The sequence below is a fragment of the Cyrtonyx montezumae genome, unplaced genomic scaffold (assembly GCF_038088225.1).
Source record: "Cyrtonyx montezumae isolate F1298 unplaced genomic scaffold, pur_monq_1.0 scaffold_40, whole genome shotgun sequence".
Lineage (NCBI taxonomy): Eukaryota > Metazoa > Chordata > Aves > Galliformes > Odontophoridae > Cyrtonyx > Cyrtonyx montezumae.
In genome coordinates this window covers 187,394-249,208 of record NW_027072046.1, presented here as the reverse complement: position 1 = coordinate 249,208, position 61,815 = coordinate 187,394, and the positions used below count along the sequence as shown (strand labels likewise).

Here is a 61,815-nt window from a genome sequence, read left to right as displayed (position 1 = left end):
AGGCTGCTCCAGGGAGGAGGTGCAGTCAAATGTCTCTGGAGGTGCTCAATAACTGTGTAGATGTGGAACTGTCCCATCTGTAAGAGGAGGGAGGAGGAGACTAGGTTCCTGAATACCTCCAGTTAGATTAAGACACAGAGGCCCTGAAACACTGTCATCAGTTTTAATGCAAATCAATGCATTAGGTATTACAATTATCCCAAAATTGTGGCACACAATTAACTCCAAAGTAGTGACAGTCTGACACTTAAAATCTGTGGTAAACTGTGTGGCTAAACTATGTGCCCTTAAGAAACCAAAATCACCCTGACACAAAAGAGAAGGCCAAGGGGAACGGAAGGAATGAGAATCAGAGAGACAGACAGGAAAAGATTGATCAGTGGCCAGTTTATAAGGCCCCGTACGTCCCTGGTAACGTCCTCTGAGTGGCTGTTATGGTCACAGCCTTGCGCCACATTGGGACACAGCAAGCACACTGCAGGAAGTTAGTGTTGTTTGTTGATCCTTTCCAGGCACCGAGGGCCACGGTTGGTGGGCTTGGACGTGCTGGGTTGGACCAGGTGATCTTAGATGTGGTTTCCAACCTTAATGATAGTCCAATTCTTTGATTGTTTTTTGAAGAGCCTGCTGGGTCTCCCGAAGAAGGCTGCAAGCCTAGGATTCAGGAAGGGATGCCTCAGCTTTGCCCCCTTCCTGCTGCATGGGCTCAGAGGTGTATGGGCAAGAGAGATCCCTCTTGAAGCTCTGGCTTCCAGGAAGAGCAGGGAGCACTTCAGAAAAGCCAGTGGATGTACGTGTAGGGGGGAAAAGCTGCGTGTAAAGTCTTTGCCTCTGGATGCCGCAGCCCTGAGAACAGTTTCTAGAAAGGGATGGCAACAGGCAGTGAGCCCTAGTCAGGTTGCAACCATAAGTGTTATCCTGATGGTGTGTTGCCCCCGTAGTGCCCAACGGGTTGACGTGGTGGCGCGCTGCCCTCGCATGGCTTAACGGGCTGACCTGACGGCACACTGCCCCTATAGCGCCCTACGGGTTGACCTGATGGCGCTTTTACTGCGTAGCGCCAATGGGTTGCCCTGACGGCGCTTTGCCCCTTGAGTCACCCGCACTTCAAATCGGAAGTTTTCATTGTTTGTTTTTTTCCTTCTTTAAAACGTTACTAATACAGGGAGCCCAAGTCGGGTCGCAAGGGTAGCGCTCTACTAGCAAGGGGAGCAGTCACGCCTGCTGAGCCGCCTTCCCAGCAGTGTGAGCGCACGCGCAGCCCCGCCCAGCCCCGTGGAACCACGCAACAAAGGGCCCGTGAGGCCACACCCCCGCCGCTATGAGCACACAGTGCGCAGCCGCTCCCGGCTCAGTTGCTGTGCTGCAGTGGGCAGAGCAGGACGTTCGGCCACGCGGGGAGCGGGAGCTCGCGTAACGCGCGAGTGCCGGCCTTCCGCTGCTTCAATTTTGTCGTTGCTGCCGACGAGTGCTGGGCTCAGCGCCATGATCCGGTGCGCGAAGCCCGGGGCGGAGGGAGACACCTCCTCTGTGCGGGCTGCCACCTCTTCTCATTGAGAGGTGAGTGCCGCAGGCCTGGCCGGCACCACCATGGAGCTCCTGCGGTTGCGCTGGGGTCCACTCCCCACCCCATCCCTTTGCTCCTCCTGCAGGTGCCCATCCTGAGGGGCGGCCGCCCGCAGCCTTTGCTGGTGCCCGAGGTGGCTCAAGGGGGCCGACGGGCCTGCCGCCTTTGAGGGAAAGGGTCCTGGGTTGGGGGGGAGTGATGGAGCTGGGTGGGCAGGGAGCGGAAGCCAAGGGAGGCTGCGGTGGGGCAGGGCATCTTGTCGCCTTCTTGGAAACGTGGTTCTTGAGACTGGGACCGAAAGAGGGGGGAAACAGATTTGCTGCCATGCGTTGGGAACTGGGCAGCTGCATGATTGCCTGATACCTGAAGAGCGGTGCGCGAGTCACGGCAAGTGGACGGATGCGGTTCGGAGCGGCGGTGTAATGCTGAAAGGTCCCACTGTGCTGCTTGGAATCGGTTCTGTTGCAGAGGCAGGATATTGAGCAGCAGCGCGTTGTAGAGCGCAAGTGCACGCCGTGACACTGAAGCCGAGAAGCAGTGGGGGTGGAACCCTTCCAGGCCCCCTCTTCCTCTACCTGAGGAGATGTCTGGGTCCTCAGGCACTGCTATCGTGTAGCAACTGCTGTTGTGCTTCCCGATTCCCTTGCTGTGTTTCTTCCTCCATCGACTTTCCAGATCCCTCAGGTCTCTTCTGGGTCAGGGCATACCTCTTACATCTCTCTCATCTTTGCTTTCCTCGTCCTGTGTCTCTCCCAAATTGTTATCGCTTTCCAAACTTTCATCATTACAGAAGCCATTAACGTTATTTTTCAGTTTCACCTCCTCCCCTCATCCCATCCCTACCCCCGGGTCCTCCAGTGCTATCTGTGGGATGTCGGGTTTCCCAGATCTCTGCAGATGATGGCTATTCGCACTTCTAATGCCTCGTCCCCACTCGCAGCAATGTGCTGCTGTCCGACCCCGGCTCTGCCTCGGGGTGGGGAGAGGCGGTATGGGCTCTGCTCCAGTGCCGGTGCAGATCACAAGTTCTGAGATCTCAAACTCACTGTTTTCCTTAACCCTTTTGCAGCTTTTTCCCACAGTTCATACCCTCATTTATACTTCCATACACCATCAGAACAGTTTGTCCCACTCCTTTCAAAACTCACGACTCAAACAGTACGGTTCTTCAACTTTCACATCCCCCACTATTTAGTTGCATGGTGAGAATACTCACAGAAGGTGGTCGTGTTACTTCATTTCTGTTCCCAATTTCTTATGCAGTGTTTCCTGATGCGCCTGCTGTTCCACTGTGTTACATCCTACTTAAGAGTTTCTGTGAACTACTGCTCTTTTGAACGAGCGCCAGTACTCGCAGGCAAATATCTGTAGGTGTAAAAATGATATTGTTGCTTACTTGACGGTCTGGATGGAGTACCTAGAACTAAACTGTACATCCTGTGTGACAGATTAAATTCCCACATTAGATCTGCAGTGTGGGGGGATTTGTATTATTGAGGATATTGATCCTTCTGTCTTTTTATCTCTTTTGTGTGTGTATGTGTAGCTATCTATTGACTTACCTCAGTGTCTGTGAGAGAGATCCGAGAGCGCACAGGTTTCTGGGACAGATCTATGAGGCTCAGGATAACATAGAAAAAGCTGTTGGGTGTTACAAGGTAAGTGCTTCACTCATCTCCCTGACGTCCCGCTTTCTTGCTTTGTAAATTGACTTGAGCTTTGTGCTACCTGCTCTTCTCTTCTTCTTCCTGCTGCCCTTTGGACTGAGGATCTGTGAGCGCTGTAGAATCCTGCAGCAGGCATGATGATGTCAGCAGTAATGTAGCTGCTGCTGGAAGCTCAGACTGAGAGGGGTGTTTTTCAGTTGCATTGTTCTGTGTTGGTGGTGGGCTCGTTTGTTTGTTTGTTTCCTCAGAGGTAGGGGGAACCAGGCAAACACAGTTCTGATTAGGCAAGCCTAGAAATGTGAAGTTCACAGTCAGTGTTTTGTTATTCAGGCCTCGGGGAGGGAGAGGATGTGCATGAAAGTCTTGTTGCCAGCACAGTTGAGTTCTGTCATTCTCTGTGACTTAATTCTATTTTTCACAAGTCTCCGTGTGAAGTTAAAGTGGAGATGCTGGTAGTGCAGCTGCTGAGCAGAGCTGTGGGCAGTGGTAGGGGCAGAGGAGCTGGTTTTGGTGTTATTTCTCTTACCCTGTGTCATGGTTTTATGATTTTTGTTATCGGTGTTGCACATCGTAACGTCATGTGGTGCTTTGGGTGCATTGGGAATTAAAGAGTTGATGCTGCAGTCCAAGGATGGCCGATAGTTGCGGGTATCCGAAGAGCAGAACTACGCACCGTGGAGGACTTTGCGTTACTTTGCGTTTTTCCAATTTCTGTTCCGAGGGAATGATAAAACTGTTGGCAAGTCACGAGGTCGCTCTCTTTTCCCTTTCGGCTCATCCCAGCAGCGGGTGCACCCTCACCATCTTGCCTTCGGTGTCAGTGTAAGGCCTTTTCTGGACCCTCTCTCTCTCTCTCCTTTTATTTGATTGATTAGCCTCAGTTCTGATTGTATTGTATTGTGTTAACTTGCATTCCCATATCTTATTTAGCAAATTAGCTTTCCTCCTCAGGTCATTGCCGCTGTTTTATTTTTAGGCCCATCTCCCTTTTCCCCTTCCCCCTTTGCCCATGGGTCCCCTTACCCCTGTGGAATTCCAGCAGTTGTCTGGGTGCTATGAAGTAACAGCAGCCTTTCAGAAGGGAGGCTTTTCTTAAAGTAGTCAGGAAGTATGCACTGATAGTTCTAATTTGATATTGCTGGGTCTGTTTAATGGGGGGCACGTTTTCTTTCCTGTTGTGTATGGGTTGCAAGATCAAGTTACTAGTAACCTTTTTTTCCTCCTGTGTGTGCATGGGGAAAACTAGCGTTCCATGGAGCTGAATCCAATGCAGAAGGATCTTGTACTGAAGATTGCAGAGTTACTGTGCCGTAAGGACATCACTGATGGAAGAGCAAAGTTCTGGGTTGAGAAGGCTGCCAGGCTCTTCCCTGGGAATCCTGCTGCTTTCAGGTTGAAGGTAAATTCCAACTTGTAATCTCTGTTCTGTGCCTAAAAGAAACGTTACTTGGAGCGATGGGAAACGCATGTTAATAATAATATTAAATAACATTAATATTAAATAACATTAACACAAGAGGCTTGTGTTTTGGGTTTTTGTGCATGGTGTTTGGCATTTTCTGGGTTGGTTGGTTATTTTTTTCTTCTTTTAGACAAGCTGTTCTGTATCAAGGCGTAGTGTCTTTGAACCAGATGGTTTAGCAGTCTTAGCATCTCCAAGATGCAAACTCTGAAGTGCTGTTTTTTTTTTTTTTCTCATTTCTGCAATACTTGTCAAACTCGGTGCAACACCCAACAGCTTTTCAGAGTAGTTTCAGTCACGTAGTCTGTGTAGTGGACGTGAGAAAGATGTCAGGTAATGTAGTTAGTGAGAAGGCTGATGTGGGAAATGAAATACTATATACTGCATTCCAGAAGGGGGGTTCTATGTCACAAGCTTAGATTAAATTGCAATTTTGGTTGTTTTGTTCATTTGGTTTTTTATGTTGACGGGTTGTTTTGTGTTGTTTTTGGCACTGTACAACTCCGTGGTGTTCTTACTGTTAGGCTGCTAATGATGAGATTTGGCAGCATCCGAATGTGTCTGATGAGGGAGGAAGAACAAATCTTTCTTTTGAACTTTTCTTAGTTTTAAAACTATCTGATTGGAAGATTGTGAACTTCCGTAATACCAACTTTCTTGAAAAAATCATTTTCCTTGTATTGCAGGAGAACTAGTAATATTATTAACCTCCTGCTACCTGGTTCCTCACTAGATGTTTGCAGGCTCTGACTGTGTAGTGGACATGCGAACTGTTCAACCATAGGTTAGAACATATAGCCTCTTGCTCTGAGGAAGAATTGCAGTCATGACTTGCATTTTGAATAAATTTCTAGCCGCTGGTACCCGTCGAAACTGTGAAGGAAATGCTGAATAAGGTGATCCCGGAAGTGGGAAAAAATGATGAAGAGGAAGGTCTTGCCTCCAGAAATCTCTCACAAGCTGCAGATCTGCAAGTGGGACATCCAGTTCCGTTATCTGAAAAGTTATCTTTCTCACCTTTCTCTGCTGGCGTCGAGGTATGTTAGCCAGGTCGTACTCGATTTAGGGAAGTGTGGTGTTTGAATAGGAACTCAGAGGTCAATAAGCTCTTTTTTTCCAGTTTTGTCCTCAAACTCTCCATGAGCGGGCAGAAGAATGCAAGTCCTTAGTTCAAATGCGGTGTCAGCATGTGGAAGCTTTAAAGGTAAACAACTTTTGTCACTATATTCAGTGCTGAACAGTTGATCTTCCTGTTAGGGTAAGTGCTATGTGATCCTGGTGCTGAACTAGTTCACTTCTTAAGACTCTCACTTAACTCAGAGGAGATAATGGCTACAAAGATCTGCTTAAATGGAGTGCAAGAGTGAAGCTTTGTTGCCTAAAAGCTCTGCTTTGGTACTCAGATCTTGGAGCTTCTAAGGGTTGTGTGTTCAGAAAGTTGTGCTTTCATCAGCTTCTGGGTTTTTTATGCCTAGCTTCAGGGAACAGTCTCAGTTTTGTACAGCACGGGCAGATCCTGGATTATTCCATCAGTTAACTTACTGATTGTAAGTTAATCCGTTGACTTTCTCTGAATTGCAATGCTGTCTTTAATAGAATGAAATGCAAGAAATGAAACTGAAGAGTTGCAATGGAAGTGTGTCATCTCGTTGGTGGCCTGCTGAAAGCTGTCGAACAGATACCGTGTCCAATGGTTATCGGAGAGCGCAACATCTTCCTGCAGCTCCTTTAGCAGGTAAGTTAATGCTGAATTTTTCATGAAACACTCAGCTAAACTGAATAAGAGTTCTTAAAAGCTTTCTGTGGTGTTCTGAGATGGAGGAGTGAAACTGATCCCTGGGGGAAGTTCATTAAAATCAGTAACAGAAATTAAGTGTAAACTCTTTTCTTGCTGTAAGTCAAGAATTTTGGGTTAGGCAAAGATCTCAGTGATAGCAGCAATTTTGTTCATTATTGCAATAGTGGGTGCATGCCCCCCACTGACAAGGGAGAAATTGTGCAACTCGACAGTGAAATCCATTCCGTTATATACCCTGGGTCCGACGCGGGTAAACCTGTCCTGGCATTCATTGGCTGAGTATCTCAGGCTCTCAATCTTCCGACGCGATTGCTACGTGATATTTCCATGCAATGTCTATTACCAATCGCCCCCATATTCAGGTATGTCCTGTACTTTTTACAACAGTAGGAGGACGGTACCTTCCGTAATCATTCACCAGTCCCGTCCTGTGCCAGGCTTTCCCCTACCCTATCTAGTTACCTTTCCCTTGTGCCCATGCCAATTTTACCTAGGTCGGAATGCCCCAGTCTCAACTTTACTCTGTTTGGCAACTTACCCATGCAACGTATAGAAATACCGGAAATATCCACTGCAAAAACGCAATCTACTTCTCACACTGGTGTTCCTTTTCAGTTGCTACCACTGCCCCATCTGCTGACCGTAGCCAGTCACCTGCTTGTAACGTGCAGTGTCTTCGAAGAACACCTGCAACCGACATAACACCAGCAAAGGTGAGGACAAACGTATCCTCTTGGGACGCTTCTTCTGATTGATTGAGAACTACTGGTTTTGATTCTGTGTGAAGTTGGATATAACTGCAGTTCCCAAGATAGCATTTATTAAACTTGAGGTCTGCTGGAGATAGGCAGGAGGATCAGTTACAAGCTCATCTTTGGGATGTGGGGTTTGGGAGAAACAGCCAGCCCAGCATCTTCTTAAGGTGCTAATGTGCATTCTCTGCTCTGTGTGTGTGATGTTCTTTTCTCCAAAGTAGTATAGGAAACTTTGATTTAATTATTTATTTTGGTAAGGAAATGAAAACGAGTCCATTCATCTTCAACATCAGTCTCTGTTTTCAGATACCGTTTACGATTTGAACGTATGATTTTAGTTTAAACTGATTGGAGTTGAAATCTAATGTTGATGTACACCCTGTTATTAAGAAAAAACGTTATATGAGCTTTAGCACCCTAAAGACCTTTTTCTCCTTTTCCACAACAATGTCATTGTGTTTTGTCTTTAGGCATCTCTCTGTGGTAAGAATGGACTTGCACTTCAGCAACATATAAACGCTTTTGAAAAGATCAATCCGTTTAACTTCCAAGAACCAAGCAAGCCACCGTTCTTTTTGACTTCCAATTCTGATTTGGCCTATAGAAGTCATGAAACAGAGGCAGGAAGCACCCATGGTAAAAGTGAGGATGATGATGGACCTCATTTTGATCTTGTGGTGCCGCTCCCTGACAAGGTTGAAGAATCTCAAGAAACAGCAGAGGAAGACAAGGCTGAGTTTAGTTTTGGCCAAAATAGTGCCAGTACTTTTACTTTTGCGGACCTTGCCAAAAGTACTCCTGCAAAAGGCTTTTGGATTGGCAAAAAAGACCCTAACTCTGAAGGCTTCTCAGGCGCAGGTGAACAGCGGTTTTCCTGGAAAGTTTCTAAAGCTGATGGCAAAGCAAGGACCTCTGCTGATCTTGGTAAGAAGGATGATGATGCATCTGAGGCTGAGGACAGTAATGATATCCATTTGGAACGGATAGTTCTGGTGCCTGAGAAAGCAGAACCATTTACGGGAGAGGAAGCTGAGAAAGTGCCGTACTCCCAAAGAGTAAAGTTATTTAGGTTTGATCCAGACAGAAGCCAGTGGAAACAACGTGGTGCGGGCAGCCTGAAGATCCTTGAAAATGGAGTTAATGTCAAAGTAGTAGTGATGCAACGTGAGCAGGTACTAAAGGTCTGTGCAAATCACTGGAGAACAACAACAGTGAACTTGAAAGTGCTGTCGGGCTCAGGCAAAGCATGGATGTGGATGTCCTGTGAGTTCTCTGATGGCAATGCAAAGCTGGGGCAGCTGGCAGCAAAGTTCAGAACAGCAGAGCAGGCTGAGGAGTTCAAGCAGAAGTTTGAAGAGTGTCAGCAGCTACTGCTAGATGTACCAGTGAGGACACCCCCTAAACTTGTTGATACAGGCAGGACAGCTCAGCTTACAGAGAAAGCAGAAGAAACAAAGCGTGGTTTAAGAGACCTCAGAACATCTGTGACAGATGCCAGGACCAAACTAGCAAAAGAAGAAACTACAAACTCTGTTCGTGCCAGTGGTCCTTCTGATTCGGTGATAAAGCCGCATGCTGAAGGTACTGCCCCTGCTCTGGAACGGAGTAAGTGTGGGTTGCGCGGAGAAGCAAGTTCAAGTAGCTGTGTATTCACGGTAGCTCTTGCAAGTAGCGAAACTTGGCCAACGACCTTCCATCTCCTATTCCAAATCTGCTCTGTGGGACTCTTAACTAAAAAGGGCAAGGTGCTTGTTTTCTGAAAAGGTGAAAGCCGTGCCATGAATGTAGGCAGAGCAAGTGTCAGTAGTGTAATAAAGCACCTGTACGTAAATAAGAATTGGGAACTTACTTGCTGATGTGTAAAGTTCTTCAAACATATGTGGAAGTCTTGCGTGCGTGGCCAGGCTTGTGAGTCTGAAGGGCTTAACAAACTTGGACTTGTGTCTGCGTGTGGAGAACTGATGAGAACTCCCGCTTGTTTCCTGTATTTCAGATGAAGTCTGTGAACCAACAGCTCAGAAACTTAGAAATACCTTCAGTTTCAGTGACAGACATACTTCAGGAATCTCTTTTTCAGAAAGCGTGGGACAAAATGCTGAGGAAGCTGAGAAAGTGCCGTACTCCCAAAGAGTAAAGTTATTTAGGTTTGATCCAGACAGAAGCCAGTGGAAACAACGTGGTGCGGGCAGCCTGAAGATCCTTGAAAATGGAGTTAATGTCAAAGTAGTAGTGATGCAACGTGAGCAGGTACTAAAGGTCTGTGCAAATCACTGGAGAACAACAACAGTGAACTTGAAAGTGCTGTCGGGCTCAGGCAAAGCATGGATGTGGATGTCCTGTGAGTTCTCTGATGGCAATGCAAAGCTGGGGCAGCTGGCAGCAAAGTTCAGAACAGCAGAGCAGGCTGAGGAGTTCAAGCAGAAGTTTGAAGAGTGTCAGCAGCTACTGCTAGATGTACCAGTGAGGACACCCCCTAAACTTGTTGATACAGGCAGGACAGCTCAGCTTACAGAGAAAGCAGAAGAAACAAAGCATGGCTTAAGAGACCTCAGAACGTCTGTGACAGATGCCAGGACCAAACTAGCAAAAGAAGAAACTACAAACTCTGTTTGTGCCAGTGGTCCTTCTGATTCGGTGATAAAGCCGCATGCTGAAGGTACTGCCCCTGCTCTGGAACGGAGTAAGTGTGGGTTGCGCGGAGAAGCAAGTTCAAGTAGCTGTGTATTCACGGTAGCTCTTGCAAGTAGCCCCGTGAGGATAAGTCTGTCTCCAATTGGAGAGTCTGCAGCTGACAGCTTACAATCTGCCTCGAGTCCATCCAGCTCTCCTGCCAAGCAGAACCAGAGTGGAGCGTCTCTTAAAACTTTAGGACAAATTTGTGTATCGAGCACCTCTGACGGGCCAACAAAGACAGTGGATTCTCCTCCAAAGTTTGTATTCAGATCTGAATCTGTCAGGAGAATTTTCAATACTGGAAAGTCAGAGACGTTCACATTTGGAAATAGTTCAGGCACCGGTTCCCTCTTTGGATTCAGCTTTAAACCTCCAGGAAAAAGCAGAGACAGTATCGTGACATTTCAGAAAGCAGAGCAGAAAGAAATGGGGGTGGCTGAGCTCCCAAAAAGCTCTGTCTCACCTCGGAAACCTTCAGGCAGCATGGCATCCAACTCTGCCCCTTCAGCACAGGATGGGCCCTCCAACTTCTCATTCAAAATTCTGGAAAAAGGTGAGTGTTAATTGAACTCGTAACGTATTCAAGTGTGCGCCTTACTAGTCTGTCACTTACTAATAGCTAGCTGCAGGGTTTTTCTTCTTGGGTTTTTTTTTTTTTTTTTTGCCTTATCGTGTATTTTCTTTCAGTTCTAATGCGTGTAGGTGGTTATTCAAATTCCAGAGTTCCAACCTGAGTGAATATTAAGTGGTAGTTACTTACACGTAAAAATACAAGCCTGCGTGATGCAGGATCTAGTGTTACTCTCGAGTGAGATGGAGAATCGCAGGCAGGACTTGGGGATCTTTACAGAAGGGATGGTTAAAATGTCAGGGTTGAGTGCTTGAAGCACGTTTTTTAGCTTGAACTGGTATCATACATGCAGGGCCTTCACTCTGACTGGTGAATGATGAAAACGGCATTCGTGCTGAAGCTAAGGCTTGAATTATCCCTGGGACAGGGTGGATGGGTATTCTGAAACTACGCTCGGTACATTTACTTGAAGTCTTGAAGGGTGGGTGGTCTGTGCAATTTCAGATGCACAAGCAGTGACTTAGTTGGCTGGCTTTTACTGATAGAGGACTTCATGCGCTGCTTCCTCCCATTACAGGACTGTATCACCAGGTGAAAGGTGCGTATTCTGCTTGTGTCAAATTAGCGACTTTGTGTTAAAGAAGGGAGGAGAAAAAGCTGTGTCATAACATCAGTAGTGGTATTTCTCCTTGCTGGGAAAGCTAGTTACATTTCAGAAAGCTGAGAGCGGTATTTTTGTTGCTTTGGTAGTATGGAACTAAAAGATTTCTTCTAGAATGAATGTCAGTAACTGCTGTTATGTCGAAAAGTTGAGATTAGTCAGTAAAAAGCGTAAGCTTCCCAGGAGTAACTTGAAATAAGTTCTGTTCAGTTGCTGTTTGATACCTTCTGGAATGTGAAACGCTCAAAGCTCTTCAATAGCACACACTGCTGCAGGCAGCTTTAATTCTGTGACTCCCTTTCTCAGTCCTGGATTGTACTTTTCCACCGTGGGTGATACCTCTATGGCTCTTGTCTCTATCAGTGTTTTGTTTGGTGTAAGGACATGAGTAATCCTCGTACCACTATAGAAACACTGACCTGATCCTGGCCTGAGATGTGAATTTCAAGGGCGGTAGGGTAGGATGTAGTTGGGTATGCAGGTTAGAACTTGTTCCTTCTTAGCATGGTTGGTAACTCTGTCTGTTCTAGCATTCTGTAACTGTGACTGTTTTTCCGGTGGATGGCTCGAAAATACATAGGCTTCAAATGTGTTTCCAGCGACCACAGTAATAATTCAGCTTTGTGACGTGGGCAATGGGGAGCTGGTGTTGCTAGTATGACTAGAACCAACAGACACTGATATTACTGAGAGTGGTAAAACGGTCATCTTCCTTTTGGCCAACGACCTTCCATCTCCCTTTCCAAGTCTGCTCTGTGAGACTCTTAACTAAAAAGGGCAAGGTGCTTGTTTTCTGAAAAGGTGAAAGCCGTGCCATGAATGTAGGCAGAGCAAGTGTCAGTAGTGTAATAAAGCACCTGTACGTAAATAAGAATTGGGAACTTACTTGCTGATGTGTAAAGTTCTTCAAACATATGTGGAAGTCTTGCGTGCGTGGCCAGGCTTGTGAGTCTGAAGGGCTTAACAAACTTGGACTTGTGTCTGCGTGTGGAGAACTGATGAGAACTCCCGCTTGTTTCCTGTATTTCAGATGAAGTCTGTGAACCAACAGCTCAGAAACTTAGAAATACCTTCAGTTTCAGTGACAGACATACTTCAGGAATCTCTTTTTCAGAAAGCGTGGGACAAAATGCTGAGGAAGCTGAGAAAGTGCCGTACTCCCAAAGAGTAAAGTTATTTAGGTTTGATCCAGACAGAAGCCAGTGGAAACAACGTGGTGCGGGCAGCCTGAAGATCCTTGAAAATGGAGTTAATGTCAAAGTAGTAGTGATGCAACGTGAGCAGGTACTAAAGGTCTGTGCAAATCACTGGAGAACAACAACAGTGAACTTGAAAGTGCTGTCGGGCTCAGGCAAAGCATGGATGTGGATGGCCTGTGAGTTCTCTGATGGCAATGCAAAGCTGGGGCAGCTGGCAGCAAAGTTCAGAACAGCAGAGCAGGCTGAGGAGTTCAAGCAGAAGTTTGAAGAGTGTCAGCAGCTACTGCTAGATGTACCAGTGAGGACACCCCCTAAACTTGTTGATACAGGCAGGACAGCTCAGCTTTCAGAGAAAGCAGAAGAAACAAAGCGTGGTTTAAGAGACCTCAGAACATCTGTGACAGATGCCAGGACCAGACTAGCAAAAGAAGAAACTACAAACTCTGTTTGTGCCAGTGGTCCTTCTGATTCGGTGATAAAACCGCATGCTGAAGGTACTGCCCCTGCTCTGGAACGGAGTAAGTGTGGGTTGCGCGGAGAAGCAAGTTCAAGTAGCTGTGTATACGCGTTACCTCTTGCAAGTAGCCCCGTGAGGATAAGTCTGTCTCCAATTGGAGAGTCTGCAGCTGACAGCTTACAATCTGCCTCGAGTCCATCCAGCTCTCCTGCCAAGCAGAACCAGAGTGGAGCGTCTCTTAAAACTTTAGGGCCAATTTGTGTATCGAGCACCTCTGACAGGCCAACAAAGACAGTGGATTCTCCTCCAAAGTTTGTATTCAGATCTGAATCTGTCAGGAGAATTTTCAATACTGGAAAGTCAGAGACGTTCACGTTTGGAAATAGTTCAGGCACCGGTTCCCTCTTTGGATTCAGCTTTAAACCTCCAGGAAAAAGCGGAGACAGTATCGTGACATTTCAGAAAGCAGAGCAGAAAGAAATGGGGGTGGCTGAGCTCCCAAAAAGCTCTGTCTCACCTCGGAAACCTTCAGGCAGCATGGCATCCAACTCTGCCCCTTCAGCACAGGATGGGCCCTCCAACTTCTCATTCAAAATTCTGGAAAAAGGTGAGTGTTAATTGAACTCGTAACGTATTCAAGTGTGCGCCTTACTAGTCTGTCACTTACTAATAGCTAGCTGCAGGGTTTTTTTCTTGTTTTTTTTTTTTTTTTTGCCTTATCGTGTATTTTCTTTCAGTTCTAATGCGTGTAGGTGGTTATTCAAATTCCAGAGTTCCAACCTGAGTGAATATTAAGTGGTAGTTACTTACACGTAAAAATACAAGCCTGAGTGATGCAGGATCTAGTGTTACTCTCGAGTGAGATGGAGAATCGCAGGCAGGACTTGGGGATCTTTACAGAAGGGATGGTTAAAATGTCAGGGTTGAGTGCTTGAAGCACGTTTTTTAGCTTGAACTGGTATCATACATGCAGGGCCTTCACTCTGACTGGTGAATGATGAAAACGGCATTCGTGCTGAAGCTAAGGCTTGAATTATCCCTGGGACAGGGTGGATGGGTATTCTGAAACTACGCTCGGTACATTTACTTGAAGTCTTGAAGGGTGGGTGGTCTGTGCAATTTCAGATGCACAAGCAGTGACTTAGTTGGCTGGCTTTTACTGATAGAGGACTTCATGCGCTGCTTCCTCCCATTACAGGACTGTATCACCAGGTGAAAGGTGCGTATTCTGCTTGTGTCAAATTAGCGACTTTGTGTTAAAGAAGGGAGGAGAAAAAGCTGTGTCATAACATCAGTAGTGGTATTTCTCCTTGCTGGGAAAGCTAGTTACATTTCAGAAAGCTGAGAGCGGTATTTTTGTTGCTTTGGTAGTATGGAACTAAAAGATTTCTTCTAGAATGAATGTCAGTAACTGCTGTTATGTCGAAAAGTTGAGATTAGTCAGTAAAAAGCGTAAGCTTCCCAGGAGTAACTTGAAATAAGTTCTGTTCAGTTGCTGTTTGATACCTTCTGGAATGTGAAACGCTCAAAGCTCTTCAATAGCACACACTGCTGCAGGCAGCTTTAATTCTGTGACTCCCTTTCTCAGTCCTGGATTGTACTTTTCCACCGTGGGTGATACCTCTATGGCTCTTGTCTCTATCAGTGTTTTGTTTGGTGTAAGGACATGAGTAATCCTCGTACCACTATAGAAACACTGACCTGATCCTGGCCTGAGATGTGAATTTCAAGGGCGGTAGGGTAGGATGTAGTTGGGTATGCAGGTTAGAACTTGTTCCTTCTTAGCACGGTTGGTAACTCTGTCTGTTCTAGCATTCTGTAACTGTGACTGTTTTTCCGGTGGATGGCTCGAAAATACATAGGCTTCAAATGTGTTTCCAGCGACCACAGTAATAATTCAGCTTTGTGACGTGGGCAATGGGGAGCTGGTGTTGCTAGTATGACTAGAACCAACAGACACTGATATTACTGAGAGTGGTAAAACGGTCATCTTCCTTTTGGCCAACGACCTTCCATCTCCCTTTCCAAGTCTGCTCTGTGAGACTCTTAACTAAAAAGGGCAAGGTGCTTGTTTTCTGAAAAGGTGAAAGCCGTGCCATAAATGTAGGCAGAGCAAGTGTCAGTAGTGTAATAAAGCACCTGTACGTAAATAAGAATTGGGAAATTACTTGCTGATGTGTAAAGTTCTTCAAACATATGTGGAAGTCTTGCGTGCGTGGCCAGGCTTGTGAGTCTGAAGGGCTTAACAAACTTGGACTTGTGTCTGCGTGTGGAGAACTGATGAGAACTCCCGCTTGTTTCCTGTATTTCAGATGAAGTCTGTGAACCAACAGCTCAGAAACTTAGAAATACCTTCAGTTTCAGTGACAGACATACTTCAGGAATCTCTTTTTCAGAAAGCGTGGGACAAAATGCTGAGGAAGCTGAGAAAGTGCCGTACTCCCAAAGAGTAAAGTTATTTAGGTTTGATCCAGACAGAAGCCAGTGGAAACAACGTGGTGCGGGCAGCCTGAAGATCCTTGAAAATGGAGTTAATGTCAAAGTAGTAGTGATGCAACGTGAGCAGGTACTAAAGGTCTGTGCAAATCACTGGAGAACAACAACAGTGAACTTGAAAGTGCTGTCGGGCTCAGGCAAAGCATGGATGTGGATGGCCTGTGAGTTCTCTGATGGCAATGCAAAGCTGGGGCAGCTGGCAGCAAAGTTCAGAACAGCAGAGCAGGCTGAGGAGTTCAAGCAGAAGTTTGAAGAGTGTCAGCAGCTACTGCTAGATGTACCAGTGAGGACACCCCCTAAACTTGTTGATACAGGCAGGACAGCTCAGCTTACAGAGAAAGCAGAAGAAACAAAGCGTGGCTTAAGAGACCTCAGAACGTCTGTGACAGATGCCAGGACCAAACTAGCAAAAGAAGAAACTACAAACTCTGTTTGTGCCAGTGGTCCTTCTGATTCGGTGATAAAACCGCATGCTGAAGGTACTGCCCCTGCTCTGGAACGGAGTAAGTGTGGGTTGCGCGGAGAAGCAAGTTCAAGTAGCTGTGTATACGCGTTACCTCTTGCAAGTAGCCCCGTGAGGATAAGTCTGTCTCCAATTGGAGAGTCTGCAGCTGACAGCTTACAATCTGCCTCGAGTCCATCCAGCTCTCCTGCCAAGCAGAACCAGAGTGGAGCGTCTCTTAAAGCTTTAGGACCAATTTGTGTATCGAGCACCTCTGACAGGCCAACAAAGACAGTGGATTCTCCTCCAAAGTTTGTATTCAGATCTGAATCTGTCAGGAGAATTTTCAATACTGGAAAGTCAGAGACGTTCACGTTTGGAAATAGTTCAGGCACCGGTTCCCTCTTTGGATTCAGCTTTAAACCTCCAGGAAAAAGCGGAGACAGTATCGTGACATTTCAGAAAGCAGAGCAGAAAGAAATGGGGGTGGCTGAGCTCCCAAAAAGCTCTGTCTCACCTCGGAAACCTTCAGGCAGCATGGCATCCAACTCTGCCCCTTCAGCACAGGATGGGCCCTCCAACTTCTCATTCAAAATTCTGGAAAAAGGTGAGTGTTAATTGAACTCGTAACGTATTCAAGTGTGCGCCTTACTAGTCTGTCACTTACTAATAGCTAGCTGCAGGGTTTTTTTCTTGTTTTGGTTTTTTTTTTTTTTTTTTTTTTGCCTTATCGTGTATTTTCTTTCAGTTCTAATGCGTGTAGGTGGTTATTCAAATTCCAGAGTTCCAACCTGAGTGAATATTAAGTGGTAGTTACTTACACGTAAAAATACAAGCCTGCGTGATGCAGGATCTAGTGTTACTCTCGAGTGAGATGGAGAATCGCAGGCAGGACTTGGGGATCTTTACAGAAGGGATGGTTAAAATGTCAGGGTTGAGTGCTTGAAGCACGTTTTTTAGCTTGAACTGGTATCATACATGCAGGGCCTTCACTCTGACTGGTGAATGATGAAAACGGCACTCGTTCTGAAGCTAAGGCTTGAATTATCCCTGGGACAGGGTGGATGGGTATTCTGAAACTACGCTCGGTACATTTACTTGAAGTCTTGAAGGGTGGGTGGTCTGTGCAATTTCAGATGCACAAGCAGTGACTTAGTTGGCTGGCTTTTACTGATAGAGGACTTCATGCGCTGCTTCCTCCCATTACAGGACTGTATCACCAGGTGAAAGGTGCGTATTCTGCTTGTGTCAAATTAGCGACTTTGTGTTAAAGAAGGGAGGAGAAAAAGCTGTGTCATAACATCAGTAGTGGTATTTCTCCTTGCTGGGAAAGCTAGTTACATTTCAGAAAGCTGAGAGCGGTATTTTTGTTGCTTTGGTAGTATGGAACTAAAAGATTTCTTCTAGAATGAATGTCAGTAACTGCTGTTATGTCGAAAAGTTGAGATTAGTCAGTAAAAAGCGTAAGCTTCCCAGGAGTAACTTGAAATAAGTTCTGTTCAGTTGCTGTTTGATACCTTCTGGAATGTGAAACGCTCAAAGCTCTTCAATAGCACACACTGCTGCAGGCAGCTTTAATTCTGTGACTCCCTTTCTCAGTCCTGGATTGTACTTTTCATCCGCGGGTGATACCTCTATGGCTCTTGTCTCTATCAGTGTTTTGTTTGGTGTAAGGACATGAGTAATCCTCGTACCACTATAGAAACACTGACCTGATCCTGGCCTGAGATGTGAATTTCAAGGGCGGTAGGGTAGGATGTAGTTGGGTATGCAGGTTAGAACTTGTTCCTTCTTAGCATGGTTGGTAACTCTGTCTGTTCTAGCATTCTGTAACTGTGACTGTTTTTCCGGTGGATGGCTCGAAAATACATAGGCTTCAAATGTGTTTCCAGCGACCACAGTAATAATTCAGCTTTGTGACGTGGGCAATGGGGAGCTGGTGTTGCTAGTATGACTAGAACCAACAGACACTGATATTACTGAGAGTGGTAAAACGGTCATCTTCCTTTTGGCCAACGACCTTCCATCTCCCTTTCCAAGTCTGCTCTGTGAGACTCTTAACTAAAAAGGGCAAGGTGCTTGTTTTCTGAAATGGTGAAAGCCGTGCCATGAATGTAGGCAGAGCAAGTGTCAGTAGTGTAATAAAGCACCTGTACGTAAATAAGTGTCACGGTGTTGTCCGTGACAGTGACCCAAAGGAAACCGAGAAGGGAGAGGGGAGAGAAAAAAAAGAAACTGCGTCAGTGGCCGCGCGGCCGCCCGTGCAGAGCCGCGCTCCGGGAGGGGGAAGGGGAAACGGCGGGAAGAGATGGGTCTACAAGAAAACAACGGCACGATCTGAGAAGGAACGGTAACTTTACTAAATCTAATAAAATTGAACAATTGAGAGAGAGATAAAAATTTCCAACCCAAAAGCTGTGAGCTTACGTTAAGGAGGACCTGCAGGGGAAGCACACGTGCTGAACCTCTACGGCAGCCCAGAGCAACGCGCCCAGACCGAGCGCCGCCTCGCATCCGGTGCGGAGCTCCGCCCCTCTGCTGCTCCCACAGCATTAACTCCTTCACTGCTGCATGATGCTCTGATGTGGAATACCGGCATCAAAACCACAAAACCACAACATTCCACCCCTTATTCCACATCATCACATCATGCTTAACACACATCTATACATAACCAAACAGTAATAACATGAGTTACATAGAAACATATATATATATATATATATATATATATACATACACACGTAATTACAGACTGCATTCCCCCAGCATCAAATTCCCTTGTGGGACACACTGGACGTCCCCATTTTTATCCATTACCCACCAGGTGCACCCAGGTCCCTGCGCAAAAACGGTTCCACGGAGGGGTTTGCCCTTTCCAGAGGCTGGAAGGACCCACACCGCTTTTCCCAACATGCTCCTCACATGTACCACAGGGACCTTATCTCCCTCTATGGTCTGTAGGGAGCTGGACTGTGTAGGACCCTCTCGGTTGACTGATCCCCTAGTGTTGACCAGCCAGGTGGCTTCTGCCAGATGCTTCTCCCAGTGCTTGAATGTCCCACCACCCATTGCTCTCAACGTGGTTTTTAACAACCCGTTGTAGCGCTCGATCTTACCAGCAGCTGGTGCATGGTAGGGGATATGGTAGATCCATTCAATGCCGTGTTCTTTGGCCCAGATATCCACAAGAGAATTTTTGAAATGAGTCCCATTATCGGACTCAATTCTCTCTGGAGTGCCATGTCTCCATAGGACTTGTCTCTCGAGCCCTAAGATGGTGTTTCGGGCGGTAGCATGGGGTACTGCGTATGTCTCAAGCCACCCAGTGGTCGCCTCCACCATGGTGAGCACGTAACGCTTACCATCGCGAGTTCGTGGCAAGGTGATATAATCAACCTGCCACGCCTCCCCATATTTATACTTTTCCCATCGCCCTTCCTGCCAGAGGGGTTTCATCCTCTTGGCCTGTTTAATTATGGCACATGTGTCACAGTCATGGATAACCTGTGCAACGGCATCCATAGTTAAGTCCACCCCTCGGTCTCTAGCCCACTTATAGGTCGCATCCCTTCCTTGATGGCCTGAGGTCTCATGGGCCCACCAAGCTAAAAACAGCTCTCCTTTGTTCTGCCAGTCCAAATCGATCTGAGACACCTCAATTCTGGCAGCTCGATCTACCTGATGGTTATTTTTCTGCTCTTCAGTAGCTCGATTCTTGGGCACATGAGCATCTACATGGCGCACCTTTACACCCAACCTTTTTGTTCGGGCAGCAATGTCTTTCCACAGTTCAGCAGCCCAAATAGGTTTACCCTTCCGTTGCCAGTTGTCCTGTTCCCACTGCTGCAACCACCCCCATAAAGCATTTGCCACCATCCAAGAGTCAGTATAAAGATATAGCATGGGCCACCTCTCCCGTTCAGCCACATCTAAGGCCAGCTGGACAGCCTTTACCTCCGCAAATTGGCTTGACTCTCCTTCTCCTTCGGTGGCCTCTGCAACTCGTCGTGTGGGGCTCCACACAGCAGCCTTCCATCTGCGATGCTTCCCAACAATACGACACGATCCATCAGTGAAGAGGGCATACGTCTTTTCATTCTCTAGTAGTTCGTTATATGGTGGGGCCTCTTTAGCACGTGGTATCTCCTCTGATGGGGATGTTCCAAATTTCTTGCCTTCAGGCCAGTCCATGATCACCTCCAGGATTCCTGGACGGTTGAGGTTCCCCATCCGAGCTCGCTGTGTAATCAGTGCAATCCACTTACTCCAGGTGGCATCGGTAGCATGATGGGTGGGGGGAACCTTTCCTTTGAACATCCAATTCAGCACTGGCAGTCGAGGTGCCAGGAGGAGCTGTGTCTCAGTACCAATCACTTCAGAGGCAGCCCGAACCCCCTCGTATGCGGCCAAAATCTCCTTCTCAGTTGGAGTGTAGCACTCCTCTGAACCCCTGTACGCTCTGCTCCAAAATCCAAGGGGTCGGCCTCGGGTCTCCCCAGAGGCTCTTTGCCACAGACTCTAAGTGGGACCTTTCTCTCCAGCAGCAGTGTAGAGGATGTTTTTCACATCCTGTCCCAACCGAACTGGCCCCAGGGCCACAGCACGGGCTATCTCCTGCTCGATTTGCTCAAAGGCCTGCTGCTGTTCAGGACCCCATGCAAAATTATTCTTTTTCCGAGTCACTTGATAGAGGGGGCTTACTATGAGGCTGTAGTTTGGGATGTGCATCCTCCAAAAACCTACTACACCCAGAAAAGACTGTGTCTCTTTCTTGCTAGTGGGTGGTGACATACTGGTGATTTTGTCAATCACATCTCCTGGAATGTGACGACGTCCATCTTGCCATTTTACTCCTAGGAATTGAATTTCTTGGGCAGGTCCCTTCACTTTGTTCCGTTTAATAGCAAAACCAGCACCCAGAAGAATTTGGATTATTCGCTCTCCTTTTTTAAAAACTTCCTCTGCTGTATCACCCCACACAACAATGTCATCAATATACTGGAGGTGCTCAGGTGCCCCACCCTGTTCCAGTGTGGTTTGAATCAGCCCATGGCAGATGGTTGGGCTGTGTTTCCACCCCTGGGGCAAACGGTTCCAGGTGTACTGAACGCCCCTCCAGGTGAAAGCAAACTGTGGTCTGCACTCTGTGGCCAAAGGAATAGAAAAGAATGCATTGGCAATGTCTATAGTGGCATACCACTTGGCTGCTTTTGACTCCAGTTCATACTGCAGCTCCAACATATCTGGCACAGCAGCACTCAGTGGGGGTGTGACTTCATTCAGGCCACGGTAATCTACCGTCAGCCTCCATTCTCCACTGGCTTTACGCACCGGCCATATGGGGCTGTTAAAAGGTGAGTGAGTCTTGCTGATCACTCCCTGGCTCTCTAGCTGACGGATCAAGTTATGAATGGGGAGCAAGGAATCCCTGTTGGTGCGGTACTGCCGTCTGTGCACTGTTTTTGCAGCGATAGGTACCTGCTGCTCTTTCACTTTCAGTACCCCCACAACAGACGGATCTTCTGACAGGCCAGGTAAAACAGACAGCTGCTGAATGTTGTCTGCATCTACAGCAGCTATTCCAAAAGCCCATCGGTACCCCTTGGGATCCTTGAAATGTCCCCTTCTGAGATAGTCAATACCGAGTATGCATGGAGCCCCCTGTCCAGTCACTATGGGATGCTTCTGCCAGGTTTTACCGGTGAGGCTTATTTCTGCCTCCAACACAGACAGTTCCTGAGAACCCCCAGTCACTCCAGAAATATGAATCAACTCTGTCCCTTTATAACTCGAGGGCATCAGAGTGCACTGTGCACCAGTGTCCACCAGTGCCTTATATCTTTGTGGCTCTAATGTGCCAGGCCATCTAATCCACACAGTCCAATACACTCTGTTATCCCTTTCCCTCCCCTGGCTGAGGGCAGGGCCCCTCTATTGGTTACCTGCAGTGACGGGAGCAATTTCATTGGTGGCTGATCTCTGCTGTAGTTCTCTCACCCGTGCTCGCAGTGCAGGAGTGGGTTTTTTATGCCACTTCCTCATGTCCTCTCCGTTTTCTCGTAAGAAGCTCCACATGGCCACACGTGACATGATGTTACTGCCGTCATTTGCTCGTGCAGAGGGGCGGTTGCCTTTGGTGGCCGAGACTTTCAACAGTTTGATCAATTGCTTCATCAGATTCTTTGCGTCATGCTCGTCTTCATCAGGTGTTTCCAATACTGACACAGGTTCATCCCTATTCATCAGTAATGACAGTTCCTCCAGTATAGTTTTCTGTGTCTCCTTAATCTCACCTACTTCTTCTGCTACTATAGCTGCAATGGAAGCACGTGATGGTGGAAACTGCTGTTCAAAGTTTTGGAGTGTAATAGTCAATTCATAAACTGGGAGTCTCCTGTCTTGACCCTCGAATCTATGGAACATTGCTACCAGTGTACTTGCGTACCTCTCTGGTGCTGTTTTTGAGAGCTTGCGATATACATCAGGTGTGCACCTTACTCTATCAGGATCACGGTCCTGGTGTGGGTTGTTAGGGATGAAATTGGGATCATACAGCATCTCTACTACGGCTGTTTCTCTCAAAAATTGGATGCCTTTCTCCACGGTGTTCCATCTTTCCACCTTAGGCTCCAGATCATCTTTGTCAGGGTATCTATCCTTTACAGCCACTAGGACTCGTTCCCAGAGGGTAGCGACTCCATTCAGACATCTGCCAATTCCTCTGTCGATAGCTGGGTCTCGGGCAATGCTTGCCAGTTGGCGGGCTTCGCTGCCATCTAGGGACACGCTGCTGGCACCGCTGTCCCAACACCGCAGCAACCAGGTGACAATAGATTCACCCGAGCGCCGTACAAACTCCTTTCTTGAACCTTGTATTTCAGTCATCTTTAGGGGCCGACGAGTAGTGGTAACAGTGACTCCATCATCATCGCTGTCTTCTCCATGTCTCTCACTTTTCTTAGTGGCCTTTTTAGGTGGTGGTGGTGGTGGTGGTGGTGGTGGTGCTGAGGAGGGCCCCTCGCCTGGATCTTCCTTTTTTTTCTCTGCTTCTTCTTCTTTCCGTTCTAGGCGCGAGGACGGCCGTGTCCATTTCTGGCCTTCCACAGGGGCAACCGACACTGATACCGGTGCTTCCTGTGATTGGTCAGGTCTAACTTCGAGGTTTTCATTTTTGCTTTGGACCTTGGTTTGGAAACCATTTCTCTCCAGAATATCAATTATGGCTCGATAAGCACAAGCCAGACCCCAAACAATACATTCCTTCTCAGACCGTCCCGAGTCCCATGACTCCTTACCTAAACACTCACTGAATTTCTCAGGGTCCCACAGGTGCTCAAGATCAAAATTGCATAACACCGGGGGTCCCCACGCTTCTAATTTCTTTCCTAATTTTTTCCACCTTCCCTGCCATTCAACACTCTCTGGTTTTGAGGAAAGCTTCCTCCACATGATGTAAATTACTATTGCAGAGAGTGCATGCAGAAAAACAGATAACACAGTTGCCACAACTGCCGGGCTGACATCCTGAATATAGGTAAAGACCTGAAAAGAGTAATTGGAAACCGTTCCAAATGCCGCATAATCTGTCACGTTAGCCAGGGTGTTTAGGTAGGAGGCATGTAACCCCCTCAGCGCACTAAAGTAGCTGTATAGCCACATTACTCTGGTGCTGAACGCGAGGAGCTTAAAAAGACGCCAGCATGCTATAAGGTACATGAAAAACCTTAGTCCACTCTGCACCAGATTTACAATGGAGAGCCAATACTGCAATGCCCGCATTCTCCACCAATAATTGTCACGGTGTTGTCCGTGACAGTGACCCAAAGGAAACCGAGAAGGGAGAGGGGAGAGAAAAAAAAGAAACTGCGTCAGTGGCCGCGCGGCCGCCCGAGCAGAGCCGCGCTCCGGGAGGGGGAGGGGGAAACGGCGGGAAGAGATGGGTCTACAAGAAAACAACGGCACGATCTGAGAAGGAACAGTAACTTTACTAAATCTAATAAAATTGAACAATTGAAAGAGAGAGAAAAAGTTTCAAACCAAAAGCTATGAGCTTACGCTAAGGAGGACCCGCAGGGGAAGCACACGTGCTGAACCTCCAGGGCAGCCCAGAGCAACGTGCCAAGACCGAGCGCCGCCCGCATCCAGTGCGGAGCTCCGCCCCTCCCCTCTGCTGCTCCCCCAGCATTAACTCCTTAACTGCTGCATGATGCTCTGATGTGGAATACCGGCATCAAAACCACAAAACCACAACAATAAGAATTGGGAACTTACTTGCTGATGTGTAAAGTTCTTCAAACATATGTGGAAGTCTTGCGTGCGTGGCCAGGCTTGTGAGTCTGAAGGGCTTAACAAACTTGGACATGTGTCTGCGTGTGGAGAACTGATGAGAACTCCCGCTTGTTTCCTGTATTTCAGATGAAGTCTGTGAACCAACAGCTCAGAAACTTAGAAATACCTTCAGTTTCAGTGACAGACATACTTCAGGAATCTCTTTTTCAGAAAGCGTGGGACAAAATGCTGAGGAAGCTGAGAAAGTGCCGTACTCCCAAAGAGTAAAGTTATTTAGGTTTGATCCAGACAGAAGCCAGTGGAAACAACGTGGTGCGGGCAGCCTGAAGATCCTTGAAAATGGAGTTAATGTCAAAGTAGTAGTGATGCAACGTGAGCAGGTACTAAAGGTCTGTGCAAATCACTGGAGAACAACAACAGTGAACTTGAAAGTGCTGTCGGGCTCAGGCAAAGCATGGATGTGGATGTCCTGTGAGTTCTCTGATGGCAATGCAAAGCTGGGGCAGCTGGCAGCAAAGTTCAGAACAGCAGAGCAGGCTGAGGAGTTCAAGCAGAAGTTTGAAGAGTGTCAGCAGCTACTGCTAGATGTACCAGTGAGGACACCCCCTAAACTTGTTGATACAGGCAGGACAGCTCAGCTTACAGAGAAAGCAGAAGAAACAAAGCGTGGCTTAAGAGACCTCAGAACATCTGTGACAGATGCCAGGACCAAACTAGCAAAAGAAGAAACTACAAACTCTGTGCCAGTGGTCCTTCTGATTCGGTGATAAAACTGCATGCTGAAGGTACTGCCCCTGCTCTGGAACGGAGTAAGTGTGGGTTGCGCGGAGAAGCAAGTTCAAGTAGCTGTGTATTCACGGTAGCTCTTGCAAGTAGCGAAACTTGGCCAACGACCTTCCATCTCCTATTCCAAATCTGCTCTGTGGGACTCTTAACTAAAAAGGGCAAGGTGCTTGTTTTCTGAAAAGGTGAAAGCCATGCCATAAATGTAGGCAGAGAAAGTGTCAGTAGTGTAATAAAGCACCTGTACGTAAATAAGAATTGGGAACTTACTTGCTGATGTGTAAAGTTCTTCAAACATATGTGGAAGTCTTGCGTGCGTGGCCAGGCTTGTGAGTCTGAAGGGCTTAACAAACTTGGACTTGTGTCTGCGTGTGGAGAACTGATGAGAACTCCCGCTTGTTTCCTGTATTTCAGATAAAGACTGTGATCCAACAGCTAAGAATCTTCAGAGATGGTAACCCAGTGATGAGAAAGAAACAAGGAAATGGCAAGGTACGTCTGAATTTGAAGCACGGGTATCAATCTAGTAAAGACGTGAAGGGGAATGAAAATACTTCCATCCATCAAATTCTGGTTTGTTCACATGACACTGCTCCAGAGCACTGCTTATCTCTGTTGTGTGATTTATACTGTAACGAGGTTCCTGTGAAATACTGTGTTGAGTACTTACTCGAGTTCAGTGGATCTGAGTTCAGAGTCACAGCTATCATAGAGATGCGTGGCACACTGAAGCTCAGTCTTGAGCAGCTTTTTGGACTAGAATAAAAAAAGCGGTCACTGTGAGAAGTCACGTGCCATTTTTAAAGCTTCTCCAGTTTCTTCTTACGGCTGTATGACACGTTTCCCTTGAGGAAGGAGAGAAAGGTGTGATGTTTCCATCTTTGACAGAAGGTAAAAAGATGCTGTTTGGCTTTGGGAATGCTTCAGGCTTGTCATTTGCAGATGTGGCTTCCAAGAACTCTGGAGACTTTGCTCTTGGCTCTAAAGATGAGTTCAGCGTGAGCCTCTGGTAAAGATAAGCATCTGGATTTGTGCATCCCACAGTGAACATCTGTGTACCAGATTTCTGCTTATTGCTAAATGATGCAAGCTTGTGTCATCTTTCCTCTTGGTGAGTTTAAAATGTAAATCTCTTAATTGTAGGTAAAATCTTCAAATGGGCGAACGCAGGAGCAGCTGTTTTTGGAGTGCAGCCAGCCAGTAAGGCCGACGAAGTTGAAGGTGGCAGAGATGATGAGGTGGTCCACAGTGGTGCTCTCCACTTGGAGCCAGTTGTCTCTTTACCAGAGGAGAGGGAACTGTTGTGGTTTTGTGGTTTTGATGCCGGTATTCCACATCAGAGCATCACGCAGCAGTGAAGGAGTTAATGCTGGGGGAGCAGCAGAGGGGAGGGGCGGAGCTCCGCACCGGATGCAGGCGGCGCTCGGTCTGGGCGCGTTGCTCTGGGCTGCCGTGGAGGTTCAGCACGTGTGCTTCCCCTGCAGGTCCTCCTTAACGTAAGCTCACAGCTTTTGGGTTGGAAATTTTTCTCTCTCTCTCAATTGTTCAATTTTATTAGATTTAGTAAAGTTACCGTTCCTTCTCAGATCGTGCCGTTGTTTTCTTGTAGACCCATCTCTTCCCGCCGTTTCCCCCTCCCGGAGCGCGGCTCTGCTCGGGCGGCCGCGCGGCCACTGACGCAGTTTCTTTTTCTCTCCCCTCTCCCTTCTCGGTTTCCCTTGGGTCACTGTCACGGACAACACCGTGACAATTATTGGTGGAGAATGCGGGCAGTGCAGTATTGGCACTCCATTGTAAATCTGGTGCAGAGTGGACTAAGGTTTTTCATGTACCTTATAGCATGCTGGCGTCTTTTTAAGCTCCTCGCGTTCAGCACCGGAGTAATGTGGATATACAGCTACTTTAGTGTGCTGAGGGGGTTACATGCCTCCTACCTAAACACCCTGGCTAATGTGACAGATTATGCGGCATTTGGAATGGTTTCCAGTTACTCTTTTCAGGTCTTTACCTATATTCAGGATGTCAACCTGACAACTGTGTTATCTATTTTCCTGAATGCTCTCTTGGCAATTTATATCATATGGAGGAAGCCTTCCTCAAAACCAGAGAGTGTTGAATGGCAGGGAAGGTGGAAAAAATTAGGAAAGAAATTAGAAGCGTGGGGACCCCCGGTGTTATGCAATTTTGATCTTGAGCACCTGTGGGACCCTGAGAAATTCAGTGAGTGTTTGGGTAAGGAGTCATGGGACTCGGGACGATCTGAGAAGGAATGTATTGTTTGGGGTCTGGCTTGTGCTTATCGAGCCATAATTGATATTCTGGAGAGAAATGGTTTCCAAACCAAGGTCCAAAGCAAAAATGAAAACCTCGAAGTTAGACCTGACCAATCACAGGAAGCACCGGTATCAGTGTCGGTTGCCCCTGTGGAAGGCCAGAAATGGACACGGCCGTCCTCGCGCCTAGAACGGAAAGAAGAAGCGGAGAAAAAAACAGGAAGATCCAGGCGAGGGGCCCTCCTCAGCACCACCACCACCACCACCACCACCACCACCTAAAAAGGCCACTAAGAAAAGTGAGAGACATGGAGAAGACAGCGATGATGATGGAGTCACTGTTACCACTACTCGTCGGCCCCTAAAGATGACTGAAATACAAGGTTCAAGAAAGGAGTTTGTACGGCGCTCGGGTGAATCTATTGTCACCTGGTTGCTGCGGTGTTGGGACAGCGGTGCCAGCAGCGTGTCCCTAGATGGCAGCGAAGCCCGCCAACTGGCAAGCATTGCCCGAGACCCAGCTATCGACAGAGGAATTGGCAGATGTCTGAATGGAGTCACTACCCTCTGGGAACGAGTACTAGTGGCTGTAAAGGATAGATACCCTTACAAAGATGATCTGGAGCCTAAGGTGGAAAGATGGAACACCGTGGAGAAAGGCATCCAATTTTTGAGAGAAACAGCCGTAGTAGAGATGCTGTATGATCCCAATTTCGTCCCTAACAATCCACACCAGGACCGTGATCCTGATAGAGTAAGGTGCACACCTGATGTATATCGCAAGCTCTCAAAAACAGCACCAGAGAGGTACGCAAGTACACTGGTAGCAATGTTCCATAGATTCGAGGGTCAAGACAGAAGACTCCCAGTTTATGAATTGACTATTACACTCCAAAACTTTGAACAACAGTTTCCACCATCACGTGCTTCCATTGCAGCTATAGTAGCAGAAGAAGTAGGTGAGATAAAGAAAACTATACTGGAGGAACTGTCATTACTGATGAATAGGGATGAACCTGTGTCAGTATTGGAAACACCTGATGAAGACGAGCATGACGCAAAGAATCTGATGAAGCAATTGATCAAACTGTTGAAAGTCTCGGCCACCAAAGGCAACCGCCCCTCTGCACGAGCAAATGACGGCAGTAACATCATGTCACGTGTGGCCATGTGGAGCTTCTTACGAGAAAACGGAGAGGACATGAGGAAGTGGCATAAAAAACCCACTCCTGTACTGCGAGCACGGGTGAGAGAACTACAGCAGAGATCAGCCACCAACGAAATTGCTCCCGTCACTGCAGGTAACCAATAGAGGGGCCCTGCCCTCAGCCAGGGGAGGGAAAGGGATAATAGAGTGTATTGGACTGTGTGGATTAGATGGCCTGGCACATTAGAGCCACAAAGATATAAGGCACTGGTGGACACTGGTGCACAGTGCACTCTGATGCCCTCGAGTTATAAAGGGACAGAGTTGATTCATATTTCTGGAGTGACTGGGGGTTCTCAGGAACTGTCTGTGTTGGAGGCAGAAATAAGCCTCACCGGTAAAACCTGGCAGAAGCATCCCATAGTGACTGGACAGGGGGCTCCATGCATACTCGGTTTTGACTATCTCAGAAGGGGACATTTCAAGGATCCCAAGGGGTACCGATGGGCTTTTGGAATAGCTGCTGTAGATGCAGACAACATTCAGCAGCTGTCTGTTTTACCTGGCCTGTCAGAAGATCCGTCTGTTGTGGGGGTACTGAAAGTGAAAGAGCAGCAGGTACCTATCGCTACAAAAACAGTGCACAGACGGCAGTACCGCACCAACAGGGATTCCTTGCTCCCCATTCATAACTTGATCCGTCAGCTAGAGAGCCAGGGAGTGATCAGCAAGACTCACTCACCTTTTAACAGCCCCATATGGCCGGTGCGTAAAGCCAGTGGAGAATGGAGGCTGACGGTAGATTACCGTGGCCTGAATGAAGTCACACCCCCACTGAGTGCTGCTGTGCCAGATATGTTGGAGCTGCAGTATGAACTGGAGTCAAAAGCAGCCAAGTGGTATGCCACTATAGACATTGCCAATGCATTCTTCTCTATTCCTTTGGCCACAGAGTGCAGACCACAGTTTGCTTTCACCTGGAGGGGCGTTCAGTACACCTGGAACCGTTTGCCCCAGGGGTGGAAACACAGCCCAACCATCTGCCATGGGCTGATTCAAACCACACTGGAACAGGGTGGGGCACCTGAGCACCTCCAGTATATTGATGACATTGTTGTGTGGGGTGATACAGCAGAGGAAGTTTTTAAAAAAGGAGAGCGAATAATCCAAATTCTTCTGGGTGCTGGTTTTGCTATTAAACGGAACAAAGTGAAGGGACCTGCCCAAGAAATTCAATTCCTAGGAGTAAAATGGCAAGATGGACGTCGTCACATTCCAGGAGATGTGATTGACAAAATCACCAGTATGTCACCACCCACTAGCAAGAAAGAGACACAGTCTTTTCTGGGTGTAGTAGGTTTTTGGAGGATGCACATCCCAAACTACAGCCTCATAGTAAGCCCCCTCTATCAAGTGACTCGGAAAAAGAATAATTTTGCATGGGGTCCTGAACAGCAGCAGGCCTTTGAGCAAATCAAGCAGGAGATAGCCCGTGCTGTGGCCCTGGGGCCAGTTCGGTTGGGACAGGATGTGAAAAACATCCTCTACACTGCTGCTGGAGAGAAAGGTCCCACTTAGAGTCTGTGGCAAAGAGCCTCTGGGGAGACCCGAGGCCGACCCCTTGGATTTTGGAGCAGAGCGTACAGGGGTTCAGAGGAGTGCTACACTCCAACTGAGAAGGAGATTTTGGCCGCATACGAGGGGGTTCGGGCTGCCTCTGAAGTGATTGGTACTGAGACACAGCTCCTCCTGGCACCTCGACTGCCAGTGCTGAATTGGATGTTCAAAGGAAAGGTTCCCCCCACCCATCATGCTACCGATGCCACCTGGAGTAAGTGGATTGCACTGATTACACAGCGAGCTCGGATGGGGAACCTCAACCGTCCAGGAATCCTGGAGGTGATCATGGACTGGCCTGAAGGCAAGAAATTTGGAACATCCCCATCAGAGGAGATACCACGTGCTAAAGAGGCCCCACCATATAACGAACTACTAGAGAATGAAAAGACGTATGCCCTCTTCACTGATGGATCGTGTCGTATTGTTGGGAAGCATCGCAGATGGAAGGCTGCTGTGTGGAGCCCCACACGACGAGTTGCAGAGGCCACCGAAGGAGAAGGAGAGTCAAGCCAATTTGCGGAGGTAAAGGCTGTCCAGCTGGCCTTAGATGTGGCTGAACGGGAGAGGTGGCCCATGCTATATCTTTATACTGACTCTTGGATGGTGGCAAATGCTTTATGGGGTTGGTTGCAGCAGTGGGAACAGGACAACTGGCAACGGAAGGGTAAACCTATTTGGGCTGCTGAACTGTGGAAAGACATTGCTGCCCGAACAAAAAGGTTGGGTGTAAAGGTGCGCCATGTAGATGCTCATGTGCCCAAGAATCGAGCTACTGAAGAGCAGAGAAATAACCATCAGGTAGATCGAGCTGCCAGAATTGAGGTGTCTCAGATCGATTTGGACTGGCAGAACAAAGGAGAGCTGTTTTTAGCCCGGTGGGCCCATGAGACCTCTGGCCATCAAGGAAGGGATGCGACCTATAAGTGGGCTAGAGACCGAGGGGTGGACTTAACTATGGATGCCGTTGCACAGGTTATCCATGACTGTGACACATGTGCCATAATTAAACAGGCCAAGAGGATGAAACCCCTCTGGCAGGAAGGGCGATGGGAAAAGTATAAATATGGGGAGGCGTGGCAGGTTGATTATATCACCTTGCCACGAACTCGCGATGGTAAGCGTTACGTGCTCACCATGGTGGAGGCGACCACTGGGTGGCTTGAGACATACGCAGTACCCCATGCTACCGCCCGAAACACCATCTTAGGGCTCGAGAGACAAGTCCTATGGAGACATGGCACTCCAGAGAGAATTGAGTCCGATAATGGGACTCATTTCAAAAATTCTCTTGTGGATATCTGGGCCAAAGAACACGGCATTGAATGGATCTACCATATCCCCTACCATGCACCAGCTGCTGGTAAGATCGAGCGCTACAACGGGTTGTTAAAAACCACGTTGAGAGCAATGGGTGGTGGGACATTCAAGCACTGGGAGAAGCATCTGGCAGAAGCCACCTGGCTGGTCAACACTAGGGGATCAGTCAACCGAGAGGGTCCTACACAGTCCGGCTCCCTACAGACCATAGAGGGAGATAAGGTCCCTGTGGTACATGTGAGGAGCATGTTGGGAAAAGCGGTGTGGGTCCTTCCAGCCTCTGGAAAGGGCAAACCCCTCCGTGGAATCGTTTTTGCGCAGGGACCTGGGTGCACCTGGTGGGTAATGGATAAAAATGGGGACGTCCAGTGTGTCCCACAAGGGAATTTGATGCTGGGGGAATGCAGTCTGTAATTACGTGTGTATGTATGTATATATATATATGTTTCTATGTAACTCATGTTATTACTGTTTGGTTATGTATAGATGTGTGTTAAGCATGATGTGATGATGTGGAATAAGGGGTGGAATGTTGTGGTTTTGTGGTTTTGATGCCGGTATTCCACATCAGAGCATCATGCAGCAGTGAAGGAGTTAATGCTGGGGGAGCAGCAGAGGGGAGGGGCGGAGCTCCGCACCGGATGCAGGCGGCGCTCGGTCTGGGCGCGTTGCTCTGGGCTGCCGTGGAGGTTCAGCACGTGTGCTTCCCCTGCAGGTCCTCCTTAGCGTAAGCTCATAGCTTTTGGTTTGAAACTTTTTCTCTCTCTTTCAATTGTTCAATTTTATTAGATTTAGTAAAGTTACCGTTCCTTCTCAGATCGTGCCGTTGTTTTCTTGTAGACCCATCTCTTCCCGCCGTTTCCCCCTCCCCCTCCCGGAGCGCGGCTCTGCTCGGGCGGCCGCGCGGCCACTGACGCAGTTTCTTTTTCTCTCCCCTCTCCCTTCTCGGTTTCCCTTGGGTCACTGTCACGGACAACACCGTGACAGGAACTGTCAGAACTGAACAAGAACAATAATATAAATGTATCTACTAACAGCAGGTTTTTTATAAAAATAAAATATAAAAAATAAAAAAAATTATCTTTGCTTTCTGTCTTCTGTGCTTTGTTCCGTATTTTCTTACTCAGCCTGTGTGGAAACGGCTTGCTGTTCTGAATCTTAGTACGACTTTGTACTGGGGAAGCACATCAGTGAGCGATGCAAACTGTACTGTTTCATTTCTGGAGTCAGTGTTGGTTGTGCAGATTTGTACAGGTAAACTTGGAGAGGTTAAAACCAATTCATGATAGCGTCTTTGGAAGACGATGTGGAGGGGAACCTTGAGTAATGACCATACAACTGTGTGATCTTTTTCTGGGAATGAATTCTAGCTGGAGTTCTGTGAAAGCCTTCCCAGTTGGATTTCAGAGACTTCAGGAATCACAGAGCAGTCAAGATGGAGCACAATTAACTGAGGCTAAGAAAAGTTAACATCTGTAGTTGGCGAAGAAATAGCTCTTGAGGAAGTAAAAGAACTTGGAAGCTTAAGTAAAGCTTAGTGCACCTTGAAGTAGCCTGATGTAACTTTGTAAGGCTGAAACATCTGGGTTTTGTATTTCAGCTTAGTGTGCCTTATAAGATGAGAAGCTTGCAATGCTTATGGTCTTTTATTTTGGCTTCCTGTAGGGAATGTAACTTAATTACAGATTAGTGTAATTGTTAAACAGGACTAAGAGCACAAACAGTATGTTGTGTCCTGTAATTGGAACAGCTAATCTGATGTAGTCTGCAAAATGTTGTCTTCCTCTTCAGTGTTTTGTATGTGTTTTTTCACAGTGTTATCCGTGACAGTGACCCAAGGGAAACCAAGAAGGGAGAAAGGAGAGAAAAAGAAAAAAAACTGCGTCAGTGGCCACGTGGCCGCCCGAGCAGAGCCACGCTCCGGGGGGAGGGGGAAAACAGTGGGAAGAGATGGGTCTACAAAAAACAACGGCACGATCTGAGAAGGAACGGTAACTTTACTAAATCTAATAAAATTCAACAATTGAGAGAGAGAGAAAATTTCCAAACCAAAAGCTGTGAGCTTACGTTAAGGAGGAATTGCAGGGGGAGCACACGTGCTGAACCTCCACGGCAGCCCAGAGCAACGCGCCCAGACCGAGCGCCGCCTGCATCCGGTGCGGAGCTCCGCCCCTCTGCTGCTCCCACAGCATTAACTCCTTCACTGCTGTGTGATGCTCTGATGTGGAATACGGCATCAAAACACAAAACCACAACACACTGGAAGACTCTTTTACAGTGCAAGGCTCTATGCCTCTATGACACTGCATGGCCCCATGACACTGCAAGGCATCATGACACTGGAATTCTCTATGCCTCTATAACACTACAAGGCTCTATGATACTGCTTAAGGCTCTATGACACTGTAAGTTTCTATGCCTCTATGACACTATAAGGCTCTATGTCCCAGCACATTTCAGACTGATCACTGATTTAACAATATCTGTTATCTCAAAGAGAATATCTATCCCATTTTCCCCAGGCACATGACATCATTAACATAGTGAGATAAAGTGAAGGAAGCAATAAAGAAAGGAGGGGAGTGGAATATCTGTTCTCAGAATTCCTCACTTCCCTATGGAGGTATAGAAATCTGGTATCTTCCTTCCATGGAATTTCATTCAGGACTGTTCCATTTAACCTGTGTTACTGTGACCACATAACTTTCTCTACAGAAAAGGGTCTCTACAGGGACCTCCTGCCTTTGGCCCGGGCTGCTCCGCCAGCTCTGCAGGCCCCAGCACTGAGGAGCTCCCTGGTGTCTTTTGTGGGGGTCCCAGGAACCTCACCACTGCCACTGTGCCGTCAGACGAGGAGCCGCAGGAGGAGCTGGGGCAGGCAGCGGCAGCGGGCCCCTCCACCCAGGGCAGTCACCGCTCCCATGGGGGGACTTTATTTCCACAGCCAGAAACCAGCCAGTCATGACAATGCTAATAAAACAAGTGTGAGCCCAGCAAACAAAAGATGGACCTCATGTTCTGTTAATGATAATGCAGTCATCAGGATCCTCTCATACTGGCAGCTCCAGCACCACAGCTCCTCGCCTTTCTTCATGAGAGAGATGCTTCATAGCCCTCTGATAATCTTTGTGGCCTTCCTCTGGACCTGCTCCAACATTTCTGCATCCCTCCCATTCTGGGGATCCCAGAGCCCAACACAGTTTTCCACCTCATGAGGGCAGAGCAGAAAGGGATAATACCCTCCCTCTCCCTCTTGTCCATCCCTTTCCTGTTGCAGCTCAGGATACTGTTGGCCTTCTGGGATGCAGGTGCACACTGCTGGCTCACATGAACCTTTTAATCCATCCGGACCCTAAGTCTTTCTGAGCGGGGCTGCTCTCAAGGTATTCTTCTCCCAGTCTGTACTCATATCTGCAATTGCCCTGACCCGAGTGCAATGCCTTGCGTACGGCCTTGGTAAACCTCACTAGATTCACATGGGTCCATCTTTCAAGCTTGTTCAGCCACCTATGGATAACATCCCTTCCTTTAGTTGTACCAGCTGCACCCCTCAGCTTGGTGTCGATTGCAAACTTATTGAGGGCACACTGAATCCCATCATCTATGTCACTGTTAAAGATGTCGAAGAGTAAAGTCTGAAGACAGACTCCTGGGGGACACACTCATCGCTGGCTTTCACCTGGACACAGTGCTCCTGCTGTAAGCTGATGCAGACAGTCACCAGCAGCAAAACCCATGGGGGTGAGTGAAGAAGGCCATAAGCACAGCGGCTTCTTGGAAGGAAGGAGGAGCAGGCAACGAACCGCTTCCTTCCTTGCCTGGGTAACATGAGGTGTGTGGTTTTCAGAGGATGATACCAGGGCCTGACAAGGACAGATGCTAGCGGGGACAATCAACTGCTTCAGAACAGAAAACCTTCAGAAGACAGGAGATCTTCATCATGCAGGGGTGTTTTGCATACAACAAAGAGCTCTTGATCCTTCACAGATCCCCGAGCGCTACCCGAAGCAGAGAATTCCCAGTATTAATCACGTTATTTTTATCCTTTGCTGTCTATCACGACCAAGCACATTGCCTAGCTGGGAAATTCAGCTGACTGTGCTTCATCGGGTATATTTTTTATTACACATTACTGTAGAACACAATTGGATGGGGCCCTGGGCAACCTGGTCTAGTATTAACTGGGGAGGTTGGTGGTCCTGCCTGTGGCAGGGAGCCACCTCCACAGCCTTACTGCATGCACTCGCACAGAGCAGGGAGCTCAGAAAGGAAGATGAGACTGAATAGCATTAAAAAAGTGCTCGATAGACAGATGAATAAATTACAATGCTGATTACAAAAGTAGACCTTTTAAAACTTACTATTGTTTCCCTTGAAAGAGATAATTACATAGTTAAGGTAGTTATGGCTAAATCGGATGGAGAAAGCCTCTTTGTCTATCAATAATTGGTGCGTGCTAACTAACGATTTCAATTAGTTGTGGAAATCACTGCCACGGGATATTATAAAAACCAAAAAGTTTTAAGAGTTGCTCAAGCAAACTTACAAGAAGTAGTTCCCTTTCTAGATACTTGACATACTGCTCCACATCAAGCTTTCCGTCCACATGCAGCATTGGACTGACTGTAGCAGCATCAGACTAGTTAGGACTCACAGGTTTATGTACCCTGTTATCCCTCCATGACATTTTTTTTCCACTGTTATCATTCAGACAGTCTCTTATGTGGTTGTGTTTTCTCCAGCCACGAATCTTTTTTTTTTTTTTTAATTATTTAATGTTGGGAATTTTTTTTTTTGGGGGGGGAGGGGAAGGAGGTGGAATAAAACTTAAAAATTAGCATTTTGCAATTGACAAAAAAAAAAAAAAAGAATAACAAAAACACCAAGGAGAGATGGGGTCCAAAATAAACCGTTCTAAAATATCGTTATAAGAATATTTTGGAAGATATAAACCCCCAATTTTTATTGCAAATAAATCTCCATCTGTACATATACTGTCCCTGCCGAAGCATTTCAAAGGGCTCGTCTGCCTGAGAAGTTCCCCTGCTGCCCCCAGAGGCACTTCAGCCGTCCTTCCACTTCATTGCAGCCACCGGCAAAAGTCACTCCCACTTCCCTATACAAGCAGCACTCTCACCGACAGTCAGCCCTCCAGCAACCATTACACACAGCACATAATTTAACAGGGATGCTGCAGATTGAATAAGGCACTGATTATATACAATTTCAGAAGACATCCAAGTATAATATTGATACGGGGCGATCACAGGGCTGCAAAGTTGCGGAGACGTTCTGTAATCCATTGGCGTTTAACATTACTGCTCGACTGTCAAGTACATCATTTAATTTAATTTAATTTGATTTAATTAATTAATTAAAGGGCTACCCACAGCTTCATAAAGAGCTGGACCAAGGGCCTTGCAACAACTGCAAAGAGATGACGAACTTCATCAGGTTCTTATTACTCTCCAATGCACCACCGGTGGCGCTCACGTGCTAATTGCAGGGATCTTGCTACAGCACACTGGGCAATCTTCCAGGCCGATATCTCCACTGCAATCAGAGCCACTGCAGCTTATCAGACTGACTATTAACTTGGTCCTTGCTACAAATGTTTCTACACCTTTTCTCAGGTCTTGGAAGCTATATTATTTCATATTTCAGGTGTTTAATAAATACAGCAGTAAGACACGCTGACAAAATTGTTGCTCCTCCTATATCCCCTTGTTGAGGAGCCACGCTCAGGTTGAACAGTGCCCTGTCCAGGCAAAATGTGAGAAGACATTTGTCCTAGAAGTGCCAGCACACCGATAACTATACTGGCTACAGCATCTGCATTCAAGGCAGGATCTGAGAGCTAGAGGAGTCACTTCCCAGCTCGCATCCCCAGGAAGTATTTGTGCACTGGCTGTCCAATGATGAAAATAGGGAAAACCGGAAGGCACTTGTTGCCCTGGCGTCCTCAGGAGGGCGAAGAGATGGGACACTGCAAGGCTGATGGCCCAGAAACGCCAGGGAGGTGGTTCCCTTTCCTCTGTTCCAGCTCATCAGCACTTCTGGCACCAAGTGCAGTAACATCCTTCTCTGAAGCCAAAAAATTATCTGTGTTTTTGCACGTTAGTTTGATTTCATACAAAAGAACGTGCAAAAGTCCCCAGTAATGGCTGCTGAGCCCCCGGAGCTAAAACAGAGTAAGAGCTTTCAGGCTGTTTATTGTTCTGTCCTACCCCAAAACATGTCTACCTTTCGCTAACAGTGGTCATTTATCATGTTTAGAGAGGCATTTCCAGTTTAGTGGATTATTATGCCATGTAAGACCCAAGCGCTATTTGCTATGGTCTCAGAAAGTATCTCTGAAAGCATTTCTGTTCGGTTCGTTTTTGACCTATCAGAAATCCTAAATTCTCCATATTTGCATCGTATAACGTTGTCAGAGGAAAAGAGATGGAATCTTTGTGTACAAAACAACGACATGTATATGTATTTACTAATGAAATTACATACAACTGTTAATGCACAAATACAGCTGAATGTCTATACCTGCAGCTTCTCTTCCCCTGTTCCTGGTTTTCAGCTCTGGTACACACAACCTTGGGCACTTGTGAGCTGCTTCTAAAAGGAGCCACAGACGATCTTCTCAGAAAAGCAAAAGATGTCAGATTTCAACTGGGACCCACAGCTCTTCAGAAAAAGGATGAAAGCCGTTGCTCTACATTAATAACGGGGAGCTGGGCCCAGGTATTCAGAGTTCACATCAAACATTACTATTTCTAATTATCTTATTTCTCCTATAAATGTACCAAGAGCCTGTAGTTCTGGGCACTGCTCTTCTGGAGACATATGGGTTTAGACTTTAAGCAGTGGTTGAACAAAGTTAATCTCACTCTGAAGCAAGAAAATGAACATAAGCAAGACTCTTCCATATCGGAAATCCTTCACACGTTTGTTATTATGTGAGTTCTCCAAAATATTTTCTAGCAGAAATACTTGGCACAAGAAAAGCAGTCCTAACGTAGTTATTCAGATTAAAAAAAAACAAAAAAACAAAAAAAACCCACAAGAGCAAGAGGCTAGTGATGCATCATATCCCAGAATATAACGCAAGACTCAGACAGACCAGTAGTGGGAGGACCATTTATAGTTAGCGACTTGGCTGTCAGCGTGAAAACCTCAAGAGGGCTGTAAGTGTAGGGTTGGCTGCCTTTGTTTTTTTATATTTGCTGGTTCAGCTATGACAATCGAGGGATGTTGTTGCTCAGTTTGACTAGGCAGACTAACTCTACTGATTTCATTTCTCCAGGTTTTTTTGCCTTATCTCAATCCATTTGGCTGATAACTAGGTACGGCAAGAAGCAATGGCATTTTCTTCGACAGTTATCTTCTCCAAATACAAACTCGTTCATCTTCAACACCACTGAAACCAGGCGCGCTTACTCAAAAGAATACTCCAGCTACAAATCCTCGGCATGCCATGCAAAGCCAGCACTTGGCCCACAGGACAGACTGGCACGCTAGTGTCACTTGCTGAATGCACGGCCAAACAAATCAATACTTGATTTTTCTTTCTTCACTCTTTTTAAAGTGTCCACTAAAGGACAAAAGACACCATGCTTTCCTTCCGCCCTGTTGTAGGTCACATATTGAATTTACCTACAGTTCATGGTTGCTTCGTATCAAAAACAGATTCTCTTCGTGATTCACCTCCCTCCAGGAAATCCTGCCCTTGATTTTAGTGCCATTTTCAGAGGAAACGGGTTCAGGTTCAAGAAACTGTGGGCTAGATTTGTTTATTTATTTTAAAAGAGGTCTAAGGCTATTTTGAAAGTTCATACACAGCCAGGAGTGACATAACCTTTCTAATGCATGCTCCTAACAATAAGCAGTAGGAATTTCAAAGCACACTCAGAACTGGCTTTATTTTTTGGGTGTTTTTTCTGTCTTGTTTTGTTTTTGTTTTTTGCTTCCATTCACTCTAACAGGAACTGGATTTGACAATTGAGCAAGAGGTTAAAGGAAATCCAGGTAGCCTTCTCTAGCTCGGGACTTGAGGCAACATAAGGCACAAGTCTCTTCCCCCTGCTTCCTGGTTTACGACCTGCACTGCCTGGACTTCTCAGGCAGCATCCTGATCACAGCAGACAGATACAGTCAGGCCTACAGAAGTCGGATTCTCTGTCTCAGCCCTCCTGCTCTCCCAGGGCTCTCGCCTTCCTACACAGTATGAAAAAACAATAATAACAAGGTTCTGTGTTGATAGAGACAAAGTGGTTGTTCAAATAGTTCTGCTAATTTCACAAAGATGTGTGATTATGTTTCACATATGGCTCTGTGCCTTTTAATCACAGAAATTGAACACACATTTCAAGGCACAAGTTTTGTTGATAGGCTGCCAACAGTCCAGAGTAACTGTTTGCCTTTTGGTTTTAATTACTCTAAAGACAGCCCAGGGATCATTTACCCAGAGCTAATCAGTTTATGGGCTCTTTAAGAAGCAAGATAAGCCCACAGATGTGACAGCAAGCAGTGTGGGGGTCAGAGCTACCACAAGGACCTATGCCCAGGAGGATGAGAAGTAGAAGGGAAGGGATACGCCGCAGCCTCAGGCCTCAGCAATTATCACATGGCTGTCAGGACAGCTCTGCTCTGTGTCAACACCTCTGTTTTCTCCAGAGGGGACTCCAATCTTGAAAGCACCGTCCGCAGGCACTGAAGTTATTCCTGGATGATAACACCAAAAGGTGGGCAGGAATCTGGCCCCTTCAATGCCCGCTGCGTTACGTGATGCCAAGTATTATCTCTTTAAGAGTGCTACTGGCTACAATGAGAAATATTTTGGGGATTAAACATAACCAAATTATTGTATAAACTCCAGAAACATCTTGAAGGTAAAAGATGATTTTATCCAGAACATCAAGATTATGGAGAGAGATCACTGGAAGCCCTAAAAGGTAGAAGCCAAGAGCGTCTTAGGTTTCAGAGGTACCTGCAGACCTTAAGCACCCAAAAATGCAACAGGTTGACTCCCCTGCACTTGGAGAGGGTTAGAGGCCTGTAGCTCCACAGACACTTACACAGCCACCCCTCCAGGTCGGGGAAAAGGAGAACTAGATCTTCCTGCAGCTCAAGCAAACCTTGAGGAAGAAAGAGTCAGGCCTGCCACATCTGAAGTTTCTCCTTCTTTCAAGAGACCCTATCAATTTTGCAGAGGTTTTCAGCCCATTATCACATTACAGGTAGACAGTTGTCATAAAGCATTAGACCTAAGCGAGGCTGACAGCATAACTGCAGGCTTGCTCCAGGCTCGGCAGTCTGCGCAGCACCTGCAGGCACAGGGCCAGAACAAGCTCCATCAAGAGACAGGTTGGCGTAATCTGCTGTGAATCACTTTGAATTGCTGCCTTTAATTGACAGGGCACTCAAGACTTGGTCTGCAATATAGACAAAAACCTCAAAGTACGTATGTGCACACACACTCCTGCCAGGAACCTGTTTGCCTTCAGATGAGCAATTGTTAGAGACCCAGATTTTTTTTTTGTTTAATAGAGTTATGTGTTTTGCTCTGCCCATCATCATCACAGGAATAAACAAGAGCAATGTTTCTCTACAGAACTGCTTAGGTTTCAGGCATGGGGTTCATAGGTTCATAGGTTCATGAGGTTGGAAAGGACCTACAAGATCATCTAGTCCAACCATCCTCCTATCACAATCCCTACCCAACTACTAAATCAAATCCCTTAGCACCTCATCTAAACGCTTCTTGAACAGTGCTAGGGATGGTGCCTCACCCACCTCCCCAGGCAGGCCATCCCAGTGCCTGACCACTCTTTCAGGGAAAAAATGCTTCCTCAGGTCTAATCTAAATCTTCCCCGGCGCAACTTGTGGCCATTCCCTCTCGTCCTGTCGTTATTTATCAGGGAGAAGAGGCCCACCCCCTCCTCACCACGACCCCCCTTCAGGAAGTGGTAGAGTGCAATCAGGTCTCCTCTGAGCCTCCTCTTCTCCAGACTAAACAATCCCAGCTCCCTCAGCCGCTCCTCATAAGACTTGTGCTCCAGACCCCTCCCCAGTTTTGTTGCCCTTCTCTGAACACACTCCAGGGCCTCAATGTCCTTCTTGTAGTGAGGGGCCCAAAACTGAACACAGTACTCGAGGTGCGGCCGCACCAGAGCTGAGTACAGGGGGATGATCACCTCCCTGCTCCTGCTGGCTACACTATTTCTAATCCAGGCCAGGATGCCGTTGGCCTTCTTGGCCACCTGGGCACACTGCCGGCTCATGTTTGTGAGCACCTCTTCAGTGGTACCTGGGAGAAAACACTCCTAGCTAATATATATAGCACAAAAAAGTAACGATTGACACTCTCACACTCTACCATGAGCTTAATCGTGCTCCCTCCAAAAGCCAGACAGCATTTGCTAGGGATTTCAATAAGCAGGTGTCAAACTTCCTTGGTCAGGTAAGGAGGACTTATTTTATTTTTGCTGCTCCCAAATCACCTCCTAAGCAAGCTCTCACCTCCTTGTGTCCCAAGGTAAGGTGCAAGCTGCACGCCTCTGTTGGCTTCAAGGTTTGTTGTTTGATTAATGCCAAGATTTAAAAGAACTTTTAAGCCCAACCTCTTTCTTATGCTATCCCAGAAGAAACTGAAACTGAAAGTGCTTAAACGCCTAGGCTGTGTGCTGCCAGCAGAGCCTGTGGAGAGGCCAGAAGACAAAGGACATGCAGGCCTTAGAGGCCTGATAGCATTCTCATGGTTTTAATTAAAGTTTCCAAAAAAGATTGCTGAAAAGATTAAGGGGCAACATTGAGAGCATGCTTCAGGGAGCATTCGCTGTTGAGCTGACTCCTTTTTCAGCCACAGATGCAGTTGTTTGCCTCTTGGTGAGAGGCCAGCTGAGAGAAAAGCCATGAAGTGATCACGTGGCTGAAGTGGTTTCCATGACCAGACAAACCCTCCTTTTTATTGTTAGAGTCTGCAGGGCCCAGACTCCAGTACCTGACCAGACCAACAGCTGCAATCTCAGAGCCACAGCACCTAGCCAGGGCTGCCCGCCGCAGCTGAGCCAGCTCTGCCTTCCTCAGCAGCCCAGGTGTTGCCCTTTCCAGGAGTTAGTGGCCTACAGATCCAGCCCCGCTAGCGTCTGCGCAACCGACCTGCCTGGCTGGGGCCAAATGACCGCAATTCACACCAATGTGGTGAACAGCAAATGGCATTCATTGTTAGCAGCAGCATCCCTGTATAAGTTAGGATTGCGCGTGCGCATTACTACTCCTAAGTGACGCAGCGTTCTACCTTCTAAAACTTTCTAGAAGCAACTTTGCAAAAGCGGGGAATTGTCTCTTCTCACGAGATCTTGTTCTGTGCCTGCAACACCCAGGGCAGCAGCCCGACCCCTTCAGCACCTGTCGAGCTCCACGTGTTCATTTCAAGGGCTGACTTGTAAGAGGGACCACCAGCAAGAAATGTCAGAATCGGTTCAGGACTTGGTTAAAAGGCATTTAGATAGAAGAATAATTGCACAGGGATGTGGTTTACTCTGGAGAAATAAAGGTTCAAATGCTAGTGCCGGGCAAAGACTTCCATACCTGGCACGTGCAAAATGAGGCTGCGTGCAGACTGCAGGCCAGCACCAGGAGAGAGCGGCTCATGAGGGCTGAAACCATGTGCAGTCAGTGTGCGCTGATGTACCGACTGTGTTTGTTGGTGTGCAGTCATTGGGCACCGCTGTGCAGTCAGTGTCGGTGTGCACTCAGTGTGTGCTGGTGTGCAAGCAGTGCGTCAGCGTGCAAGTCAGTGCGCATCAGTGTACAGCCAGGGGGTGTTGGTGTGCGCTCAGTGTGCATCAGTGTGCAGATTGCTTGTGTCAGCAAGCTTCGGTTCGGAGAGCAGAGAGAGCGCCTCTGAACCGAGGGGATAAGGAAGTTCTGCTGCATCTGTGTGCATCACAGAACCATAGAAACACCAAGGTTAGGAAAGGTTTCAAACTCATCCAGTCCAAACCTCCTCCTGGCACCAATATTTCCCACGTCCCTCAGTGCAACACTGAAATGGATCTGGAACATCCCCTCCCTTGGCAGCCTGACTGGGGATCCTGGTTCCAGCGCCCAAGTACTCTTTTGGAGAAGAAATGTTTTCTCATATCCATCCTGAAGCTCCCCTGGCACAACCCGGGCCGTTCCCTCTCATCCCATCATTAGTTCCATGGGAGCAGAGGCCAACCCCCACCGGGTCTCAGCCCAGAGATGCAGCCTGACCAGACCCCTCTGTAGGGCCTTCATGCACATTGACATCTCCTCCCAGCTCGGTGTCATCTGCAAACGTGCTGAGGGTGCACTCGATGCCTTCATTCAGCTCATCAATAAAGACAGTGAACAGGAAAAAATAAAAAAGTTATCCTGTAAAAGATAAGGACGTGGGAGACCACCAAGGGGTCTGTATCTGTTGGGCGGTCATTGGCAGTGGATAGGAGAATGATTTTGGGAATGCACTGAATATGTGTTACATGAAAAAATACAATCGGTTCACAAATGATCGACTGGGGGAGCGGTTTGGGAGAGTTATCCCAGCGCTACCCCAGCGCTGCCAGTAACAGTACCCGCTTAATGGTCATACAACTTTTGATGTTAAGTCTCTGTTGAGTGCCCCTCCAGAAAGGTCACTCCACCGGCTAAATTTGGACGGCAAGGGCTATCAATTGGTACAATAGTTGAAGGCAACTAATAGAACTGTCCAGGATACCTGAAGGGAGGTTGTAGTGAGCTGGGAGTCGGCCTCTTCTCTCGTGTGGCTCGTGATAGGACCAGAGGGAATGGCTTCAAGCTGCACCAGGGGAGATTCAGGCTGGATGTTAGGAAATACTACTACTCTGAAAGAGTGGTCAGGCACTGCAATAGGCTGCCCAGGGAGGTGGTGGAGTCACCGACCCAGGAGGTGTTCAAGGTACAGCTGGACGTTGTGTTGAGGGACATGGTTTAGAGAGAGCTATTGGGGATGGGTGAATGGTTGGACTGGATGACCTTACAGGTCTTTTCCAACCTTGGTGATTCTGTGATTCTGTGATACACACCTAGTGGATGTGAGAAAGTAATCTTTTTGTTCGCGGTAAGAGGGAAGAAACCTGTAAATAAGTAACTGTAGTTTGTGATTTAGCATGGAACATATAAAGAAGCTTAGCTTGCGAAAACACTTGCACAAAGGATAGACACTACTATAAAGAAGCCTAGCTTGCGAAAACACAAAACTTGCACAAAAACTGGGAGCTAGCCTAAACACGCTCAAGCGCTCAAGGACTAGTGATTATGCAATTAACCAATGAGATTTGTTCATATGAATAACATACCAGAAAAGGAAAAACCACCAGACAAGGTCAAGAGGAAGATATGGAGGAAGATTACTTACTTCAACCCATACGACCACCGGGAGGCAGAAGAAGACCCCCTAACAACAACTGGATCAAGGACACGTATACGAAAGACGGACTGTATAAAAGGATCGGGTATTGGTTCAATTGTTGCGACAGTTGGTGGAACGCAGAGTCCCCTGTCGCCCAGCGCTGCATTGCCTCTTTGCTCTTTGCTCAATTTGATTAATAAAATCAAAGTTGAATTTTTGATTCCTAGTTCGTTGAATCTATTTATAACAGTGGAGGCAAATCCATATACTTTATTAATTCAGTTAAAGGATGAGTAGGTGGGGTTTACCATTCTGGATTTGAAGGCTGCCTTTCTCAGCCTGGTTTTGCCACAAGTTAAAATCCCAGCATGGGGAGAAAAGACTCGGTTATCCTGGACAGTGTTACCGAGGGTTATAAGAACAGCCCAGTGATGTTTGAGAACCAGTCAGCGTGGGAACTTGAGACATGGGATCCTCCATCCCAAGGTGGAACCGTAGTGCAGCACATGGATGCCACAGGAACAAAAGAGGACTGTGTACAGTGGACTGTGAGTCTGCTGAATTTTCTTGGATTAAATGATTACCATATTTCTCAACAGAAAGCTCAACTGATCAAAGAGGACTTGGAACAGAACAGAAGGAAGTAATTTGCTGAACACCCAGAACACCGACGCGGAGCTCCCTCTGATCCAGCAGTGTGAGTGCTTGGAGACCATCTATGCCAGTCAGCCAGACCTAAAGGAGGAACCATTGGATGGTGCTGAGGATTCCTGGACTCATCGACGGAAGCAGTTTTATGAGACTCAGAAACCGTAAGACAAGATACGCAGTACAAGGCAGGGGACTGTTCAACTAATCCAGGGGATTGAGTGCATGTTAAGGATTCCTCCGGGACTCGTTAGAGGAAAAGTGGGGTGGACCCTATCAAGTCCTGCTCACCACTGATACAGTGATCAAGATCAAGGAAGCACCTTCGTGGATACGCTACTCGTGGATCAAGAAGGCTCCAGGCACTCAGTGGACTTCTACTGTCAAAGAATCCTTGAAGCTTTTGAAAAGATAAAAAAGAAAAAGTTTAATGTTTGTATATTCTGGATAACATTAACTCTGGTTTTAGCTTGGCAAGAGGATATGTATGTGCAAATGGCTCAGAAAAATAGCACAAGGTTTTAGTCTTTCAGATTGGTATGTACTGTCAAGCCGCAGGGGGAAAGAGACAGTAGGATATGTAATCCTCAGCAGAAATTGGGTGGAGAATGCATGAACTGGGACAGGAAGGAGGTTGAACTGTACCGATGCACAAGATATGGAAAAAGTCTTAGGCCCCGTGTTCATCCCACAGGGATGAGAGAAGGGTAATATATCACAGGAACCAATCACATTCTAGTCAAGAGGTAGGGATTTTAAGTACAACTTCAGGGAACACAGTACGGGGAGTTTGTTTTACCATAGCAAAGGCGTCACAAAGTGCAGACTGGGACCAGGAAAATGGTGGTTATGCAGAGACGGTAGGGCAAGAAGAGAATTTTTGAATACAGTGCTACCTTCTGGTGCTGCCGGAAAGGCCTGGCAAATAAAGCACCGAGTGGAAACAGGGAAATAATTCAGGGAGACATTAATGGACAAGTGAGGTACAGTAGGCAAATTCTTTTGCCTAGGACATAGAAAAGGGGGGATCGAATCAAGGAATTGAATTGGACTGAATCTAAAGTAGGCATCACAGCTTGAGCAAACAGGAAACTTTAGCAAGAAACACGGGGACCATAGAAATGCAGCACTGCTGAAGAGAGCTGCTGTTTGCAACTCAGTACAAGGGCGGTCCCACAAAGATAAGGACATCACAATGGTGGGTAGGGTGCTTCTTTACAACACAATGGAGGGTCCGGAGAAGATAAGTGCAGTTGCTGTTTGCAACTCAGTGGGGGAGTCTGTGAAGAGAAGGAGGCAGATTTGCTGGCGACATAACGTAATCCCCTTAACATCTGGAAATTTACTTTGAGCTTTAATCCTCTGACCACCGGAGACGTCACTCGCTTTGGAATTTCTGTCCCTATCTTTGGGATGTGATGAATATGAATGTGTTATGCCTTTAAATGTCTAGTTGTTTCTCTTGTCAGTGTGCACGTTTGGTGGAGGGATGCCCCGTGCACCCAGTGCTGTAATAAAGGGAATAGCTGCTTGACATAACTCATTGGTGTTTCAAGTTACTTGTTGGGTTGCTCAGCATCAACTTATTTTGTTTATTTTGAAATAGAAAGCTCTCTGAGATATAAACATTATTTTCCTTATTCTGATCAGGATGAGACGTGATAGTAGTGGGCTTCTCATAGGCATGCCTGATCGCAAACTTCCTGAGGTCCTTCTGCCCTTATGCACACCACGCACTCCTGGAGCACACCCAAAGCTGTGTGACACTGATGCATCAGTATTTGTGGAACCACATAAAGCTATTAGAGAGTGTCTGAAGGAGGGCTACAAAGATGGAGAAGGATCCGGAGGGGAAGATGCAAGAAGAGGCTGAGCAGCTCTTCACAGGGCGTGGTGGGGCAGTGCTGAGCTCTGCTCTCTGTGACAGCAGCAGGGCCCGTGCTCTCAGATCTATGCTCTGATTTTTGGCTGGCCTTGTGTAGAGCCAGGAGCCCAACCAGGTGGTCATTAGGAGTCCCTTCCGACTCAGGATATTCTCCGATTCTCTGATTCAATAAACATTACCAATCGTATTCCACAACATATACAGATTTAAAAAAATAACAGAAAAAGGGTTTCCTCCCTCAGACTTTACCTCTTTAATAAGGTACATCACTCAAAGAGTGAGTGAGAAGGATGTTTTGCACACGTAAACACACAAACCATTTAAATGTGCTTGTGCACTTTTTCTTTTGCACTTTATTGTGAAAAGCATTGCAGAACGTTCCTCAGTGATATGCGATAAGGAACAATCAGAACTCCATCAAAGCCATTAAGCCCACAAAACCAGGCGGACACTTCAGACAGAGCCCATGGGTGGGATGCTCGTGTCCCAGCCCTGAACCACTTGACCATACCTGGGGTTTGATTTGCCAAGTCCAAGCCCTTAAAAAGGGGCCCAACAGCCCTGAGTTTTGGGGGCAGCGTGGGAAGCGGAGGGAGTCACAGCAGTTGGAGCATATTGAGAGGTATCTGTTTCAGCTGCCTATTAATAATAACCCTCACACAGAAGGTGACGCCTCTCACTGCCTCGTGCAGGAATTGACAGATAAAATACAGGTTAAAAACAAACAGAAGACAAAACAATAAGAAAAAAACCCAAACCCTCAGACAATAGGAGAGGGTATATAGAGGGGATGGATGGGATGCAGGGCATAGAGTAGGGGACAGAGGGGATGGAAGAGGGGATGGAGTAGAATAGAGAGGGGACAGAGGAGAGGAGACAGAGGATGGAAAGGATGTAGGAGAGGGAAAAGAAAGGATGGAGGAGGTAGAGGAGAAGGCCTGGAGGGAATGGAAGGGATGGAGTGGATGGAGGAGAGGGGACAAAAGAGAGGGAGGAGAGGGGATAGAGTGAATATAGGGGACCGAGGGGAAAGGGAGGGGGAGGGGACAGCGGGGATGGGTGAGTGGGAATGGAGGGGATGAGGGAGAGGAGATGGAGGGGATGGAAGACGGGGGATACATAGGGGATGGAGGAGAGGGCATTGAGGGAATGGAGGGCATAGAGGATAGGGGATAGAGGACACAGTGGAGAGGGGACACAAGGGGATACAGGGGATAAAGGAGAGGGGAAAGAAGGGAAAGAAGAGATGGGATAGATGGGACAGAGGGGATATAGGATAAGGGATAGAGTGGAAAGAGGGGATGTAGGGGATGGAGAGGATGGAGGAGAAGGGAGAGTGGATGGAGATGAGGGGATAGAGGGGATAGAGGGGATGGAGGAGAGGGGATAGAGCGGATGGAATGGGACAGAGTGGATAGAAGGGATAGCACACCATCCCACCACGTGGTTCATGGGGAGCTACAGAGTGAGTGCTGCAGCTCTGTGGGCTTTCAGCAGTGCTGGTACTCACCTCAGAAGAGCACTCCCTCTCCCTGCAGATGTCACCGTTCTGTTTCCAATTTCTACTCAGAGGACAGGACAGCAGTGCCCGCGAGACGTGAGCGGCCCCTCCTGCTCCTGCCCGTCCCTGTGCTGTGTGTGTTGCCTGTCTCACTGTCAGCATGACACTGAGGCCTTCACATGGGACACTCTTTCTCATTTCTCTGATTCATCAGTGCCAATCCCAACAGTATGGCACTGTGTGATCTTCTGCTACAACAGTCAGCTGACGAGTTTCACCCTGTGTTGTAAGAGAAGCTCTCTAGCCTTTAATAAATATAGCACAAAGGATGTTTAAGAAATAGTGCAATGAATGCCTCTGTTGATGCTTTTAGCTTTTGTTTGCCTTATTTTCTTCAGGGTATTTAGATATCTGCCTTACACATTTCCTCCACAGTTTTACTGATGGTGCATGCTGGATCTATCAAATTCTGCTTTACTGAAGGATTACACACGTATGGATCTCTTCCGACCTGAGGCCTTCCACTTTACTGAAATGTACTTGAGGATTTCAAGGCACCTTGACTAGTAAAGCTTGAATGCATTGAGCTCAGCACTGGAAATGGTTGATTCAATTTCCTGACTAACATTGTTAACTTCCACACTTCTGAAGAGGAGCAGACAGAAATGAGAGAGCCAGATTTAGTGCTTTATATGCATAACACAGAATCAGAGAATTGCAGGAGGTGAAAGAGACCTCAAGAGATCATTGCTTTCTTCTTGAATCCCAGGATTTGGCTTAGCATGAGTATCAAGAATCTTCCAGGGAATGTTGCCGGAGTCCGTCATTGGAGGCAGGTTTACAGCTTCTGCGTCTATGCTGGATTAGTTTGTAGCTTGGCAATGATACAGTGACAGCTAGGAGCATTTATGAAGCTGGATCATGGAAACATTGGGTTTCTGTGGGAATTTTTTGCTTAACAGAGTCAACTGAAAAGAGATCTAATTCTGTGCAATACCAGTGAATTTACAGAGGAAAGAGAGTGTACATAGGAAAGAGAAAATGACCTGCAAATGTACATAACATGTACTTAACATCTGTAATAGAATGTACTTAACAGAGATCTTGCTTCAGAGGTACCACCCATGGACTGGAAGAGCCCTGAAGGAAGACAGGCTATGCTGCACCACTCAGAGCTGTCTTGCAGTGGTTCTGTCTTTAGCTTTTTACCACAGCTAAGTCTTACACTGCTAGAGAAATACCGAGACAGAAGAAAAATGTCAGGATGGGGCTGAAAGTAAATTGTCTTCTCTCATCTCCACACCTCTTCCATAAAACTCTGGGCTTATAGGAAATGAAAATAAAGAAGTGTCTAGGCAGTACTAGCTGTAGATTGCTATCAAAGAGGAATTCATAGTGAAAGTAGATTCTATTCTCAGAGTTGAGGAAAAAACAGTGCTGTTTGCAAGCAGAAATTAGGAATATGTTTCTCAAGATTTAGAGTGTAACTCTTCACTGAAACTGAGAAACTAAGAAACTTAATGAGAAATTTTAACTCTTGACATTTGTTTAATTGAAAAGAAGCTTGAGAAAAAAACACTGTGGCTTTGGACATTCTTTGCCTCCAGCAATCACAGAGTCACTGCAGTTATAGAACAGCCCAAGTTGGAAGGGACCCATAAGGATCACTGATTCCAGTTCAGGGCTCTGCACAGTGCCACCCAAATCCAAATCCTATGTCTGACAGTGGTGTCCAAATGCTCCCTGAGCTCTGGCAGCTCGGGCCCATGCTGCCTGCCTTGGCAAGCTGTGCCATGCCCACCACCCTCTGGGGCAAAACCTCTTCCTAACAGCCAGCATGACCCTCCTCTGAGGAGGCGATTCATTCTCTTGGCTTCTCGTTGCTGATGGGAAACGTAACATCCCTCTCACTTGTCCTTACTTGTTTTTCAGTGCACAGGCCACCCAACCTAATGTGACCCACTGTCACGGTGTTGTCCGTGACAGTGACCCAAGGGAAAACCGAGAAGGGAGAGGGGAGAGAAAAAGAAACTGCGTCAGTGGCCGCGCGGCCGCCCGAGCAGAGCCGCGCTCCGGGAGGGGGAGGGGGAAACAGCGGGAAGAGATGGGTCTACAAGAAAACAACGGCACGATCTGAGAAGGAACGGGAACTTTACTAAATCTAATAAAATTGAACAATTGAGAGAGAGATAACAATTTCCAACCCAAAAGCTGTGAGCTTACGTTAAGGAGGACCTGCAGGGGAAGCACACGTGCTGAACCTCCACGGCAGCCCAGAGCAACGCGCCCAGACCGAGCGACGCCTGCATCCGGTGCGGAGCTCCGCCCCTCTGCTGCTCCCACAGCATTAACTCCTTCACTGCTGCATGATGCTCTGATGTGGAATACCGGCATCAAAACCACAAAACCACAACATTCCACCCCTTATTCCACATCATCACATCATGCTTAACACACATCTATACATAACCAAACAGTAATAACATAAGTTACATAGAAACATATATATATATATATATATATATACATACACACGTAATTACAGACTGCATTCCCCCAGCATCAAATTCCCTTGTGGGACACACTGGACGTCCCCATTTTTATCCATTACCCACCAGGTGCACCCAGGTCCCTGCGCAAAAACAGTTCCACGGAGGGGTTTGCCCTTTCCAGAGGCTGGAAGGACCCACACCGCTTTTCCCAACATGCTCCTCACATGTACCACAGGGACCTTATCTCCCTCTATGGTCTGTAGGGAGCCGGACTGTGTAGGACCCTCTCGGTTGACTGATCCCCTAGTGTTGACCAGCCAGGTGGCTTCTGCCAGATGCTTCTCCCAGTGCTTGAACGTCCCACCACTCATTGCTCTCAACGTGGTTTTTAACAACCCGTTGTAGCGCTCGATCTTACCAGCAGCTGGTGCATGGTAGGGGATATGGTAGATCCATTCAATGCCGTGTTCTTTGCTCCAGATATCCACAAGAGAATTTTTGAAATGAGTCCCATTATCGGACTCAATTCTCTCTGGAGTGCCATGTCGCCATAGGACTTGTTTCTCGAGCCCTAAGATGGTGTTTCGGGCGGTAGCATGGGGTACTGCGTATGTCTCAAGCCACCCAGTGGTCGTCTCCACCATGGTGAGCACGTAACGCTTACCATCGCGAGTTCGTGGCAAGGTGATATAATCAACCTGCCACGCCTCCCCATATTTATACTTTTCCCATCGCCCTTCCTGCCAGAGGGGTTTCATCCTCTTGGCCTGTTTAATTATGGCACATGTGTCACAGTCATGGATAACCTGTGCAACGGCATCCATAGTTAAGTCCACCCCTCGGTCTCTAGCCCACTTATAGGTCGCATCCCTTCCTTGATGGCCTGAGGTCTCATGGGCCCACCGAGCTAAAAATAGCTCTCCTTTGTTCTGCCAGTCCAAATCGATCTGAGACACCTCAATTCTGGCAGCTCGATCTACCTGATGGTTATTTCTCTGCTCTTCAGTAGCTCGATTCTTGGGCACATGAGCATCTACGTGGCGCACCTTTACACCCAACCTTTTTGTTCGGGCAGCAATGTCTTTCCACAGTTCAGCAGCCCAAATAGGTTTACCCTTCCGTTGCCAGTTGTCCTGTTCCCACTGCTGCAACCACCCCCATAAAGCATTTGCCACCATCCAAGAGTCAGTATAAAGATATAGCATGGGCCACCTCTCCCGTTCAGCCACATCTAAGGCCAGCTGGACGGCCTTTACCTCTGCAAATTGGCTTGACTCTCCTTCTCCTTCGGCGGCCTCTGCAACTCGTCGTGTGGGGCTCCACACAGCAGCCTTCCATCTGCGATGCTTCCCAACAATACGACACGATCCATCAGTGAAGAGGGCATACGTCTTTTCATTCTCTAGTAGTTCGTTATATGGTGGGGCCTCTTTAGCACGTGGTATCTCCTCTGATGGGGATGTTCCAAATCTCTTGCCTTCAGGCCAGTCCATGATCACCTCCAGGATTCCTGGACGGTTGAGGTTCCCCATCCGAGCTCGCTGTGTAATCAGTGCAATCCACTTACTCCAGGTGGCATCAGTAGCATGATGGGTGGGGGGAACCTTTCCTTTGAACATCCAATTCAGCACTGGCAGTCGAGGTGCCAGGAGGAGCTGTGTCTCAGTACCAATTACTTCAGAGGCAGCCCGAACCCCCTCGTATGCGGCCAAAATCTCCTTCTCAGTTGGAGTGTAGCACTCCTCTGAACCCCTGTACGCTCTGCTCCAAAATCCAAGGGGTCGGCCTCGGGTCTCCCCAGAGGCTCTTTGCCACAGACTCCAAGTGGGACCTTTCTCTCCAGCAGCAGTGTAGAGGATGTTTTTCACATCCTGTCCCAACCGAACTGGCCTCAGGGCCACAACACGGGCTATCTCCTGCTTAATTTGCTCAAAGGCTTGATGCTGTTCAGGACCCCATGCAAAATTATTCTTTTTCCGAGTCACTTGATAGAGGGGGCTTACTATGAGGCTGTAGTTTGGGATGTGCATCCTCCAAAAACCTACTACACCCAGAAAAGACTGTGTCTCTTTCTTGCTAGTGGGTGGTGACATGCTGGTGATTTTGTCAATCACATCTCCTGGAATGTGACGACGTCCATCTTGCCATTTTACTCCTAGGAATTGAATTTCTTGGGCAGGTCCCTTCACTTTGTTCCGTTTAATAGCAAAACCAGCACCCAGAAGAATTTGGATTATTTGCTCTCCTTTTTTAAAAACTTCCTCTGCTGTATCACCCCACACAACAATGTCATCAATATACTGGAGGTGCTCAGGTGCCCCACCCTGTTCCAGTGTGGTTTGAATCAGCCCATGGCAGATGGTTGGGCTGTGTTTCCACCCCTGGGGCAAACGGTTCCAGGTGTACTGAACGCCCCTCCAGGTGAAAGCAAACTGTGGTCTGCACTCTGTGGCCAAAGGAATAGAAAAGAATGCATTGGCAATGTCAATAGTGGCATACCACTTGGCTGCTTTTGACTCCAGTTCATACTGCAGCTCCAACATATCTGGCACAGCAGCACTCAGTGGGGGTGTGACTTCATTCAGGCCACGGTAATCTACCGTCAGCCTCCATTCTCCACTGGCTTTACGCACCGGCCATATGGGGCTGTTAAAAGGTGAGTGAGTCTTGCTGATCACTCCCTGGCTCTCTAGCTGACGGATCAAGTTATGAATGGGGAGCAAGGAATCCCTGTTGGTGCGGTATTGCCGTCTGTGCACCGTTTTTGTAGCGATAGGTACCTGCTGCTCTTTCACTTTCAGTACCCCCACAACAGACGGATCTTCTGACAGGCCAGGTAAAACAGACAGCTGCTGAATGTTGTCTGCATCTACAGCAGCTATTCCAAAAGCCCATCGGTACCCCTTGGGATCCTTGAAATGTCCCCTTCTGAGATAGTCAATACCGAGTATGCATGGAGCCCCCTGTCCAGTCACTATGGGATGCTTCTGCCAGGTTTTACCGGTGAGGCTTATTTCTGCCTCCAACACAGACAGTTCCTGAGAACCCCCAGTCACTCCAGAAATATGAATCAACTCTGTCCCTTTATAACTCGAGGGCATCAGAGTGCACTGTGCACCAGTGTCCACCAGTGCCTTATATCTTTGTGGCTCTAATGTGCCAGGCCATCTAATCCACACAGTCCAATACACTCTATTATCCCTTTCCCTCCCCTGGCTGAGGGCAGGGCCCCTCTATTGGTTACCTGCAGTGACGGGAGCAATTTCGTTGGTGGCTGATCTCTGCTGTAGTTCTCTCACCCGTGCTCGCAGTGCAGGAGTGGGTTTTTTATGCCACTTCCTCATGTCCTCTCCGTTTTCTCGTAAGAAGCTCCACATGGCCACACGTGACATGATGTTACTGCTGTCATTTGCTCGTGCAGAGGGGCGGTTGCCTTTAGTGGCCGAGACTTTCAACAGTTTGATCAATTGCTTCATCAGATTCTTTGGGTCATGCTCGTCTTCATCAGGTGTTTCCAATACTGACACAGGTTCATCCCTATTCATCAGTAATGACAGTTCCTCCAGTATAATTTTCTGTGTCTCCTTAATCTCACCTACTTCTTCTGCTACTATAGCTGCAATGGAAGCACGTGATGGTGGAAACTGCTGTTCAAAGTTTTGGAGTGTAATAGTCAATTCATAAACTGGGAGTCTTCTGTCTTGATCCTCGAATCTATGGATCATTGCTACCAGTGTACTTGCGTACCTCTCTGGTGCTGTTTTTGAGAGCTTGCGATATACATCAGGTGTGCACTTTACTCTATCAGGATCGCGGTCCTGGTGTGGATTGTTAGGGACGAAATTGGGATCATACAGCATCTCTACTACGGCTGTTTCTCTCAAAAATTGGATGCCTTTCTCCACGGTGTTCCATCTTTCCACCTTAGGCTCCAGATCATCTTTGTAAGGGTATCTATCCTTTACAGCCACTAGGACTCGTTCCCAGAGGGTAGCGACTCCATTCAGACATCTGCCAATTCCTCTGTCGATAGCTGGGTCTCGGGCAATGCTTGCCAGTTGGCGGGCTTCGCTGCCATCTAGGGACACGCTGCTGGCACCGCTGTCCCAACACCGCAGCAACCAGGTGACAATAGATTCACCCGAGCGCCGTACAAACTCCTTTCTTGAACCTTGTATTTCAGTCATCTTTAGGGGCCGACGAGTAGTGGTAACAGTGACTCCATCATCATCGCTGTCTTCTCCATGTCTCTCACTTTTCTTAGTGGCCTTTTTAGGTGGTGGTGGTGGTGGTGGTGGTGGTGGTGGTGGTGGTGGTGGTGGTGGTGGTGCTGAGGAGGGCCCCTCGCCTGGATCTTCCTTTTTTTTTCTCTGCTTCTTCTTCTTTCCGTTCTAGGCGCGAGGACGGCCGTGTCCATTTCTGGCCTTCCACAGGGGCAACCGACACTGATACCGGTGCTTCCTGTGATTGGTCAGGTCTAGCTTCGAGGTTTTCATTTTTGCTTTGGACCTTGGTTTGGTGAAGCCTTTCGGACCCGCCGTCGGCTTCATTCAGGTGTTCGTGATCGTTAGGGACTCATCGGTCTGTCCATTTACCTCGGTGCACACCAATGTGGTGGGTGGTAAAATGGCGTTTATTTGTTCGTAACAACAACTTTTATAGTTTACCATAGTTTCGTTTACGCCCCTCAGGCGCTTGCGTAACTACCTCCTTATCTAGCTGCTACAGGCATTATTACCTTATTTGGTCACAATTGGCACTACTCCTTTATCTGGTTACTATTGGCAACCCCTTGAGGGTGGAATTCTTCTGTGATCACCCCCTACATTCCTTGTGGGCAGAATCTTTCCGTGATCACTGCCTACATTTCCCCCTCCCGATGCATTAATTTCCCTACTGTAATCAGAGAGGACTCTACTCGCGTACATCCCGAAATCCCCGCTTTACGCCTATACATGCTATTGTCCTCTCCGGCAAGCCTTAACCCGTTACATCCCGATACGCTAAATAGCCTAGCCTCTACAACCCTATTACGCGTTCCTTTACAAGCTATTCTGCATCTTTCTATACTCTATGTGATAATTGATTGTACGATCAATCATCCGTTGCGCGCAACCTAACAGAATTTGCAAGAAGCAAGGCAAACATACTAGCAGAAGCAACATAATTATAAGTCCCAAAAGCAGACCCTTCAGTAAATGCACAGCCCATCCCCCAATGTCTCCGAACAGTCCACGCAGCCAATCTCCAATTGGGTCCTCTTCCACGCCGATTTTGTTGACGTGTTCCTTCATAAGCTGCAACTTCTTATGTATGGATTCACTGTGGTCACTAAGATTGAAACAGCACATTCCCGCGACATCCTCACAGCCATGACCATGAGCTAAAAGCAGGAAATCAATAGCTGCTCGGTTCTGCAGGACCGCATGCCTAACGCTTGCGACGTCCGTTAATAAATCGCTGAGGAGTGAAGTTGTTAAATTGGCCTGCTTAACGGACCAGCAAGCCAGTCTCTCGATCTCCTTCAAGGCTTGAGCTGTTCCCTGGTCTGTGAGTGGGGTAATCTTCCGTCTGTCTAAAACATATCTGATTATCTCTCCAGGTGTCATTAGTGTGGAAGGCGCTGCTCTTTTAAGCTGTTGAATGTCTGAGTGTGTTTTCTGCCTAAAGCAATCAATAATCACAGGGGCCCGTGCGTCTGATGGGAGATCCGACCCTTCAACCGCTTTTATGAGGCGATTGGCAAAATCCACAAAGGATTCGGATGGGCCCTGTGTAATACTTGCCCAAGGGGCCGTAGGCTCTGCCAAACGAGCGACCTCCCTGAGTGCTTGGAGGGCCGATGCCGTGACAGCAACCAACTCCCCCGGTCTCAAAAGAGCTGCCTGGCCCTCTGGGTTCCCTATCATGCCATCCGCTCTGCCCTTTAAGCGGTCTAAGTTGGTTCGCTCCCCTCGACCCTGGCCATTAGCAGGGTGCCTGGGATCTCGAGTCGCCGCTGCTACCACCACCTGCAGCTGAGTGTCCCAAGCATCCATCCATAGGGTATATTGGGCAGGATCTAATATAATCCTCATAAGATTTGTGATGTCGTGTGGCAACAATGGGGAGGACATAAGAGCTTCCACCTCTGCCATGACAATTGGAGACCGCAAACCTTTGGTCCTAACTGTGTCAGCCAACCGCGTTATCGACTTCGGCTCCAGAGGAGTCCAAGCCGATCCCTCTGGTTTAACCACCACAGGCATTGCCATTACGGATGAGCTCTCTGTTGTAAGTTCCTCCCTAATCCTTGCCCAATCAGTTAAGGCCAGCCCAGGGGCTGAGCCAGAGCACCCTGACTCCGCCCTCTGTCCAACCCATCGGGGCGCACCGTCCCGCCCCGCTGATAACATAGCCACACCCTCCTTCTCCGCCCCTCCCAACCCCTCCAAAGAAGGATACAAGCCGCTCCCCACATACGGGGGAGGGGCGGAAGGGACAGAAGCGGCGCAATCGCAATCTGCAACAGCAACGGTCGTTTTTTGTTCGTGCTGCACAGTCGATCCATTCTTCTCCTCCGAGATCTGAGTGGATTTTCCTCCTGTAGAGCAAGTGGGAGAAGCCGCGCCGCCCCCCAAGTCCAACCAAAATTTCGCCTGTTCAGATGTATCCCGTTCCTCCCGGGCTGCTTTAAGCGCTCTCAAGATTAATCCCCAAGTCCTTAACTCCCCCGACTTCCCCAGCACCATCGCTCTCTGGGAGAGCGCTGCTGTAGTGTTATCCCACGAACCCGGGGAATATAAATCTGAGGGAGACGCTAGCAACCCCTCTTTCTGTAAAAACAGTAATAATGCCGCGATCTCCTTCTTAGAAGGAGACGTCTTCCCACAATAAGTCTTACACGCGGACGAAATCACCTTTATGACAGCTTCCATCATCGCCGGACGTCCTCGGTCCCGCGGATCACCACTATCGGGCTCCCCTTCCGATAGTGCCAACTTGGCTTTCACCAAGTTCTGGGTCGCCGGTGGTCAAACACTCTGCTGCAGTCAGAGCACCTCCGACGCACCCAGCTTCCACTCTCCTAAGCCGCAGCCCCCTCTTCCAGGGTCATCGCCTCCTTCCCCAAGGGAGACGGATGAGAGCAGGATTGCCACGCTGCCAGTGGCTGACCACTATTCCCTAACGAATCACGTCGGGGTCACCAGATGAAGCCTTTCGGACCCGCCGTCGGCTTCATTCAGGTGTTCGTGATCGTTAGGGACTCATCGGTCTGTCCATTTACCTCGGTGCACACCAATGTGGTGGGTGGTAAAATGGCGTTTATTTGTTCGTAACAACAACTTTTATAGTTTACCATAGTTTCGTTTACGCCCCTCAGGCGCTTGCGTAACTACCTCCTTATCTAGCTGCTACAGGCATTATTACCCTATTTGGTCACAATTGGCACTACTCCTTTATCTGGTTACTATTGGCAACCCCTTGAGGGTGGAATTCTTCTGTGATCACCCCCTACATTCCTTGTGGGCAGAATCTTTCCGTGATCACTGCCTACAGTTTGGAAACCATTTCTCTCCAGAATATCAATTATGGCTCGATAAGCACAAGCCAGACCCCAAACAATACATTCCTTCTCAGATCGTCCCGAGTCCCATGACTCCTTACCTAAACACTCACTGAATTTCTCAGGGTCCCACAGGTGCTCAAGATCAAAATTGCATAACACCGGGGGTCCCCACGCTTCTAATTTCTTTCCTAATTTTTTCCACCTTCCCTGCCATTCAACACTCTCTGGTTTTGAGGAAAGCTTCCTCCACATGATGTAAATTACTATTGCAGAGAGTGCATGCAGAAAAACAGATAACACAGTTGCCGGGCTGACATCTTGAATATAGGTAAAGACCTGAAAAGAGTAATTGGAAACCATTCCAAATGCCGCATAATCTGTCACGTTAGCCAGGGTGTTTAGGTAGGAGGCATGTAACCCCCTCAGCACACTAAAGTAGCTGTATATCCACATTGCTCCGGTGCTGAACGCGAGGAGCTTAAAAAGACGCCAGCATGCTATGAGGTACATGAAAAACCTTAGTCCACTCTGCACCAGATTTACAATGGAGTGCCAATACTGCACTGCCCGCAACCTCCACCAATAATTGTCACGGTGTTGTCCGTGACAGTGACCCAAGGGAAACCGAGAAGGGAGAGGGGAGAGAAAAAGAAACTGCGTCAGTGGCCGCGCGGCCGCCCGAGCAGAGCCGCGCTCCGGGGGGGAGGGGGAAACAGCGGGAAGAGATGGGTCTACAAGAAAACAACGGCACGATCTGAGAAGGAACGGGAACTTTACTAAATCTAATAAAATTGAACAATTGAAAGAGAGAGAAAAATTTCCAACCCAAAAGCTGTGAGCTTACGTTAAGGAGGACCTGCAGGGGAAGCACACGTGCTGAACCTCCACGGCAGCCCAGAGGAGCGCGCCCAGACCGAGCACCGCCTGCATCCGGTGCGGAGCTCCGCCCCTCCCCTCTGCTGCTCCCCCAGCATTAACTCCTTCACTGCCGCATGATGCTCTGATGTGGAATACCGGCATCAAAACACAAAACCACAACAGCTGCCGAGCCCTCTTGTCCAATGGCGAGCAAGCGTGGCCTCGCTCGTCCAATCGTCACTCCTCCCGGGCTTTGAGTGACAGCCACAGCAGCCAATTGATTCTGCTCAGACTAGGGGGAGGGCACGAACGTGTGGCCAATCAGAGCTCTCCCGGAAAGAAGACCAGGGCTGGGGCGTGCATAGGACAGGCAACAGTGGCAACCAATGAGAGGAGGGCCTGAAGGAACGGTTGGCCAATAGGAGAGGCGGAGAGGCGGGCAGTGTCCTTTGGTTCGGGTGGTGCCTGGATGCCTGCAGAGCAGTTAGGAGCTGACTGACACGCGTCCTGATTGAGTTGGGTGGGATGGATGAGTACATTTGGCTGGGGTCATGCCATTACCTGTTCCACTACATACTGAGCGTGCAGCTCAACATAATTATAATTGTCATGGTCCTGTTGGATTAATTCCATAAATGCAATGTTTGTCTTTTCTGAAATTGCGTAGCTCCTTTGCAGAGAAAATCTTTGCTGGAATTTCATGAGAGAACGATGTTCAGATGTTCAAACTGAGCTGTCTGTGTTGGTGTGTGATGCCGTGCCCCGCAGGCTGTTCAGAACACTTCTGTCTCCAACCTTGGTGATTCTGTGGACTGTTTCTTCCTCTAGGAACCCGCTGTAGCAGGTTGGACCACATGGTCTCCTTCCAACCACTGCGATTCTGTGTGTGATTGCACCCATACAACTTGACTGGTGATATAACTACCCTGACCTCTGAACTCTGGAGCTGAGAGCAGCACTGTGAGTGCGTAAGGGGGGGCTGCTGAGTCTGGCTTCCTCCTGAGAAGTGAGAAGAGCAAGAACTGATGTGTGCTTCCAGCATACACTGCGTCTCTCACGGCATCTGGGGATGATTCTGGGGATAAGCCAACCTGACTCTGAGTTTATGATGGGCACTGAGTAATAGAAAAAGACAGAGTGCAAAATTTGGGTCTTAGATGTCTGCATTCACTAAGAGGAATTGAGGGTAAAATTGGCCTTCTGTATTTAACAGAAAGCCGGAGGACAGCTGTGTATGTGTACACCCCGACCATCTTCCCACCCGGAGGGCAGTACCCCCCATATCAAGCACTGTGTGGTTATCCATGGCATCTGTGATACAGCCCCGCAGCACTCCTTTGGGCATTTCATTGTTCACTGGTGCTTCCATCTCTGTGACAGTGGATGTTAGACAATCAAAGGGACACTTCAAATTATTGCCTGAGGGTTTGGGTTTTTTTCTTATTTTTTTGTCTTCTGTTTGTTTTTAACCTGTATTTTATCTGTCAATTCCTGCACGAGGCAGTGAGAGGCGTCACCTTCTGTGTGAGGGTTATTATTAATAGGCAGCTGAAACAGATACCTCTCAATATGCTCCAACTGCTGTGACTCCCTCCGCTTCCCACGCTGCCCCCAAAACTCAGGGCTGTTGGGCCCCTTTTTAAGGGCTTGGACTTGGCAAATCAAACCCCAGGTATGGTCAAGTGGTTCAGGGCTGGGACACGAGCATCCCACCCATGGGCTCTGTCTGAAGTGTCCGCCTGGTTTTGTGGGCTTAATGGCTTTGATGGAGTTCTGATTGTTCCTTATCGCATATCACTGAGGAACGTTCTGCAATGCTTTTCACAATAAAGTGCAAAAGAAAAAGTGCACAAGCACATTTAAATGGTTTGTGTGTTTACGTGTGCAAAACATCCTTCTCACTCACTCTTTGAGTGATGTACCTTATTAAAGAGGTAAAGTCTGAGGGAGGAAACCCTTTTTCTGTTATTTTTTTAAATCTGTATATGTTGTGGAATACGATTGGTAATGTTTATTGAATCAGAGAATCGGAGAATATCCTGAGTCGGAAGGGACTCCTAATGACCACCTGCTTGGGCTCCTGGCTCTACACAAGGCCAGCCAAAAATCAGAGCATAGATCTGAGAGCACGGGCCCTGCTGCTGTCACAGAGAGCAGAGCTCAGCACTGCCCCACCACGCCCTGTGAAGAGCTGCTCAGCCTCTTCTTGCATCTTCCCCTCCGGATCCTTCTCCATCTTTGTAGCCCTCCTTCAGACACTCTCTAATAGCTTTATGTGGTTCCACAAATACTGATGCATCAGTGTCAC

At 47.7% G+C, this 61,815-nt stretch overlaps 1 protein-coding gene across 1 annotated transcript; it reads left to right on the top strand.

The window, feature by feature from the left end:
• The first annotated feature begins 5,022 nt into the window (after nt 1-5,022).
• On the top strand, nt 5,023-16,366 carry LOC136055331 (E3 SUMO-protein ligase RanBP2-like). Its single transcript, XM_065747056.1, has 12 exons — nt 5,023-5,055; nt 5,551-5,733; nt 5,817-5,900; nt 6,293-6,431; nt 7,110-7,207; nt 7,720-7,990; nt 8,288-8,830; nt 9,243-10,475; nt 12,185-13,043; nt 14,542-14,550; nt 15,086-15,106; nt 15,169-16,366. The coding sequence occupies exons 1-12, from the start codon at nt 5,023-5,025 to the stop codon at nt 16,364-16,366; spliced, it is 4,671 nt and encodes a 1,556-aa protein (XP_065603128.1).
• Nucleotides 16,367-61,815: the final 45,449 nt, after the last annotated feature.

Coding starts and splice junctions, on each gene's coding strand:
- LOC136055331 (XM_065747056.1), top strand. CDS start 5,023: ATGTCAGGTAATGTAGTTAGTGAGAAGGCTGAT. Junction 7,208..7,719: donor CCGACATAACACCAGCAAAG/GTGAGGACAAAC, acceptor TTTTGTCTTTAG/GCATCTCTCTGTGGTAAGAA. Junction 8,831..9,242: donor GATAAAGCCGCATGCTGAAG/GTACTGCCCCTG, acceptor CCTGTATTTCAG/ATGAAGTCTGTGAACCAACA.